Below are 72,089 nucleotides of genomic sequence, written 5' to 3' on the forward strand. Positions count from 1 at the left end.
TAATGCTCTTTAGTCCATCTTCTAGCTCCCTAAAACAGCATAGCTAATTCTCACCAATCTTTTTCATTAATTCATCTCTGGGGTTAAGGTTCCTTCTTCCAGAAGGTCTCCCCTTAGACAAGGATCAGTGAGCTGGGTTTCTGTGGATCAGTCTAAAGAGAAAAGGAACAACTAATTCTTGGTGACCCCCTTCTAGCACACCATTGTTCTTAACATTAACAAACATGTCACTCAAAAGAAGACATAGCTAGCTTGCTTTCACTTGACAATCAACCTGCCTCTAGAGCTAGAACCGATAAGAGGCACAGCCTCCCATTCTGTTATAGAGATTCTAGAGTCTCCCCCAGCTTATTCCCCTTTATCACCTCTCATTGAAATGATTTCTTCTACAGAAGTGAAATGGCATATTGCATGGAATGATTATATCTTTTTAATTCTCTTGTTCAATAGTATTTGAGAGGAAGCGAACATGAGCTCTGATGACAGGTGGAAGGTGGTAACTGAGTTAGCATCAGTGCATGCATTCTAAACCACTTGCAGAAATGGGGCGTCACCTAGCTGCATGAGTCTGAAAATGGCCAAATAAACACATTTGTTCTAAGAAGATGACAGCAGTTCTCCACGTTAACAGTGAAAATATTAAGCCCACAGAGGACATTCTAACTGTTCGGACAGAAAGACTTGAGTGCTAGGCCAGCTCATTAAATCCAGCCCAAGTAAAGAAGAAAAGGTTGATGAGGTCATAGCTCGGGAGTGAGGTCACCAGCCAATCTGACCTCATAGCAACAGAAGAAGCTTGACTGATGAAGAGGTGTCCCCGGGGTAGAAGTCAGCATCCCTCCACCTAATGAGTCTTTCGGCTCAGGGGGAAAATAACACTGGCTAGAACTCTCTCCTGTGCCCAGGGAAGCATGTGGCTAACAGCACCGTAAAGTCTATCGTGAATGATACAATGATTAACCGACTTTTCAGATCCTAGAAAGGTTACATTAGCAGCCCCATCCGTGCTTCAGAGCTGAAGCGGTAGTGTGTGACACTCAAATCCCACCATGAGCTCAGAGAATGATTAAAGTCAGGAGTGATCCATGGCTGCTTATAAATGAAGTCTGACTCTTAATATTATCAATAACGCAAAATATAATTGTGGGTGGCAAGAAAGATAGTTAGATTCGGTTTTCGAAGGAACCAAGAAAAGCAGCTGGGCTAATGAAAATATTAACTATTAGTTGTCAATTTTGGAAATGAATGCTATTTTTAAGAATGGAGGAGGTTGTCTTATCATAAATATTTCAAAGAGCCAATAAATAATACAGCATACCCCTCTAGTTACCAATGTGAAGAAATTTATTCACTAGTTTTATTTCTGCTGAAATCCATTTTTGAAGGTTTGGGATTGATTATATCAAGATAAGTTGTCTTCTTTTTATCAAAATATTATTTACTACTTAAACACTTCTAAAGCAGTAGCATGTTATGACTCCTTCATTTGTTGACTAGAAAAGCTGAATATTTACTGACATTTCTTGAAAACTTGCTATAAGCCCACAGCAAAGAATTTGACATCATCAAACTGTGTTTTCTTTCACTTGACAGGAAGTCAACTTCAAGCAGACTGACTTGAATCAGGACCTCACTGGGGAAGCATAAGTGTTCAATAAACTGCATTATTTTTTCATCTGGAAAATACTGAAGAGCAGTGGCTTTTGTCATCCTGGACTTTACTTTCTGAAAACCTGGCCATCCCGTGCGGACTTCTGGTAGAATGAGCAATGCAAAGCGCTGGCTTGGACTTGGCATGTCCTTGTACTTCTGGGGAGTGATGGGCCTTACCACCCCTGCTCTCTCGGGCACACCGACGCCGCCAGGCAAACTAGAAGTGCTCCTGTCAGACAAGCCACAGTCACACCCGCGGACAAAGAGGAGCTGGGTTTGGAACCAGTTTTTCGTTCTGGAAGAATACACTGGAACTGACCCTTTGTATGTCGGCAAGGTAAGAACTGCCAACGAGAAATTATCTGAGTACCGGATATTGAAACTGAATAGGAATATGAACTATGAAAGTTTGCATAGTCTGAGGCCTGAGAACAATTTTAAACTAGAGATATGTTAATTGAGAGCTAGTTGAGATCTAGCTTTTGCTTTGTCAGATACTGGTCAGAAAGGAAAGACCTCTCCTTGTCCTTGCCTCTGTTCTGAGTGTGAAAGACTAGGAATTGGGTTTTTGGAGGAAAAGCCTTGGGTCCTGCAAGAACTGTTCAAGTCCTCACACAGGCAGCAGCAGCCTCAGGAATAACAGGATAAGGAAGAAGTAAACTGAGAAATGCAAAGGGAGGAGCTTAGGGTTTTTTTTTTTTTTTTCCCAAAACATTTCCACAGGTATTGCCTGAGGCCAAAACTTAATGAAAAAAAAAAAAAGAATAAAATATTCTTCATTTCAGAAGATCCTAGCTTGTGCGCTAGGATAGCTGGAGACGATCAATGAATATATTTATAAACTTTACACTCGAAATGCCTTGATTCATCTAGCATCATTTCATTTTTAATCGGGGCTTTCTCCTGTGTTTACTTTATTTGCATGTTAATCAGAGGCCATTTTGCAAAAGCAACTAAGTGAGAGAACCCGGGAAACAAGGAACTAATTAGAAAATGAATAATTCATTCAAATAACTTAAACACTTGCTTAGCACACAGGCTAAGAGTGCAGGTTGCGGAGTCAAACACATGTGGGTGCAAACCCAGCTCTGCCAGTTGCTTCCAGAGTGGCTCTGGGCAGGTCATTGAGTCCGTTAACCTCTGTTTCCCCAAACGTTGAAGGATAATAAGAGAATTACAACTTCCAAGGGTTGTCTACATAAGCTCTTTCCTCAACTTCCACCCACTTTTCAACCAGGCGGGGCTTCCCTGGTAGCTCAGTCGGTAAAGAATCTTCCTGGGTTCGATCCCTGGGTCGGGAAGATCCCCTGGAGAAGGGCATGGCAGGCCACTCCAGTCTTGCCTGGAGAATCCACGGACAGAGGAGCCTGGCGGGCTACAGTCCACCGGGTCGCAAAGAGCCGGACACACCCTAGGGGCTAAGCCGCCACTGAGCCCAGGCAGCTGCGCTCCGCCCTCCCTCCGCACGGACGCCGAGTTTTCGGGGCTCCTCGGCACCTCGCCACCCCCAGAGCTGGCGGTTCAGTCTAGGAGCCGCCCCACGGGGGCCCTGGACGGCGCTGCCCAGCCCTCCTTCCTGACTCAGGTTCGCCTCAGCTCTGCGGCGTTCACAGCCCGGTTCTTCCTCCTGCCCTCTCAGCCCCTCGCCGGTCCTCCCCGTCCAGCTGGCCCAGCCTGCGGGGTCCTGTCAGCTCTGCCCGGGGGCCTCTTCCCTTCACACTCACCCCCGCGGGGTGGCTTAAACTCATCCCTGTGGCCTTAAACCCCTACGCCAAGGAATTCAAAGCCTCCGTCTCTGGCTCAGACCACACGTCCGAGCTTCGGACTGAAAACCCTCGCGCTCCGCATTTAGGACTCCCCGGCCTCTATCCGCCGAAGCGTCCCCGATCTCCCTCCGGAACCGAGTCTGCCCTCGGTCGTCCCAGGGGCGCCTTGCCACCACCCGGCTCCTAAGCCTGGGCCCTGCTGGTCAGGCGGCGCGTTCCCTCGGCCTCTGCGCCTGCAGATGCCCGTAGTCCGGAGCCAGATAAGCCCTCCGCCCTCCCACCCCCGCGCCCACCGTCCTCTCAGCTGCGCAAACAGCGGGCCTCCCGACAGCCGCCCTCCTTCTGCCCGCACTTCCTTCCGGGCCATTCTCCACACACGATCTTTTGAATGTGAGTCAGACAGTAAGACTCTGCCTGCGATGCAGGAGACCCCGGTTCGATCCCCGGGTCGGGAGGAGCGCCTGGAAGAGGGCATGGCAACCCACTCCAGGGTTCTGGCCTGGAGAACCCCACGGACAGAGGAGCCCGAGGGGCAGAGCCCACGGGACCGCAGAGACGGACACAACCGACACAGCCGCGTCACGCTGCGGAGGCGGCAGGGCCTCCCCGCTGCGCTCTGAGCCACGCGGGCCCGCCTCCTCTCGCGAGGCCGCTCCTCCCACCGCGCCCCCGACCCCACCCCGCCACGGGCACGCGCCCCGCCGGCCCGCCCCCACGTGGCTCACTGCCTGCTGGCCCCCACCACGGGCTCGCTCCCCGCCAGTCCCGCCACGGTCACCCTCCCCGCCGGCCCCCGCCACGGACACGCTGCCCGTCCCACCGTCTCAGCCGGGGCTCTGACCGCTGCCCTCTCTCCGCGGGGACCTGGGGACGCGGCCTCCGGCAGCTACCAGGCTGGCCGGCCCTGCCTTCCTCCCCGCATCGTGAGACGCGCTCGTCCTGGCTCCCCCCCTCCTCGTCGGCCTCCTCGTCGGCCTCGAGGGCTCGTTCACGCCTGACTTTGCCTCGGCCGTCCTCCGAGGCGCACCCCGTCGGGCTCTCAGTACCGCCAGGTTTTCAGCGTTCGGGTCACCCTACCACATCCAAGTCACGCGTTTGTCTCCATGTGTGTCGTCTGGAGTCCTGTGTGTGTGCAGTCAGGCGTCTCCGCTTCTTTGCGGACCCAGAGCCTGTAGCCAGCCAGACTCCTCTGACCACGGGAGTTTTCAGACAGGAATACCAGAGTGGGCTGCCATGAGCTCCTCCAGGGGATCTTCCTGACGCAGGGATCGAGCCTGCGTCTCTTGTGTCCTCTGCACTGAGTCACCTGGGAGGACTCAGACCAGACTACAAGCTCTGTGAGGACAAGGACATGGCTTCCATTTCCTCCACAAAACCTAACTCGGCACCGTCACACAGACACGGGTACCTCGTGGAGTAGTCAGGGTCAAGCAAGCCAGCACGGGAAAGTGCTCTGGAAGAGTGCCGGGTCCAGGGTAAGATCTTAATAATGCTACCCTGTAGTAGGAGGAGGATGAGGACTAGTAATAGCAGCAGCAATAGGATAGCAAGTTCATTAAGGGAATTAAGCAGCTCGGTGACGCATACCTAATGTGCCTGCAAATCTGAGCCTCACAGCCTGTGGATTTTCTTTGACTTCTCCCTCTCCTCTTCTTCCTTCATGCACCGACGTCCTGTCAGTATCTCCTTGCCACTTTCTCTGACTCACTCATCCTCTCCAGCTCTGTCCTCACTGTGTTCCTCCGGGTCTTCATGATTAGATTAACTGAGTGGGCGCCCTAAGGGAGGATGTCCCCGTCCTTCCCCCGGGACTCGGGCCGTTTATCTCCTTGAAGCGCCCTTCCCATCACGTCGCTCGTCTGATTAAGGAAGCACTCTCGCTCCGCAGTGCTTATCGGAGCGCTCCGCACACAGGGCAAGGACTACGGGGAGATGAGCCCCGCTGGGATAGCTGCAGCCTCACCCTGCTGTCCGCCAGGCGGGTCTCCTTTCCGTCCCCGACGCCACACACCCTGAGGGTGCGCGTGCTGCTCTCGCCCGGGACACTCCGTTCCCCCCTCTCCGATCGGTCATGCTCACGTTTCTCAGGGTCCCAGCTTAAAAGCATCTTCCATCATGACTACATCTTCCATTCATTCAGAGTTCCAAAGATTTCTAGCAATTTGTATTTGTAAAACATTTCTCCCAACTAGACACACATAGCTCCTGCTAAACCAAGTTTGGGAAAACACTTTTGTATTCATTCAGTAATGGCTTCGTGTGTTTGTACAACTTCGAGCCCTCCCTCCTTCTCCCAAGGGTACACACCGAGACCTCATGCCTGGCCTGGCCTACATTTCCCTGACACTAGCACCTGGCAGAGAACTGCAGACGCGGAGATGCAGACAGTCGAGGGGAGCCGACGCTGTCCCAGGGCACCGCGGTGCTGAGCGTCAGCCCCCCGCGGCAGGCAGGGCATTCAGGCATCACAGCAGTGCCGTGAAGTGAGTATAAGGCACCTCTCCTGGATAATTTAAATAAGGGAAGGCTCAGAGAGGTTATGTTCCTTGCCCAAAGTTACACGGAAGGTTAATAGGAAATCTGACACTGAAGCCATGAGCTTTCTTTTTCTTTGGCCTGTATGTGGCCATGACATTAGACCCCGCCCTGAGAGACACACAGAAGAGTCCGTGGTGTCAGTGAGACCAGAGATGTAACCACGCCTGTTCCCTGAAGGCGGGAGCGCTCAGCTGGGCAGCACGCTCCAGGGCTCAGGATCAGTGAGACCAGAGATGTAACCACGCCTGTTGCCTGAAGGTGGGACGCTTAGCCAGGCAGCGCGCTCCAGGGCTCAGGATCAGTGCGACTCCGTCGGCCGGAGCCCTCCAGCCTCCCCTCGCCATGGGATTCTCCAGGCAAGAATACCGGAGTGGGTAGCCATGCCCTCCCTCCTCAGCGGATCTTCCCGACCTGGGGATCACACGCACGTCTCTTCCGTCCAGCTGCATTGGCAGGCAGGCTCTTTACCACTAGCACCCCTGGGAAGCCCGTGATTGGGGCTCACCCAGTCCTAATCCACCCACCGTGGGACACAGGCCATCCCCACACCTCCAGCATCATCCTGACCAACCAGCTCTCAATGCAAGTCTGCGCCCTGGATTGGGTCTGTTACCTGCACAGGAAGAGTTGTGTACTCACTCACCCAGGCACTACTCCCCCTCACTTTCTTCTGAAAGAGAACCCATCCCTCTCTCCCAGGGATCATTTCAGCTCGTCACCATGAGCTCCGGAAGATGTCTGTTTAGAGAGACTGCCTGAGTATTTGCTTTCTTCAGAAAGGAGTATGGCAACAATTATCAGCTGTAATTGGTATGGCCTTACAAAATCCACACTGGGCTTCCCAGGGACAAGGCAGTGTCAAGTCAAACCGGGATTATGTTGACATATGCAAAGAGGTGGATGCAGGGAGCTTGTGCTTATGCACGAATCCGGGGTCCTGAGTCGTGCTGAGGTTAACAAGTGCGCGGAAGCTGTCTAACCACAAATTGTGAGCACTCACTGCCTTCCTGGAACCATACAAGGCTCCGTGAAAGACGGTGAAAAGGAGCGCCATCGCCCCCTGTGTTAAGCTTCATGTACTTCCCGTCACTCACTACACCTCTGGCTCAAGATCTTATAGACGAAAGCAAGGTGAGGCTAAGCAGGGTATCCAGCTGTCTTATTCTGTCTAGGACAGCAAAGCTGTTTTTCCAGGATGGGGGTAACTGTGTGCTACCAACTCCATTGCCGAAGCTCCGCACCTTCCTCTGAAGAGCTGGTGCTGTCAGTGTGAGCTGAATTAAACATGGATACATATAAAGCACATCTTTATTGCAGTACCAACTTGCTGAGTGACTGAGAGAAAAGCTGTTAATATCTCTTCTTTGCAATTTTTGCAACCAAATATGCGTTCTATGACTGGAGAACCTCATGTTCAGTTCACATCACTGTGCTGGCTATTAGGTGAGTGTCTCAGCTCCGTATTCACGTTCCCATACTCCACGGGCCTGGGACTCTGCACAACACAGCTTTTCTGTTTCCAAGCAGCTCCCGGGTTTCTGAGAGTGGAATGTTCTAGGGGGAGAACCAAAGGCAGGAGAAGAGGGACTTGCTCCTTTTATCTGTGGGAGCTGATTCTGGTTTCTGAAAGCAAATCCATACCCCAGCCTCACACATCCACTGGAGGGCGCCCCCTTCTCAGAGGTCTGAGTCTCAGCTCTACGGGGCGGGGGGTGGGGGGGGAACTGGGCAGTGGGGGGCATTTCTAAATGCCTGGAGTCCAGCCCAAGGGGATAACACCCCCTTCTCAGAGGGCTCCAGCCCAGCCTCCTCCAAACATCTAGATTCCAAGCACCCCCAACTCCTGTCCTCTGCTCGCCCAGCCAGAGGGGCACAAGCTGTTTCCTCGAGTTACTGGTTACCATCGCCAGTGACACCTCCGGAAAGGAACATTTTTCCTTTTCAATCCTTCATATTAAATTCTCTCCGCTAAAATGACTGGTATGGGTTTTGTTCCCTTGACTAGATCCTGAACTGATACAATTTCAGTTGACCCTTGAGCCACGTGGGGGTTAGAGGGTTAGGGGACCAAACCTCCACATGGTGGGAAAATCCAGGCGTAACTCTAGAGTTGGCCCTCTGTCCACATCCACGGTTCCTCTGTACTCACGGTTCTCGGAATCCGTGCTTCTGCCCCACAGACGCATGCATAGGTCTGTTTGCAGTATTTATAATTGAAAACCAAAAACCCACATATATATGCATCCTCAAAGTTCACATCCACGGAGATCAAGGGTCAAATGTATATCCCCTAGAAATGAGTTATAGGTAAGTAGATCCAGGCACTTTTCATAGCTGGTACTCTTCCCTTTGGGCTTCCCGGGTGGCTCAGAGGTAAAGAATCCGCCTGTCATTGGAGACATGGCTTCAATCCCCATGTCGGGAAAATCCCCTGGAGAAGGAAATGACAGCCCACTCCAGTATTCTTGCCTGGAGAATCCTATGGACAGAGGAGCCTGGCGGGCTACAGTCCGTGAGATCGAGAAGAGTCGGACAGGACAGAGCGACTGAGCAACAACTCTCCCTGTTACTGGGAGGTGCCCCTGCTTCCCTGTGATGCTCTCCCCGCCTTTCCTGTGCACAAATACACAGAGAAGCTACCTGAGAGATGCTTGCCAACTCCTCTAAGACAAAGACAACGTGCTTTCACTAAAAGCTTAAACTCTTAACGCTGCACCCTATACCTCCCGTTCATACAACCTTACCGAGCATTTGCTGCACATAAAGACTTACACTCAGATGAAAACCACATGGTTCCTGACTTCAAGGAACTCACAATCTAGAAAGTTCCTCAAATTCTTCTCTCAATATAGACAAAACCAAAGATCAGAGATCCAGTTTCAGCCCAGACTCCATTGACATCAGCCAGCCGAGTGACTCCTGAGGAGCCAGGACCATCTCTTGAGCTGCAGAGATCTCTAGCCTCCTGTTACTTACCAAGCACTCTCCGTAGGCAGAGCACTTAAACTTGGCCAATGATAATCACATGATGCTTCGCCTTCTTAGGGTTCATAGGACAAAACTTTTTAGATGACAACTAGAACACCTCCAAACAACCCTGGGTATTTTCTCTAATGTCAGCTTCAATTCTTTCTTTCTCCCCTGGATAATCTGCCATGCCCTACTTCACTCTAAGTGAAAGTCCTATGCTATATGCCTTAAAATTACACATATTTAGATTTACATATGCATATACATATGTATGTAAACATGCATAAATATATAAGGATTTTTTTGTCCTCCTCCTCCCAATTCCACCCCTCTGCCTGGGAACACAGTTCCAGATGGAATGGATTTTCATTTTTTTGTGGCCAGATCCAAATAAAATGACTTTCTATTCTATACAATAAGATCTAGGCACCTTGCTTGTTTTAAACTAAATAAATAGAAGATTTAGAATGTGAAAAATAATAATAATACTGTATAAGGAGTAAGGAAATGTGAGGACTTTATATTCTAAATAGAATTCTTTAAGTAGAAAAAATCCACGGCTATTTTTTCGGCCAGTTTTGTTCTCTTATCGCCCTTCTCTGGGTAAGACACAGCTGAATTCCTCTAGGCAGCAAAATCATTGCTTGTGTGATTTGGCCGTGAGTCAGTTTGAGATCAGCTCAAAGTCTTGATACACTTTCAGGTGTTTCCTTGGTGTCCGTACCATTTAACCCTCAGACTAAGGCTGAACCAGCAGTGCTTCAGGCAGCTCTCCCAGCTTCACCATTGGGCTGTGCACAAGGAAAAGGCCGGCAGGCTGCTTTTGTCATTTCTGCTGCACTCCCGGAGGTTCAAAGGGAGTACGGAAGAGCTGGGCATGTTAATACCCTTCTCTCTGCACGCACATCATCATCATAATTGGCCCCATTTATAGCTTTCCTATTATGGGAAAGCTAGGTGCTTTACATACACTAATTTCTAATGATCCCAACAAACCTGCAAAGTAAGAATTAACACTGTTCTCTACATTTATAATAAGAGGAACTTGAGAGTTATAAACATTAAATAGTTTGTCAAGGGCATTCAATTTATAACTGAGACAGATAGTGTTCAGGCCAGATATATTTGCCTCTCTGGCCTAAACTGGTCTATTTTATTAACCGAATCTCACTGACTTTATCACTGAACTGTGCAAGCCCAGCAGCAAGAGTTAGTGGTGACTGACTACGTGTAATTAATTTTTCGTTGCCCTCTTAGAGAAGGACTGTTACAGATAGCACAAACTCTAGGGTTTTTGCCTCTTATATACACTGTTTAATTAGAGCTGCAAGAGTTTATTTCTAGGCTTAAAATGAGCACAGTGCCCCTAGGCTCATTTTGAGAGTCGTCACAGAGTAATTTGGGAGGAAATATAGTTGGATGGGCAGATAAAAGCATGTGCCTACCACAACCTTCTACGTACAGATTTGAGTGAGTCAATTACAAGGCCAGAAACGGGTCCCATCAAAACGATAGATACCCTGACACAGAGGATAATAACCAGCTGTAAGACTCCATTTTGTCACCTGAGACAGAAGCAGGCAAAGTCCTGCTGAGGGCAGCTGTGGAATTTAGAGAATTTCAAGGACCCCAAGAAGTCATCTAGTGTTTCTGGCTCAGTGGCCACAGGCGGTTTTTATTAGCTGCTTCAGCAGCTTCTCAGACAACGTGGGGTGTCCTAAAGTTTTTGAAATTCCAAAATAATTTATAGCAACACTTTTAAATTTTTAAATGTTTACACTTACCCTTTAAAAAAGATTAAATGGAAAAGCTGGATTCCTCCTTATTAGACTTGCTCCTATTGTACATGGGGCAATACAGTAGGGGATACAATACAATACAATATGGGTCCCACACGTTCGAGAACTCCCATCTTCTGTACTTCTCAGGGAGAGGAACTAAAAACAGTACTAAGTTAAGGATACTGAATGTGACGCGGAGAAATTTTGCTTATTTATCAACTTATATTTGCTCTTTGATACAGTCATGTTCAAAGCCAATTAGTTCTTTGTAGACATTTAAAACATTTGAGTAGGAAGAAAAAGTCTTCCTGTTTGAAAGGAAATCATACACTTGTACCATCCTGAAAATCTGTTTATTTTTGACACCTGTTGAGAGGCCGGTGCTTTTCCCCTCAGCTTCATTCAGACATGGACCGGGGAGATGGCTCCATCAAATACATCCTCTCGGGAGAAGGCGCAGGCGTCGTGTTTACCATTGACGACACCACTGGAGACATCCACGCCATTCAGAGGCTTGACCGGGAGGAAAGGTCCCAGTACACTCTCAGGGCTCAGGCCCTGGACAGGCGCACGGGCAGGCCAATGGAGCCGGAGTCCGAGTTCATCATCAAAATCCAAGATATCAATGACAACGAGCCCAAGTTCCTGGACGGGCCTTATGTTGCCACCGTGCCGGAGATGTCACCAGTGGGTAAGGCGGGGATGCACAAATCCGGAGATGTCACCAGTGGGTAAGGCAGGGATGCACCATGCCGGAAATGTCACCAGTGGGTAAGGCAGGGATGCACCGATCCTCACAGACAGTGGTCCCCCTCTAGAAGGCCCTCCCGCCTCAATGTGGAGGAGAGAGAGTGCAGAACAGTCCATACAACTGCACCAAGCTACTCAGACGTGAGATCAGCCACAGTATAGACAGCAGTGATATGAAGCCTAGTACTGTTACTCAGCTCTGGGTCTTCCTTCATCTATTTTTATTTACGTATTTATCTGACTGCACCAGCTCTTAGTTGTGGCACATGGGATCTGGGACCTTCAATCTTTAGTGCACCACATGAAATCTTTAGCTACAGCATGTGGGATCTAGTTCCCCAACCAGGGGCTGAACCTGGGTCCCCTGCATTGGAAGCATGGAGTCTTAGCCACTGAACTACCAGGGAAATCCCCAGTTCTGGTTCTTAAAAAGCAAAACAAAATATAGATGGTAGATAGATAGGCAGATATTTGATTCATAAGGGAGAAGCATTTTGGTATTACCAAAAGAGGAATGAAGAGCCCAAAGCCTGTTTGTCCTCACAAGTTATTAAGAATTTAAGACACCAATAACTCCCATCCCTGCTAAAGAGGTACTTGTGTACTAAGCAGTTATAGAAGCCTGACCTAGAAACAGGCCCTCTCAAGGAAGGAGACATAACATTTGCAAATGCTTTAACACTGCCCGTTCAGGCTTGCCTCCAGTCTTGAGCCTCCAGTCTTGGACGCCTGAGCAGGTGTCCACCGCCTCTCTCTCTCAGGGACCTCTGTGATCCAGGTGACAGCCACCGACGCGGACGACCCGACCTACGGCAGCAGTGCCCGAGTGGTGTACAGCATCTTGCAGGGCCAGCCGTATTTCTCCGTGGACTCCAAAACAGGTATGTGATGGGGCAGTTGGGTCAGAGGTATTTGTTTCATTCTCTCATAATTTGTAACTGCGACTTAGGACAGACCCAACTCTCCTTTTTAAAAACTCTCCAGACGGCGCACTCGCTCAGAAGATGGTTATACGCTCGGGGTGAAGACAGCAAGCTAGCACCGCGTGGTGGGTAAGGGCAGCGTGGTGCAGACAGTGCGTTGGGCCTGCTCTCGAGGCCCGCAGAACTGCCTCCACAGAAGGGCCTCCTCACCAGTCTTTAAAAACCAAAAATAATAACAATAATCCTATGGTTGCATTCATTCCCCAGGAGTGAGGTCTTTCATAACTTCAGGAAGATCTAAAAGGACTGGCATATTAACCCAGGCTCACTATAGAACCAGAGTAATTGATTTTGAAACTAGAAAGTGCCTTAGGCAAGTCATCCAGTCCACCGCCACTCACTCAGTGGGTACGGGAATCGTGAATGGAGACCTCACGCAGTGCCCCTGGCTGTAGATGTGTCCCCTGACATGCGGTCCAGCCTTCTTCCCGCCAGTCCACGCCGTCCTAAGAGAGCAAAGGCAGAATGCGTGGAGCACAGAGCGCTGATGTGGGCCCCGAGAAGGGAGGCTCGGTGGGACGCTCCAGCAGGAGGACCACCCAGAGGACTGGGCGGGCGAGGGCCACGCCCAGAAAAGGACAGGTCAACAGCCAACAAGTCAGTTTGCTTTGGATGTTCTGTTTTGTTTTCAGTTTTACTCAAGAACTTTGACAACAGAATGTATAGTTTATCTATGAAGAATTCCCTTTAACCATTTTGAATTGGGCAGAGGAACTCAGATATGATTGTTATTAATATATTAATAATATATTATTCCATACTGTCATCGTGCACTTGTGCCAAACTTTCTCCCTTTTAAAATACATTCATAGATCTCACCATATTTGAGTGTCCCAGTAATCTTGTAAACTTGTGAAATATATGGAAGCATTATTCATTTTACATGTGGGAAAATTAACATATGGACCTAAGAGTAATTAACAAAAAACCTGAGTACAGAAACTTACAGCCACAGAGACAAAGTCAATGCCAAACACTCAAAGTCATCTGTTTACATGAAATAGAAAAAACACATTCTATTAGCAACCTGATATAATTTTTTCCAGAAGACCTCAGGGGAACCAAGCATTCAGAAAATTATGTCATAAAAGTAGAAAGTAAGAGAGTATAAATTAGCAGGAGGAAAGAAAAAAACGTTCCAGTTAGGGATTTCTATAAAATAGCAATTTTAACCATTCTACAAATGGAGGGAGGGACCCTGAGGGGGCTGCCCACAGGGAGGAGAAATACAGACAGGAGGAGGGTAATATGTCCTTTACATCATTAAGAGGAAACTTACATTATTCTGACAGCTCCCAGGGGGCAGCTATAGTGTTAAGGTCAAAAATACATGAAAAGATAGTCACTGCCATGCCCATGGGGCATTTATAAAAAGAAAACGCTGCATATTTCACTTTAGACCGTTGCTACTGTAACGCGACATTTACATGACAGGAGTAAAGCGAAGACAGGTCTGTGGTTCCCAATCTCTCCCCTTGGCGCGCAGAGGTCTACTACTGGGCCGGGGGTCACGCTGTAAACGCGCAGTAAACGCGCCTTCAATCCCTGTCTAGAGAGCACATAAGTCAGCTTCTCTAAGTGGAAGCGTTAAAAGGAGGATCACACACGCCCACACATCCTTGGCAGGATCGAAACAACACATTTCACAGGGTTCTGCCTTAGAGCCCTCTCTCTAAACGGAAGCACATTATCACACCCTGACGTTACACACCGTCTGGGCAAGTTCATCTCATATGGATGTTGACAATAAACATCTCAGAGCATCGTGTATGTCTTAACTCACAGAATGCACTGAAGCACAGAGGTAGGCAGAACCTAGTAAAACAGACTGAACACACAACAAAAAGAGGAGCAAATCTGAATTCCACCCCTGCTTCCAGGCACTGGGGAGGCAGGAGAAAGCAGCCTGGGAATGAGCTGCCGGGAGAAGAGTCCTTCACACGAGGAGGGCTCTGGCGACTGGAGAGAGAGCTAAAGGAGGAGGATCTAAAGTCGCAGACTTGCGGACTTGGAGGCTCTGTTTCCCACCTGCAGCCCTGTCTTGTTTGGTGCGACAGAGCAGCCCTGGAGCCGCTGCAGACCATCAGGTCCCAGGTCTGTTAGAGGGCCACCGCTGCCACCTCCTGGCCTTTCTCGGGAGTGCGCCGCGGGAACCAGCCCGCCAAGCCCGACCCCACGGAGAGGGGTCTGAGTGGGCTCTGGGAGTTGGTGATGGACAGGGAGGCCTGGCGTGCTGTGGTCCGTGGGGTCGCGAAGAGTCGGACACGACTGAACGACTGAACTGAGCTGAACTGAGCCCTGCCAGCTGAAACAGTCTTTACTCATTCACCCTTTGTTTAAGCACAGCTTTTTATTTTTTAAAAAAGCTGGGGATTCCCTGATGGCTCCGTGGTAAAGAATCTGCCTGCAATGCAGGAGGCGTGGGTTCGATCCCCAGGTCGGGAAGATCCCTTGGAGAGGTAAATGGCAACCCGCTCCAGTATCCTTGCCTGGGAAATCCCATGGACACAGGAAACTGGCGGGGTACAGACCATGGGGTCACAGAAAGTTGGACACGACTGAGCTGAAACGACATTCTGACCTCAAGTGTAAAAAACAGGTGCCTTGCATCTCTGACAAGGCACAGGGAGAAGCCTAGAACCCAGTCTTTAAAGTGGAACTGGCGGTTCTGCTTCTACAAAGATGGTTTCTATCCTGCAGGGGTAATCAGGACCGCACTCATGAACATGGACCGAGAAGCCAAAGAGAACTACGAGGTGATCGTCCAAGCCAAGGACATGGGGGGGCAGCTCGGAGGACTGGCGGGGACCACGACTGTCAACATCACCCTCTCAGATGTCAACGACAACCCACCCCGCTTCCCCCAGAGTGAGTACCCAACCGGCGAGAGTGTTGTGACGGAGGCGAGAGAGAGGCCGGTCTGAGTCCCTCTCTGAGTTCAATTATTCCCGGGTTCCTCTCTGACATTTATCATGCAGTTCTCACATCACCATTTCTGTCCTAAACCCAACTTCTCAGAGCACTAAGCCAGTGTTTCTCTACTTGTCACTATCGCTCCCTTTAGACCCTTTTTTCCTTGAGTGCCATGCCCTGATCACTCCCCTCATACAGTTAAATATTAAGCAAGAGGATGTTTTGGGTAGGGATGAACTTTATAGAGCCACAAACCACTGTCATATCTAAGATTTTTTTTCACCTCTCTCCAACAAGAATCGATTTTTTGAGAATGCATGCAGGGAGAGTAAGCCAAAGCTGGAGGTGAACACAGTGACCCCTCGATTCACAGCAGGTACTGAGCGCTTGCTTAGTAAGGGCCCTGGGCATGAGGGGCACAAGATTCTTGAAGCGAAGTGCCTGCCCTTGTGAAGCTGAAGTTCCACTTGGGAGTACACATACTGGTATTCATCAAAATGTAAGTGGGAAGCAGCATTTGCTGTGCCACCTGGTCAGTGCAGAATGACGCCTTCACAATAAACCAAGATGAGTCAAGACTTAATAAAAGGATGAGAGTTCAACCAGGTACTGAAGAATATAACGGAGTCAAACAGGAAAAAAAGAAAACATTCCTGAAGGGAGAAGCTGTTCATTCAATTTAAAAAATTTTGTTTTGAGCAGCATTCTAGTATGGGATATAAAGCCCTAGAAATAAAGCTGCAAATGTAATTTTATGTTCAAAGATCCCAAAAATGAAGACCTGCTCTTTTATTGATTCAAATGTTCCATGTCTAATGGAAGTCACTGCAAAGTTTTTGAGCAAGTGAGAGACATAAAGAAAGGCTACTTTGATAGCCACACAGACCACTGCCTGGCAGGAATGCACACTAGAAGCGGGAGAGTTTGGTAGGAGGCTTTTAGGATGGTCCAGATTTGAACTGATAAGAACGTAAGGAAATAGCGGAAGAAGTGGAATGGGACAAATAAGAAAACTTGGATTTCTACCTCTGATTTCTTGGCTAAGGGGAGGTGGAGTCAAAGATAACAATGATGTTCTAGGTCTGGACAACAGGGAAAAAGATTGTCCTAATGGGGGAAACAGAGGATGCCTAGCGGAACTAGTGGCAGGCAAAGAGGAAGACAAAGTCCGCCTTGAATATGAAGGGACAGCAGGACAATCAGGCTGAATTGAGAAAGGTGGAATATAGAGCTGTGACTGTGGGATGGAGACCGGGAATGAAGATGTGAATTTGAGAAGCGGATTCTAAAAGGGAGCAACTGGAGAAGTGCGAGCGGCAGACCCAATTCTGGGTGAAAGGCTCAGCCAGGAAATTCGGGTCAGCAGCAGCTGAGCTAAAGCTCGGCCAGGCCAGACCCTCTGCTGAAGAGCCACACTGCGGGCAAGCCATTTACCTTATCCGCGTAAACACGGGGATAAAATCCAAACGTTTGCATGCAGCTGGTATCCATAAAGTCCCCGTGGGATTTTGTGAAACCAAAGACAAGATACCAGGTGAGTATTTTACAAGGGATATGAACGAGGAGATTACTAAGCTGATGGGTTCTGCAGTTCAGAAGACGAGAGCATCATGAAACAGTTTATGAAAGGCCACATGGATTGGCTTCTTAACTGACCCGTCTGCTGACCCATCTTCACTCTTTCATGAATGGCTCTCACTGTGCGCACTAGACTACAGATGCTTGAACATCCCTGAACCAAACCCTGGCCTTGTAATCTGACACTGGGCAGTATCTCTGAGAAGGCAGAACGAGAAGAGCGAAGCTGTTACACAGTTCATATAGATTTGGACCTACTGTAGGAAAGGAATCCTGCTTTCCTTCTTTTTCACAAATATTATCACAACCGATTAGGGGTTGTTGACACAGTGACACACCTTCTATTTTATACTGAACAAGCTCAGTTACCTTTAATTTAACCAAATATAATGGAGTATCAAGACCTCAGGTTATTTGTTTCTAATATAATGCATTATGTATAGAAATTGGATGGACAAGATGTTTGTTTTGACACAGAACACCTAAATTTCCTGGAGAAAATTGTTTTTCCAAAACATGTTCTGCAGTAGCAAAGTCTGCTCGATCAACAACTTTGGAAGAGAACGCAAAGAGATCATGAAATCCAATCGCCTGCAGTTTAGCGCAGATATTAGCCATTTCCTGGCTCACGTCGGCAAAGAACAGGCATCGTTTCTCTTCCTGCGCAAGGGAGGCTGCTGAGCGCTGGCTGGGTGCCGTCAGCCCCCAGCTCAATGTGGGAAGGCAGCCCTCACCGCTCTCCCCACCCCCGACTTCCCAGGGTCACACCCCACAGCCTGCGATGCGTATGAGAACCAGAGGCACTGCAGACATATCGAAAATGTGGTTGTTTGATTGAGTCTTTAGTCATCCACACTATGACCGACAAAAGAGTGAGGAGCGCCAAAAAGCTGAGCCCGAGGGGAGGCAAGTTAATGAAAATACTACTCCGTGGAGATGAACATGAACTGAACAAGTGGATTCGGGGTATCAAGTGGAAAAGGCTCTGAGCTTCCCACACAGGTGAGACTCCTGAGGGTATTCTCTTTCAGAAAAAAGAACAAAAAGCATCAAGATATGTCCCTGAAGAAGCCGCCGGGGCGCAGGCCCCAGTGCAGACACCCTGATGGACGGACCGAGCGGAAGCCGGCAGAGCCGGGCTCTGCGGCCGGACCTTTTCTGCGGGCGCTGGTCAGCTCCGAACGTGGGCAGCTGGTCAGACAGGTGCTCAGCGTGCTGGCCCGGCCACAGGAAAATGTGTGCGTCTGAAACACAAACAGAATAAACGTGCACTTTGTGACCACAACAGCATTAACACTGGGGAACCAGTGCGTCAGGAAGGACTGAAAGACGGGAGCAAGGCGCCGCCTACCACCCCGGAGGCATGCACTGAGGTAAGCAGTATCTTTGCTTCTGTCCTGTCCTACTCCTAGGATTATGATGGACGTATTCTGGCCCCTCCTCGTCTGACATCCAGTGCAGGCTATGACCCAGTAACCTCTGCTTAGTCCTTTGGATCTCAGTCTTCTCATTGGTAAAACTCAAGTTTTAACTTTGGATGATGAAAAAGATGTTTTGCACAACGTGGCAGATGTGATGTGATACAGAGGAGGTGTTTTTTTGTGTAGTGACAGGTTACAAAAACTGCATGTTCTGACTTCTTCACAGAACACTACCAGATGAGTGTGTTGGAATCAGCTCCGGTTAGCTCCACTGTGGGGAGGGTGTTTGCCAAGGACTTGGACGAAGGAATCAACGCGGAGATGAAGTACACGATCGTGGATGGGGACGGGGCAGACGCGTTCGACATCAACACGGATCCCAACTTCCAAGTGGGCATCATAACCGTGAAGAAGGTAACTGAGCTCCTTCTTCTAAGTCATTTCAGGGGAGCCCTTGAGCGTGCGTGAAATATTAGTAAGAACTGTCATATTGTTAATAGAATTGCTTTAAATCCTCTGATAAACACGTTCCTATCATTAAGGAAAAAAAAACGTCCTGGACTTTCCTGGCAGTCCAGCGGTTAAGACTCCAACTTACAAGGGCGTGCACCGGCTCAGCTGCTCAGTCCGTCCGACTCTTGGCGACCCCACGGACTGTAGCCCGCCGGGCTCCTCTGTCCATGGGATTAGCCCAGCCAAGAACACTTGCCCGGGTTGCCATTTCCTTCTCCAGGGGATCGTCCCAATTCAGGGATCTATCTACCCACATCTCCTGTGTCTCCTGCATTGGCAGGCGGGTTCTTTACCACTGGCGCCAGTCACCTGGGAAGCCCCAGGGCAAGGCGTGCGGATTCAGTCCCTGTTCAGGGACCTAAGAACCTGTGTGCTGCACATCAAGGCCAAAAACACAGACAAAACAACAACAAAGAAAACCCCTTACTCCTTTTGTTCACATGTAAACACTGGCCATGTCATCGTTTTACAGGAAGGGTACCAAGCCATGATAAAAATATAAACATGTCACTTCTCCTAGCTCGTTACTTCAGTTCAGTTCAGTCGCTCAGTTGTGTCTGGCTCTTTGTGACCCCATGGACTGCAGCACGCCAGGCCTCCCTGTCCATCATCAACTCCAGGAGTTTACTCAAACTCATGTGATCGAGTCAGTGATGCCATCCAACTATCTCATCCTCTGTCATCCCCTTCTCCTCCTGCTCTCAATCTTTCCCAGCATCAGGGTCTTTTCAAATGAGTCAGTTTTTTCATCAGGTGGCCAAAATAATGGAGTTTCAGCTTCAGTGTCAGTCCTTCCAATGGATATTCAGGACTGATTTTCTTTAGGATGGACTGGTTGCACCTCCTTGCAGTACAAGGGACTCTCAAGTCTTCTCCAACACCACAGTTCAAAAGCATCAATTCTTCAGCGCTCAGCTTTCTTTTGGTCCATAGCTTTGACTAGACAGACCTTTGTTGGCAAAGTAATGTCTGTGCTTTTTAATATGCTATCTAGGTTGGTCATAGCTTTTCTTCCCAGGAGCAAGCATCTTTCATGGCTGCAGTCACCATCTGCAGTAATTTTGGAGCCCAAGACAAAATGTGGTCCACTGAAAAAGGGAATGGCAAACCACTTCAGTATTTTTGCCTTGAGAACCCCATGAACAGCATGAAAAAGCTCACTACTTAGCCACTTAAAAAACTGTCATGGCTTAATTCCCTCATAATATTAATGACTTAACCAATATCTGCATTTGAATAACCTCATTTTTACCACAGTATACTATAAATAACAATAAAGCAAGCTATCCTATTATTATTAATCAATAAATAAAACAGGCAGGGATTTTTAAACTGCTACTTAAAGACTCACGGATGCTAATTAGACTTGGAAAGGCTTTATCAAACATAGCTGCTGAGTGATGCCACAATTTGAAACTCTCTGCTTCATAGTAAGTTAATACATTTCCTAAATGTAAGCTATCAATTCTGTGGCATAAAGCACATATGTATATACTCAGCTGAAAGACAGAACTTAATAAAATTGAAGTTTTAACATCCTAAATATATCTGATAAATTAATTCAAAAAAGTATTGGTTTAATCTTCCTTTTCTTCTATTTCAAATACACTTTAAAATTCAAGGTATTTTAAATTATTTCTTCAATAAACATTTGTTGAGTGCCTACCTATGTGCCAGGCACTGTATTTAATATAGAAAGTAAATAAAATGACCAAAAGACCCTGCCTTCTTGAAATTTACATTCTATGAGGGGAAGAAGACTATCACAATAGCAAGTGAGTCAATGAGGCAGTGAATCAGAAAGCAGCAAGTGCAGTGCAGGAGGGGGTGAGGGCAGAAGAGCCAGCACGACTTCAGATTTAACTTCAGGCTTGGGGCTGGCCTCACACAGAAGTGACATTTATGCAAAGATTTAAAGTGGGCAAAGTCGGGGTGTCGCTGGTTGTCCAGTGGCTGAGATTCTGTGTTCCCAATGTAGAGATCCCTGGTCAGGGAACTAGATCCCACGTACTGCAACCAAAGGTCCCGTAGGCCACAACCAGGACCAGGGACAGCCAAATGACTAAATATATATTAAAAAAAGAAGAAGAAGAAGAAGAAGTAGGCAGAGTTACAGCATGGAGCTGGGCAGATTGACGATGCACAGCCCTAGGAGGAGCCCATGAGTGACTCTCAGTGAGAACCATACACGGCAGCCCTGCGCACAAGGGAACGGGTACGTAAAGAGTTCCGGACGAAGAGACAGTCAGAGCACGACCCTGAGGTGGACTCCGCCCGGCGGGTCTCGAGAACAGAAGGCGCTTTCTAAGGTCCGAGAGGGACTCCAGGAGGAGATGAGGCCAGAAAAGGAGCAAGGCGGCTGGACGGTGTTAGGGCCGTGTGTGCAGATGGCAGGACGCTGGGTGTTCATCTGACTGAAGTGCAAAACTGGAGGATTTTACCAGATGAGTGACATCACTGGACTTCTACTATGAAATGATTACTGTGTAATCTGTGTTGGGAAAAGACCATAAGGGGGCAAGAATGGAAACAGGGACACCAGCTGGGATGCTACTGTGATAATCCAGGTAAGAGAGGATGATGCCTTGGTCTAGGGTGTTGGGAATGGAGGCAGTGAGAAGCGGTCAGAATCTGAATATATTTTGAAAGTAGGACTAACAGTCCTCCTCTTTTTCTTTCACATCCTCAGTCAAACTGTTAGGAAGAAATGAGGAGTCAGTTGAGCAACAAAAAGAATAGAGCTGGCACTAAGTGAGATGGGGAAATACTGGGACTCAGTGCTGGGCATGTTGCATTTGCAGTGTCCATCAGACACCTAAGTGGAGATATACAGTCGCTGTTGGTTATAGGAGTCTGGAACGTGGAGAAGAGTTCTGAGTGAGAAATATAAATTTGAGAGTCCTAAATGGTACTTAAAGCAAGTAAAAAAAATAATAATATGCCAAGGGATTGAGCATCTCTAGAGAAGACAGCAGTGAAGTAAGCCCTGTGGCGCCCCTTGGTGAGGTCAGGGAGGGCAAAGACAAGCAAGGAGACTGAGGCGGAGAGACCAGACAAGCAGAGGGAAATCAGGAGACTGTGCTGTCCTGGGCGGCAGGGAGACACTTTCCAAGAGAACAGTGACTGCCTGCGATAAAGGCTGCTAAAGGACATAGAAGAATACTGAAAATCAGTCACAGACTTCAGGAACCTGGAGATCATTGATGACCCTGACAAAACCAATGAAGTCATAACAGACTGTGGCATGAATTAATGTATTTAATAACAACCTTATTCTATACTGTTCCATAGAGCTGAGTTAACGCTGCTTTAGAAGGGAAGAAGAGAAGAGTTCACATGTTTGTCCTGTATTTACTGAAAGTGCAGTCAAGTACAGCAAAAGAACAGATATATCCAGCGTTCCTCCAACCAGAAATCTTTGTAACAGGCACACAATGACCTCAAAACTGTGCAAAATGCTGACATTAATTTTGGTATCATCATATAAATTTGGATATAATTTAAATATTGGTTTATTTTATTCATATTCTTTGAGGATTAATAAAAAATTATAAAAGGTCATTAGAAATAATAATACAAAGTCATCATATGATAAGATTAAGAACGCTACCCTATTATGTCAGTCAGTTCAGTTGCTCAGGCATGTCCAACTCTTTGCAACCCCATGGACTGCAGCACGCCAGGCCTCCCTGTCCTTTACCGTCTCCCAGAGCTTGCTCAAACTCAGGTCCATTGAGTCGGTGATGCCATCCAACCATCTCATCCTCTGTTTTCCCTTTCTCCTCCTGCCCTCAGTCTTTCCCAGCATCAGGGTCTTTTCAAATGAGTCAGTTCTTCGCATCAGGTGGCCAAAGTGTTGGAGCTTCAGCTTCAGCATCAGTACTTGCAATGAATATTCAGGACTGATTTCCTTTAGGATGGACTGGTTGGATCTCCTTGCAGTCCGAGGGACTCTCAAGAGCCTTCTCCAACACCACAGTTCAAAAGCATCAATTCTCCGGCGCTCAGCTTTCTTTATGGTCCAACTTCACATCCATATATGATTTTTGGAAAAACCATAGGTTTGACTAGACAGACCATTGTTGGCAAAGTAATGTCTCTGCTTTTTAATATGCTGTCTAGGCTTGTCATAGCTTTTCTTCCAAGGAACAAGTGTCTAATTTCATGGCTGCAGTCACCATCTGATTGCAGTGATTTTGGAGCCCAAAAAATAAAGTGTCTCACTATTTCCATTGTTTCCCCATCTATTTGCCATGAAGTTATGGGACTGGATGTCATGATCTTAGTTTTCGAATGTTGAGTTTTAAGCCAGCTTTTTCACTCTCCTCTTTCACTTTCATCAAGAAGCTCTTTAGCTCTTCTTTGCTGTCTGCCATAAGGGTGGTGTCATCTCTATATCTGAGGTTATTGATATTTCTCCTGGCAATCTTGATTCCAGCTTGTGCTTCATCCAGCCCAGCGTTTCGCATGATGTACTCTGCATATAAATTAAATAACAGGGTGACAATATACATTCTTGACGTACTTCTTTCCCAATTTGGAACCAGTCTTTTGTTCCAGTCTTCAGTTCTAATTGTTTCTTCTTGACCTGCATACAGATTTCTCAGGAGGCAGGTCAGATGGTCTGGTATTCCCATCTCTTGAAGAATTTTACAGTTTGCTGTGATCTACACAGTCAAAGGCTTTGGTGTAATCAATAAAGCATAAGTAGATGTTTTTCTGGAATTCTCTCGCTTTTTCAATGATCCAATGGGTGTTGGCAATATGATCTCTGGTTCCCCCTATGGGGCATGCCTCAAGTTATAAATTAATAATATATTGCTTACCATGACTGATAACTATCAACAAGGTAAAAGTTCAGAGTTTTGGATAATTATTGTCTAAGGCAAAAATTATCTTTAAAAAATTAAGCAATCAAAAACAGAACCCTTGAGGTTTCAGTATATTTTAAATTTTATATCTTAAAATAATATTTAAGTCAACTCTTTGTGATCCCATGGACTGTAGCCCACCAGGCTCCTCTGTCCATGGATTTCCCAGGCAAGAACACTGGAGTGTGTTGCCACTTCCTCCTCCAGGGGGTCTTCCTGACCCGTGGATAGAAGCCCCAGCTCCTGCACTGTGGGCACATTCTTCACCATCTTCTGCATTACAGCAGAGCCACCAGGGAAGCCCCCTTAATAATAATAATTAATTTATATCAAATTAATTTATATCAAATTATTAGAATATATCTTAGACCTTACTGTAAGCCATTAGTTTAAAAAATATTAACTATTACAATTTTGTATAAAACAAGGCTGGTCACAGTGGTACGGCTCTATCTAAAAGGAATCTCAAAATGTCGCTTCTCCAGCTCCCTTACCTGGAGACAAGATTAAATCTCATAAGACAGAATACTGTCTTTCATTGTCATTGCTAAAATTATATCTATGTTTAACCAAAATATTTATCAGTTTTGCCAAGGTCACTTGGATTTCTCTTCTGAACTTACGAGGTGTCAGAAAATTGAATTAGGAAAGAGGTCAATAAGTTGAGTAGATGGATAAGTCAAATATAATAAATACTTTAGAGGCTATTGACTAATCAACCTATACTTTTGGAACAATAGTCACTCAGATGCTCATTCCACACCCATCTTCCTACTTTATCATTAATAATGTCATGTGAAATTGAAACAAAAGTTCTGTTTTTGATTTATTTCTCTCAGGCCTATTATTTATCTAAAATAGCACATACTTTTTCAAAAAGCGAAATTAAGTTGAATTTACAGAATCGGATCTTCATAAAGCCACACTGATTACTACTCAGTACCTTGGGTCTTTTTGGTGTTCAAGTAATCAGTCAATTGATTTTCAGTCTCTTAATTTAAATGCTTCAAAGATAACTTGAGATATATAATTTTCAGAATATTCTTTATTCTATGTATGAGCATGATCTTATGGCTTCAGTGTGTCTTCCATCTTCCAGCATTCAATAAACAACTGTTTCTAGTCCACTCCCCTCTTAAGCCACAAAGCAGAAAACTTTTGTATTTTATCAAATCTAAGGTGCCATGAATTCTCATCACTGTTTTAGATATCACTTTAAAAAGAAAAAAAATTCTGCTAGTTTTAATGGTGCAACGCTTTCTTATTCCTCGGTTTGTAGTCACCGGGAAAGCTCTTGCAAACACAGGCATATTTGCTTCACTAACATCAGCTTTATTCCCTGCTGTTGCTTCCATGTCATTTTGCCTACACAACAACTTTTGTCTCAATGTTGAATCATAATACAATCTTTTTAAAAATATTTTAGAAGGCAGCAAAATTCAACACATATTACCAACACATGCAGAACTCAAATGAAGTACAGCATTGATGACTTTGACCAGGTTTAGCCAGCATAGACGCTGACAACTACATCCTGCCTCCTACAGAAGTTACAGGGTGCCATCAATTGCAGAAGCAATTCTATATCCAAAATGTCAAAATATGAAAAAATTTATATCGTTCAATCACTAAAATATAGCAATAAAACATCTGTATGTATCGCCACTCAACTAGTACATGTTAATACGTTGACAAACTTTTGCACTACACAAGGTAACAACATTTTGGGGTTTCAGGCCCTCCTGAGGCCCTGGGGAATAAAAATCTGACTATATCATTGTCTTTGCCCTTTAATATCATGAAGGCAACTAACACAGAAAGAAATATTTATAATACGAAATAAGAAGAACCGTAATGGAAGTAAGACAAAGTGTTGTGGGAGAAGAAGAGGGAATGATTAATTCTGCTTAGAGGAACTGCATTACTATTTTCTGACATAATTTTCATTACTCAGTTTTCAAGGATACAATGACTTCTTTTTATGTGCTCTGACTCCAAGAAATTTCCTGAATTTAACTAGAGGTATCAGACATTTCTACTCTCTGACTTACTATTTAAATATGTAAAAACAAGTATAAAAACTTTTCAAGACAGAAATGTCAAACTCATGTATCAATTATGGGCAATTTAAAGTTTAAGGTATTAAGGCAATGTTTTCTTTAAATCTTAAGCAATAAAATTACTTAAGGGATACAATAATATTAAATCATATAAAAATAACTAAGTAACTTATTTGGGCTTCCCTTGTGGCTCAGCTGGTAAAGAATCTGCCTGCAATGAGGGAGACCTGGGTTCGATCCCTAGGTTGGGAAGATCCCCTGGAGAAGGGAAAAGCTACCCACCCCAGTATTCTGGCCTGGAGAATTCCACGGACTGTATAGTCCATGGGGTCACAAAGAGCTGGAAAGGACTGAGCAACTTTCACGTCACTTCACTTCAAGTAAGTTATTTAAAAAGAAACTTTAAAAATAATTAAAAACTCACTGTAGTCTTTCAACAGACAGTACTAGAAAAATTGGATGTCTGATGTATGTATCTAAAAAAAAACAAAAAGAGAACCATGATTCATACCTATAAAAAGAAATTTAGATGATCTACCTAAATATAAAAAACTAAACTATAAAATTTCTAGAAGAAAATATAGGAGAAAACCTCGTGACCCTGATTTCTTAGATATGACACCAAAACCCCAATCTACAAAATAAAGTGATACATGAGATTTTACAAAATTAAGAGTTTCTTCTCATCACTGATAAAAGAATGAAGAAATAAATCACAGATTGAGAAAAAATATTTGCAAATCCCTGTCTGATAAAGGACTGTAACATAAAATACATAAAGAACTCTTCAAGAAGATATAAAGATGCTCAACATCATTTGGTATTAGGGAAATGCAAATTGAAACCACCATGATACCGCTTCACATCCACTAGGATGCTAACATCAGAAAAACTGACAGAACCAAGTGACGGCAAGGATGTGGAGCAGGGAGAACTCTCATGCGTTCCTGGTGGGAATGCAAAATGGGACGGCCGCTGTGAAAGCTGGTTTGGGAGTTTCGTATAAAGTTAGAAATATACTTGCCACGTACTCCTGCCATCCCACTCCAAGGCATTCACCCAAAGGAAACGAAAACCTACGCTTCCACACAAACCTGTCTACAAATGTTCACAGTGGCTTCATTCATAGCTGTCAGAAACTGGGAACACCATCCTCCACTGAAGGATGGATAAGCTGCAGTACATCCATATAATGGGTCTTCCCAACCCAGGGATCAAACCCAGGTCTCTTATATCTCCTACATTGGTAGGTGGGTTCTTTACCGCTAGCACCATCTGGGAAACCCATATAATGGAAGACTACTTGGCAATAAAAGGGACAAAACTCCATGTTCACAAAGACATGGATGAATCTCAAATGCATAAGCTAAGTGAAAGAAACCAGACTCAAAAGACTACATACCGAAAGACTGCATCTATGTGAAATCCTGTAATGGGGACACAAGGTGGACCAGTCGGTGCCAGGGGTGGGATCTGACCACAAAGCAGCACTGGTCAGGAGGTGACGGGGTGACGGGACTGCTCTGTATCTTAATTATCACAGGAAACGCATACATGACTATATGCATTTCTCAAAACTTGCAAAACGTTACACTAAAACAGGTGCATTTTAAGGTATATAAGTCACATCTTTTTATGAAATTCATGCCAAATTAGAAAAATGACTTAAAATTACAGAAACAACATATTCTGCCTAGCTCAAACCTAACATAAACAATCAGTGTCCACTTTGGGTTACTTCTACATAGGGATAGAATTCTGAAAGAATTCAATGTATTAATAAATTACCAGGAAATACAGATGTTTAGACTTAAAAGAGTAACATAAATAGAATAAATTGGTAAATCTATTCCACCAGATTTATGGAAACCTGAGTGGCAGATTTTCCTGTTTATGAAAACCCTGTCTTTTGACTAGGAATTTTGGAGGCAAGGAGGCTGGTAGGAACGGCTACTTGGTTCAGATGGAAACGGTGGACTCTAAGAAACAAAGAGTACAACCTATGGTGCTAAGTAAATACAGAACAGTGATAAATCAACAACAGCAACAAAATAAACAAAAATCTTTTTGTTAGAATTTGAAAATAATAAATTTAGTTAAAGCAATTCCTCCTGCTATTTGTTTCTCAAAAGCAAACTAGTTGCTTAAATAGACACTTGCCTCTTTCTAACATGAAATGTGCTGACATGCAGCATATTTTATGAAAAAAAAAAAAAATGGCAAAGTTACCATGTAAGCTGACATGTGACTTTTCAGCTTTAGGAACTGCTTTTCTATCCTCTGCAATTATTGTATAGAATTGAATTTCCCTGATTCTTGAAATTATTAATGATATTTTAAGGTGTTGCTTAAAACTTTTATACATTTTTGTCAGTTTAAAAGAAAAAAACATAAATGAATTATTCTTAAAAGAGATAGCATTCAAGTCTACTTTGTGCCTTGAAGTGCTGTATTTATTTTGACATAAAATATTCTGAAGGTAGAGAGTGAGATCCAAAAAAGGAAACACCAAAGAAGCTATATGTCATGACATGGGATTTTATTAGACAAAGTTAAACTTTTGTGGATGAGCCCTGAATGAGGAATCTAAAAGTCCTTAGCAGCGTTTCCACCCTGACACGGACAACCACATCAGCTTCAACCAGTCTCTAGCTCTCTGAGACTGTTTCTTTAACTATAAAATGAGGCGCTCGATCAGGTTTTTAAAAGAGATTGTCTATGATAAACTAAACACACAAATATTGATCTGACACAATGCACTAAGAACCTTCATGAGGTGTTTATTGATAGTTTCTTAGAAAAGATCACTATTGCCTCTGTCCTTAAGAATATTTTTTAAGGGAGAAAGCAGAGAAGCTTAGACCTCAGTTGCTTGGATATACTGAAAAAGAACTCGAACTCGCTCTTAATTATCATGACACCTTTTCAAATGAACAAGTCTTTCTAACAATGACCGTGGAGATTACAGAGTAGACAGGTCAAAGTCAGCCTTGCTCAGGGTGCAGTGGCTTTCTTCATCAGTAGGCTGGCTTGCTTTACTATCTCTAAAGCATCTACCATCCACATTACTTTCTTTACCCAAATTGTTGAAACTGCAAGAACCATGGAACAAAAGGAGAATTTCTGCTTATTTTCCTCTTGTCTCTTTCCCACCATTTTAATGCATTTGGGAAACTACCTGCCAGCGATCAGTATCATCCATCCTTTAGAACCTTGACATATATGCTCCTAACTAAGCAGTCTTCCTGTCCTTACTTTTCAGCCCCTCAGTTTTGAGAGAAAGAAAAGCTATACCTTAAAAGTGGAGGGAGCCAACCCTCACCTCGAGATGCGGTTTCTGAACCTGGGCCCATTTCAAGACACAACCACGGTGCACATCAGTGTGGAAGATGTGGATGAGCCCCCTGTGTTTGACCCTGGCTTTTATTTTGTGGAGGTACCTGAAGATGTGGCGATTGGGACAACCATACAGATCGTTTCTGCCAAGGACCCAGATGTGACCAACAACTCAATCAGGTTTTTCCGCACATTTCACCTTTGCCTTATTTCCGAGAATCTGCCCTTGATTCTAATTTTCTAGCACTTTTTCTTTTGCTTCTTCCACCTCTGGAGACTCTTTCTTTAAATGCTTTTTTTCTTAAATGACATGAACTTTTCATATTGTTTAGAAGTGAAGTGTCATTATGACTACAACTCCCTGTCAACTGGTTCAGCAACACACATACACACACCCCTCAGTGCTCAGTCGTGGCCTTACTGATATTTAGGGGTAGATAATTTTTTGTTGAGGGGGATATCATATACATTTTACAATGTTTAGCAGCATCTCTGGCCTCTACCTCCTAGAAAAAAACCATAGCATTCCCTGAGTTGTAACAATCTATAAAGTCTGACTCTTTGCACACCCCACAGACTGTAGCCCACCAGGCTCCCCTGTCCATGGGATTCTCCAGGCAAGAATACTGGAGTGGACTGCCATTCCCTTAGGCTCCAGGGGATCTTCCCAACTTAGGGATCAAACCTACATCTCCTTTGTCTCCTGCACTGCAAGCGGATTCTTTACCCACTAAGCCATCAGGGAAGCCCCCAAAAAAGACCCCAGATGTTGTCAAATAGACACATAGATATCAAAGCATTAAAAATTGTTGAATCTTAGTGGTGAATATAACAGTGATTGTTATACACTCTTAATTTTTGTGAACCTTTGACATTTTTACTTTAAAAATGGAAAAAATAACACATATAAACACATATTTCCATATATTACAGAAAGAACAGACATAGAAAACTCCCACCGTTGTCAACAGCTTTGATGCCATGTAGACTGACTTTCTATTGCAAACCCACAAATCAGCCTCTCCAAAGTATGTTTTGAACATCAAGTTTCCAACCTAGATGCTTCCCCTTGAAGAGCAGGCAAAGAGCTCCTCTTATAGCCACGGCCACTTCCTATCGACCCTGGAACCAAAGAGCAAACAGCTGGTGAACAGGTTGACACTTCAACCTTCCAGAGCAACTGCCAAGCCTCTGAAAGTTGACACAAAAGATCAGGGCTCCCAGGCTGTTTGAGGCCATCTGTCATGTTAATTGTCGAAAGCCACACAAATGGATCTCGGGCGTTAGCACAGAGCACACAGTTTAAAAACACCTCAATTTGTCAGAGGCCTTTTCTGTCAGCTGCTTACTTCCCTCACCTGGTGCCATTTTGGAGGAAAATGTACTTCTGCCATTTAATAAAAACGATTCTCTCCTGAGATTAACATTAGTGGGGGAAATCTGCTTCCTCTAACCAAGTAGCAAACATTTTACATTTTCAGGCATTAAAATGGCTAAATAATCTTGTTTCAATTCTGATACTTGATTTTTAGTAGGCAACAAATCTTTATAAGTTAGGACAATTTTATAGAAGTGATAGTTCAACCTTAAGCTTTTTAAGCTTAAGATGGGAAGAAGTTAGTTAAATCGTATTGTCCCCCAAAAAACAACATAAATGAAAACAATTCTACTATAAATTTATATTTGTAAACAAATATTACATTTATGTCAAAAGTCAAGAATACATGTGTATCTTCTAACTGTGGGGACAACTTTAGAGAATAAAACTTTATGGAGGGAAAATACTTGAAATAAAACAAGAACAGTTTGAAAAACTCAAATCCTGTTTCTAAAAGTCAATGAGAATATTCAGTGGATAATTCCACATCTTTTTTCCAGATTCTGATGCTATAGACTCCTGAGTTGTAGGCACTGGAAATTTGGTTTTGTCAAGAGTCACTCTACTAAGTGACAAGCAAGAGACAGAAAGCAGTCAGGAACTAAGGAAATTCACACACACCCACACACACACCCCTAGCATGAACTTGCATTATCTAGGACTAAGGTCATCATCTCAACACATATCTAGGAAGGAAAGAGAAATACCAGCAGACCCAGATCCACTGCAGGCATGGAGCAGGAGGTACACAGCATGAGGAAACCTGTCTGGCTAACAGAAACTGCTGCTTCAGGTGATAAGCTGCTGAAAACCATCAGTTGGCCAGCAAGGCAGGACAGCTGGCATCGGAATAATGTATAGTGGGGCGCCTGTCTAGTCCAATAGATCCCGGTCAGGAGGAATCTAAGAAGGAACAGGCAGGAGGCCTGGAACAGGGACCATGGGGCTTACTCTAGGGCAAGACTCTAGGTCTTTATTCTTTTTGGCCACATCATGTGGCCTGCGGGAGTCTTAGCTCCCCCGACCAGGGATCGAACCTGTTCTTCCTGTGTGGGAGTCTTAAGACTGGATAGCCAAGGAAGTCCTGACTTTAGGCCTTGAGAGAGAGACTGGCAGGAACAAGGCAACAGCCACAGGTCTGCTGTAGACTACCATCCCAGGACAGAGGTGAAATAGAATCCCACTTATCAGAACTGGAGATAATGGTCTCTGCATTTTGGTTGGAAAGAAGGATCAGAATTCAGCCAGCCAGGTAAGAGTCTCTGGCTCTGTACTGTCCCACAAGAACGAAGGATGCTCCCTGGGCCCAAGCAGAACACTGGGGATCCTGGATTCTCAACAGAGAAGGCACCTAGAAGTCAGATCTCTGGCTATCACTTAATAAACCCATCTGGAAATTACTTTCCTATGTTATCTTTCCTCAAATTGCTCATTTTCTCCTTTTTTCCTATAAAAGTTATTTTCTTTTAAAATACTTCAAATGTGTTATATGCTGCTTGGCTATTAAATTTATCTTCTACATTTTAATTACCAATAAATGAGGTTCATATTCCTAAAAATAAAATACATATTAAATCACCAAAAATTAACACATCACCTAGGTTAAAAATGCTATGGATAAGAGGTCATTGAACTTTTTAAAAAGATTATCAGGACCTTTTTTTAATTAAAGGATAATTGCTTTACAGAATTCTGTTGGTTTCTGCCAAACTTCAACATTAATCAGCCATAGGCATACATATGACATTATCAGGACTTTTATAATCTCATTTCTAGAAACTTTATGGTGTGTTGAGGCATATATGCTGGTTATCAGTTACTAGTAAAGCCCAAAACCAAGTCTCCAGATCTCGTTATATATACATGAAAAATATAATGTCTGGATCACCTAAATTTTTAATAAATGCTTGAGGAATTTCTAGCAAGCAGGAACCCTTCAGCAATTGAAACAGGCTTCTGCTGGTATGCAAACGGCCGGCCCCTCTGTGCTTCCCCGGAGTGTGTGTGTGGATTTTGGGATCCTGTCCATGAAACTCTGCTTTCAAATGGCTCCTAAATTCAGAGAATGTCCTCAGCCAAGTAACCAGGGAGCTCAGCGACCACCAGCACTGTTCGCTGCGGGCAGTCGTGCGTGGATACGTCACATATCCACGTGTGTGTTGGGCCCACAGCAGCTGAGAGTATTCTAGTTAGGGAAAGGAAAGCCCCCCACGAAATTCACCGGCGTCTCCCAATTTCCTCATTGTCCATCTGTATCTCCACCCTTAAATTTGTTCTCCTGGCTCCTGAAAATCGGCCCAGTGTCCCACTCAGGGTGATGAACGCTCTCAGCGCCTCAGTGCAGGCCCCACTCGGAACCCGCTCGGGGCGGCCCGCCGCGTCTCCGCAGCGTCTTGCAGGCGGTCAGGCGTCCTGTCCGTCGGCGGCTCCATCACCCCGCCTCCCCTGCCGCCTGTGGCCCTCGCGGCGGCCCCGCGGGTGTGCGTGCGGACAGCGGCTTCCTCACAGGCTGCCTCCCTCCTCGGTGGTCCGGCCGCTGGGCGAGCTGCCAGCCCGGCTCCGGCTCTGTGGGTGAATGGCTGCCTCTTCCCGTGTTGGGGGAGCTGGAGGAAGAGACTGTCAGGGGCCAACCGGTGCTTTTCCTAAGATAAATTCAAATCTTCAAAAAACCAGAGACTTTAAATCACTAATTACACCCAGAAAAAAGAAAAAATGCTCCAATTAATTTTAAATGAACTCGCTAGGCATGTGTTTATTCTTCATTAAATAGTCAATTGTTGGTCATCATGGCCCCATCTATCTTCAAAAAGAGAGAAGGCTTTGTTTCCTTAAGCCATCCCACACATTTCATACGCCTAGGTTCGATTCTCAGCTGTGCAATCTTGGACAAACGTCTTAACCTTTTCATGCTTAGGCTTCTCACTTGTAAAACCGGGATAATAACAATACCTACCTCACAAGGTTTTTGTGGAGATTACATGAGACAATATATGTAAGATATTTAGAGCAGGGCCAGGCTATAGTAATAGGGTCAGAAGCAAAAGCATTACATATTTAAATTTCCCAACACTTGGAGGGTTTCAACTGAAATGATTCCAACTTCTCCAGCCTTTAGTGATCACCTTACCTTTTAATTCCCAGTTCTCTGAACAGTCATCCTGAATCTCAACAGGAAAAAAATGCATACTTGAAACAAAATACTTTACCAAATAATATATATACAGCTACATGCATGCTAAATCAGTTATGTCCAGCTCTTTGCAACCCCATGCACTCTAACCTGCCAGGCTCTTCTGTCCATGGGATTCTCCAGGCAAGAACACTGGAGTGGGTTGCCATGCCCTCCTCCAGGGCATCTTCCCGACCCCGGGATCAACTCATGTCTCTTACATCTCCTGCAGTGGCAGATTCATTACCGTGAGTGCCACCTAGGAAGCCCCATATATACAGGTATAAACTATATGTATGTATCTCTATATACCGAAACAAACATTTTACCATCAATATTTACCCTTACTGTAAATAAGTCTGGCATACCTATATCCATTTCATTTTCTTTCTACAGTAGTCATAACCCACCATATTTATTTCAGTTTGAAAAACAAGGCACTAGACTAAAGAAATTACTTACTGCCATCAAAAGGGCAGTATTTCCCAGTTTCAACAACTTTAAGATACAGACTGCAATTGCTGGCAACTTCTTTGGGGGGCTGTGCCACTTGGCTTGTGATTGAACTCAGGCCCTCAGCAGTGAGAGCCTGCAGTCCTTAACCACTGGACTGCCAGGGAATTCCGCTGGCAACTTTTTTAAAATTAATTTTTATTGGGTTATAATTGATCTACAATGTTGTATTACTTTCTGCGGTACAGCAAACTGAATCAGTTATACACAGATCCACTCTCTTAGACTCTCTTCTCACGCAGGGCACTGCAGAATACTGAGCAGAGCGCCCTGTGCTACACACAGGTTCCATGAGTTACCTATTTTATATGCAGCGGTGTGCACGTCTATCTCGGTCTCCCGACTCATCCCTCTCCGCCTTCCCCCTTGGTAACCACTGTTTTCTCCATTTGTGACTCTACCTCTGTTTTGTAAAGAGGTTCGTTTGTACCCGCTGGCAACTTTCAATGGAATTTTGAACCCAGTACAATAGCTTATATATGTATATATGTGTGTTGTGTAGTGTTAGTCGCTCAGCCGTGTCCGACTCTTTGTGGCCCCGTGGACTATAGCCCACTAACCTCCTCTGTCCATGGAATTCTCCAAGCAAGAATATTGGAGTGGGGTGCCGTTCCCTTCTCCAGTGTTTATATATAATTTACAATCTGTAATATATATAATAGTTTATACATAATCATGTACATTTCAGATCTTATTATTACCTGAAAATTATTAACTATATATCTTCGAGATGCTGCAGAATTTAAAAAGAAGCTATAAAATGCCTGGTATTCGGCAGATGGCATCAATCATAACTACTGCCCATTACCAAGGACAACATGAGGTTCTCAAGAATGGTTCTCAATCATGGCTACACATCAAAATCCCTTAGAAGGCTTTTAAACTCACAGATTCCTAAGCTTCCCTCCACACCTAGTGACCCTAAGACGGGGGCCAGGTACGACAACTCAGGTAAAACACAAAGGGCCAGGTATCCAACTCAGATTCAACAGGAGTTACCGCTCTTACCCCGTGCCAAGGTGAGTAAGGACTCGAAGGATAGAAACAGCAGCGAAACATGACCTAAGCACTCTCTCCTCGGCCTCCCTGGTGTCTCAGTGGGAGAGAATCTGCTTGCAGGGATAGAATCGGGTTCAGTCCCTGGGTCGGGAAGATCCCCTGGAGGAGGAAACGGCAACCCTCTCCGGTATTCTTGCCTGGGAAATCCCATTGACAGAGGAGCTTGGTGGGCTACAGTCCATGGGGTCGCAAAAAATCGAACACGACTAACACTTTCAACACTTCTCTTTCCTTAGAGAGGTCTAGAACCATTAGGTGTAGGTACCTGTAAATATCCTTCTATTTTCTGTATAAGGATGCATGTTGGTCCACACAGAATATGAAAGGTGTAAGCAATGAATGAAGGGCATTGCCTGAAAGCTGTTTTAGTTATATAACATCTGCTTTTTACATTCCATTAACTACACTACTCACATGACATTTTCAAGCAAGCTGTGCCCCATAAATTCTAAGCTAGTTACAATAAACAACCTAGACAGACCCAGGTCCATCTTGCTAAAAACGTTCCCTAGATAAGGACACCGCATCTAGCAAATAACATAACTATGTCTGCCAACAAGTCAGTCATCAGTATGTTACAAAGGACCTGATTCAAATTTTTCCTTTTCAATAGGTGATACTACTTAGAGGAACCAGAACCACACAACTCTATCTTTCCCAGTTCCAACTTAGCGTTTCTGGACTTATTTGAATAAATGTTGTTTTGAACAAAGACATGCAGGGGTTGATATTCAGAGTATCCCTAAAGTCTTAGAAGAGTTTTAAGCTTTCAAAATAGCTGAGACTGATCTTTAGAAAGCATAAAACTGTCCTAAGGCTTTGGCACCCCGTTTTATTTCATTTTCTGAACGAGGAAATTAAAGCAGTAACAATTTTTTGTTGTCTTGTGTTTGGGGTTTTTTTAGGGGGGCAGGCGGTGATTTTGGACATGATAAAACAGGAATGCAGTCTTCCCAGGGCCTATAATTCAGAGCTAGTCCTGTTTCACAGAGTATGCACTCAGTTCTCTCATGTAATATGCTGTAAGTATGAATAAACATGTTTATCCAAGTAAGACAACGCATTTAATCTCCATTTCTACAGATATTCCATTGACAGAAGCAGTGATCCTGGAAGATTTTTCTATGTGGATATTACAACAGGTGCCCTAATGACTGCAAGACCTCTTGACCGGGAGGAGTTTTCTTGGCATAATATCACTGTCCTTGCTATGGAAATGAGTAAGTGAAACAATGCACTGGTCTCCATATAGTGACAAAACATAAGCATTGTAGAAAGTGGAAGTTTCCAGAGCCTGTTGGGACAAAAATTATATTCTTTATGGGAACAGATGGAAACCCTGGTTTACGCAAGTGAATTAATGTATTTAGTTCAAATACTTACTGAGGATCTCTATATACCTAGTCCTGTGCTAGAGATAAAAACAAACATATCGTACAAGAGCAGCACAAAAAACAGCATCCTTGAACTAAAGAGCTACACTCCTGTATGAAGAAAAGGGACGGTTCTTGAGAGAGCTAAGAGGCTTTCAGTCTTTAATAAGATTAGGAATGCAAATTGTATATTATTATCAGATGAAAGAAGCATTTATAACATATCACCCTTACTATGCACATACATATACATGCAAGAATTTGAAACATCTTACAACAGACTATTAACATAAACCTGAAAATAAAATTGAAAATTAATAAACTAAATTAACATATTTATTATAATCTCAACACAAATTATATACTACTACACTCCATTTTTTTCCCACAACACCCAGTGATGAGGAATATTAAGGGAAATGGTAAATCCTAACGTATTGGCAGAAGTATGTACAGTCATTCATGAGGGCAATTTGGTAAGAAATCTTTTTGTATTCAGATTCCCCAATACATTCATAGTCTTCTTCTCAATAATTATACTTCTAATAATTATCTTAAGGAAACAGTCATAATATTAACAAAGATTTATGTACCAAAATGCCCACTGCATTGTTATTTTAAAAGAGGGGAAATACCTAAAAGTCTAATAATAGGAGTCTGACTAAATAAATTATGGTACAGTCATACAGTAAAATCCTGTTTACATTAATATCAATTAATGTACCAATTAATTAATTTCAAAGTACATTTCAATGACTTTCAGGAAAATCTTGCCCTAAAATGTTAAAGTCTAAATCAAACATTTTTATTTTGCTTAATTTCAGTGTGTGTGTGTGTGTGTGTGTGTGTGTGTGTGTGTGTGTGAGAGAGATAGAGAGTTTGGACACATGTAACATTGTACGTAATATATAATGGATACCTCTGGTGGTTGGACTAGGGGTCACATTTATTCTTATTTTTTCTGAAATTTTCATCATTGCCTCTATAAACAAGCACCAGCACAAGTTACAGTGGAAGAATTTAAACATGTCAGCACTCTTGCTAACCAAGCAATATAAATATTTAGGGGAAAAACAAGATATAAATATTCTTGAGGGAAAAAATGAACCAAAAGAACAGGACATTTTGAGATTTAATAAAATTATTCACTAAGCATACTTCTATGTCTTATAATTTCTGTGTTGTTTTCCTGGGATGGGGCCAAACAGACAAGAGACAGGAGGGTCAGCAGGGGTAGTAAAATTCCCTGTCTGTGGCAGTGTCAAGCAGGAGAGAGACCAAAAGGGTGTTTTTCCCCATGAGTGACTGTGAGTAGCTTCTGTCTCAGCCAAAAATGTGGATCTGGTGTGTGTCTGATCCCATAATATCTCCTGACTCCAAAAGCAGAAATAAATGTGCAGTGTTAACTGTAATCCCATGAATAACTTAAAATCTTCTGAAACAGTAATTCAAAGAACTGATTACAGGTTTTCCCCACCATCTGAAAGTACAGGGTTCCTATGAACCCTTTTGTAGGCCAAAATGGTGTAACATGAAGAAGCAGTTCCACTAGGACACATCTTGCTGGCAGAGGCACAAAATAAAAAGCACAGATGCTCACAGACATAGCTCAAGGATACGGCAGCTTGATGCTGAGATGCTGGGTACCGTTTCCCAGACAAGGAGCTTGCTGGTGCCACTCCCACGGCCCAGGCTGCAACCTGCCTTCAACTCTAGACCCTGAAGTCTATGCCAAGTGCGAAACTCAAAACCTCTTTTGAAGATTCATTTGCGATGCCTGCTCCCGGGGAGTCTCACCCCGCCCCTCATCCTCCTGACGTCACACACTGTCTCCAGCACACACCTGCCCACACTCATGTTCCAGCCACACTCTCAGCAGGAAGCCCTGCAACCTGGCGTTGATAGTTCCCTGGTCTTTATCCCTTCCTTCAAAAACCAGAGTGAGGAGACAAATACCTGCTCCAACAAAGAACTGCTTCCTTACGTTTCTGAATCCTTCTCACCTTTGGTTTTTGTTTATCTGTGTTGTGTGTGCTTCCTTTAGACAATCCATCCCAGGTTGGAAGTGTTCCTGTCACAATCAAAGTCTTAGATGTGAACGACAATGCCCCAGAGTTCCCCCGATTCTATGAAGCTTTTGTCTGCGAGAATGCCAAGGCAGGACAGGTAAGCAGTCTATACGCTGTGGTTAACCTCCCAACAGGTGGAAATGACAGTTACAGATAACCAGATTGGCCATCAAAGAAATGTAGACTCCAGAAGCTAACAGTTTGTAAAAGAGTCCCCGACTTCTGTTTATCATGTTACAACCACTTATTTGCTAAGACAACTATTCAGAACCTCTGTTACATTTTATGATCTAAAAAAGGTTGTTAATCAAGGTCGTTCACCAGCTTGTAACTGAACCGCACAGAGCCAATTGTAGTGACACGTGCTTTGGACCCTGGAAACAAGGGGCCACGAATATCAAGGGAAAAAGAAATATCAAAGAGAAAGAAAAAGTCTTTTTCTCCGCTTAGCACTAATCCTTGAAAACATCTGCAGTAAGGAAGGCTCATTTTTTAATCTTCCTGCCTCCCTTTCTTCTGACAGCAGGTATCCCCCTGAGGGACTGTGTGCCCTATTCCCACCTACGTTCTCCCCCCTCAGCTGGAACACCCGTGTTCTCAGTACCTTCCCGTCACATGAAGTTTTGAGAGGAAAGGCATCTTAAGGAACCAATGTCTACTTACTTGAAACAGCTTTAGCTCCATCATCTTCATATACATTTCCCTATTTTTTTTAAGTCTGCTTAAAACCTAAGTGAATATTTGTTTGACTAAATCCAAGTAGTACAACTGAACTGTGTCTGGAATGGCCATGTGATTAACACACGTGTTAGGCCGGTGCCCTCACCACACCCAACCTGCCACACCTCAGATCACATGCCGTCTCTCCTCTTCTGTCCTACTTTTGTAAGACGCTGTCCTCTCTACCTTTGACCCAACAAACTCCCTAACAGTCCTGCCTTACTTCCCCCGAGCTTATTTTGTGACCCTGAGGATCCTGGTCCAGGCACTGGGTGCAGACGGCAAGCAGTCGTGGTTTGGTGGTTCAGGCTTCTCGACTGTAAAGCAGTTTCTGCTTCCATTGCGGTCTCCCTCTCCTGCAGCATCTCGCTGCACAGGGAGACGCTGTCTATACAACCAGGACTTACACTAGCTGCCCGAACGCAGCAAAGATTGCCTCAATGCATCTTTACTGTTCTTTCCATGCAAAGAAAAAGTGACTCCCTTGTGCCGGGTGGGGGAGTGGGGAAATGTGTTCTGCAGTCCTTCTCATGTAAGTTAGCTCATCCATTCAAGCCTGAAACCCAATGCAATGGTCTATAGCACGCCTACACTTTTTTCAACAAGACTAAGATAAATCTACCTTCATATCTATTGCATTTCTAGTCTAGAGAAGCTTGAAATATTATGCAGCTAATAAAAGTTACAATTAACACTTTAAGGCACAAGAAATGATCCATGTTATTATATAAGTAAAGAAAGGAGGCATAGAAACTACACGTACATGCTTTAAGTTACATAAAGTTGTATCTGCATGTGAACAAAAATTGGAAGGCAGGATAGAAAAACAGCAATAGCTACTGTCCTAAGGTAGTTGAGATTTGGGCCTTCATTTTAATGATTTTTATATTATAATATGGTAAGTTAGGGTTAAACATATGTATTATAGAAATACAACACAAAAAATTTTGTTTTATACAGGATTATTACTATAATATGACATACTTTATATTACAATATGACAAGAAGCTGATTTTTATTCTGTAACATAGAGTAACAAGAACGCAGTACATTGAACCCCCTCACGCCCCCACAGTGAAGCATTTCCACCCTGTTGGAAACGAACGGCAGGATAATAGCATGTTGTCGCCGCTCCTGTCTCTGCAGCACACAAACAGCTCTCCACGTTTGCATTTCTGTGTCCATCTTCTCCTGGTCTATTACACAGCCCTTTGAAGCACATAAACCTTTATGTGCGACTTCAGCTTCAGGCTGAGAGCCCAGGTCTATCGTAGTCTGTCATGTTCATCATCTTTAACCCAAGAAACATAAATCCAACCCTTTCATTTTGGCTCTGGGACGTGTTTTGAAGATTTTCAAAAGCACACAGCTCAGTAGGTACGTCTGAAGACTCAGGCCTCCTTGTGTGAGATTTGTCGGACACTATCCTCAGCTCTGCATCTGCCGAGCTGGGACATTTGCTTTCCTCAGCGAAGAAAGCCCAGAGGGAAACCTGAGGACATTTGAGGTGCAGGCCGAGGGCAGCAGGCGGCCTGCCGAGCAGACTCTGGGATGCGAAGTGACGCTGGGGATGGACTTGAACCTGCCCGGAGAGGGGAGGCCCGGGAGAGGGGAGGCCTGGGAGAGCAGGCCCAGGAATGCAGGCCCAGGAGAGCAGGCCCAGGAGAGGGGAGGCCCAGGAAAGGGGAGGCCTGGGAGAACAGGCCCAGGAGAAGGGAGGCCCAACAGAGCAGGCCCGGGAGAGCAGGCTTAGGAGAGGGGAGGCCTGGGAGAGCAGGCCCGGGAGAGCAGGCACAGGAGAGGGGAGGCCCGGGAGAGGGGAGGCCTGGGAGAGCAGGCCCAGGAGAGGGGAGGCCTGGGAGAGCAGGCCCAGGAGAGGGGAGGCCCAGGAAAGGGGAGGCCTGGGAGAGCAGGCCCAGGAGAAGGGAGGCCCAACAGAGCAGGCCCGGGAGAGCAGGCCTAGGAGAGGGGAGGCCTGGGAGAGCAGGCCCGGGAGAGCAGGCACAGGAGAGGGGAGGCCCGGTAGAGGGGAGGCCTGGGAGAGCAGGCCCAGGAGAGGGGAGGCCTGGGAGAGCAGGCCCAGGAGAGGGGAGGCCCAGGAAAGGGGAGGCCTGGGAGAGCAGGCCCAGGAGAAGGGAGGCCCAACAGAGCAGGTCCGGGAGAGCAGGCCCAGGAGAGGGGAGGCCCAGCAGAGCAGGCCCAGGAGAGGGGAGGCCCAGGAAAGGGGAGGCCTGGGAGAGCAGGCCCAGGAGAGGGGAGGCCCGGGAGAGGGGAGGCCCGGGAGAGGGGAGGCCCGGGAGAGCAGGCGCAGGTGCTCTTCACTCGCGTTCCTGAGAGCCCTGTGACGGAGCAGCCACATGGCCCAGGTCTCCACCATACATATATACGACTTCACAGGCCAGATGTGCTGAAAGGACTATTTGCCAAGTTATACATACTCATCTATTTATAACATTCTTGAAGAAACGTGTCTTCACACGTCTGACAAGACAGAGGGTACAGGATCTGTCTTGGAGGGGTGGGCAGTGGGGTGATCCTTGAGTGGGAACAGCAAGGACCCCGGGCTGGGCTGGCTGGGCCACAGTCCTCTCTAGGGCTCTCCTGATCCCTCGCCAGCACGGCAGTTCCATCCTCCCAACCTTAGACCAAAGAGCCCCGTGCCAGCCAGCTGGGTTCACCAGGAGGTGAGCTGAGCTGAAGTGCTGGTCTAAGATGTTTAGTAATGAGTAAGGAATGCCCTTGGGACCAGCTCCTGTGCCAGAGAAGAGCTTCTGCAGGGCTGGACAGGAGACGCCCAGCAGTGGCGCAGACCACGGACAGCCCTTGGGGACGCCACCGACGCTGAGAACTAGGGCTTTCCTGAGTCAAGATGGGGTGGCCAGGCCTGTATACATCATATCAGTCGCTGGACACAGATTGTTCTGGAAGGATGTGGAGACTGTGGGGAGGTGGGTCTCACCAACGAAGCCATCCCCAGAGAGACTGACAGGTGAAGGCATCAAGTCCTCCCCTGAAGGGGTCTGAGCAAGACTGTACTTACAGCGAGCCCCTTGCTGGAAGCGTCCCCTTCGCTTACTCACTCCTCGGACACTGTTAGAGGATCTGTGCCTCCCTTCATTTACAGACGAAGAAAGAGAGACCAAGCCAGCCCCCCTCGGCCCCGCTGCTGACCTTTAATGCCCCACCTTCTACCTGCTGACAGCCAGCGTCTGACAGCACGGGTGTCGCGTCTAGAGCCAGGCCCGGGAGGGGCGGGCAGGCTGTGCTGCGGGCTGGTGGGAGAGCGCACACGGGCAGACCACCCCTTCAGCACCTTGTCCAACCCCCCGTCTGCCAGCCAGTGTCTCAGCTGCGCACCTCACACTGCTTTCTTACCGACTTTTCCATCCTGCTCATCAAAACCTTCACAGCAACTCAGTACTTTGAAGAGCAGATGGAAAAGGCAAAATTTTGGCCAGAAAGCTCAAGAAGCTGCCCCCCAACCTCCTGCTCTCCTCGGCCCCAAGCTCTGCTTCCGGTTCCTGTCTGCTCTGTAACCCCACCCTGGGGGGTCTGGTGCTCTACACGCTATCTAGCTCCCCTTCCTGCCAACAGAGTGACTGCTCTGCGACCCATTCTCTCACATCTGTTTTCCATTAACTTGAAATCATTGATGAAATGTCTGTTTACTGCCCACTAGGTATTGCTCATTTTTAATTAGAGGCCTCTCAAAGCTTCCCTGGTGGATCAGGTGGTAAAGAATCCAACTGCCAGTGCAGGAGACGCGGGTTCTATCCCTGGGTCGGGAAGATCCCCTGGAGAAGGGATTGGCCACCCACTCCAGCACTCCTGCCTGGAGAATCCCCATGGATAGAGGAGTCTGGCAGGTTATACAGTCCGTGGGGTCGCAGAGAATCAGACAGGACTGAGCAACTAGCACTTTCACTTTCACTCTCAGAGACAGCAATCTGACCGTGAATTATGAACCCAAAGGTGAGGCTAAGACGGTGAGGAGAGGACAAAACAGCGGGGAACAAGCAGGGCCCTGCGGCGTCCCCAGTCCTTCCATTTAGCCTTCTGTCCTGACTGCCGAAAACGGGCTAGATAAGGAGTGAGGATACCGTGTTATTTCGACATCTAACGTCCAAAGCATTTTTTCGCTGACATCTGCCCTGGGCCTGTTAACACATGTGTGCATGCTCAGTAGCTCGGTCGTGTCTGACTCTGTGACCCCATGAACTGCAGCCCACTAGGCCCCTCTGTCCATGGGATTTCCCAGGCAGGAATACTGGTGTGGGTTGCTGTTTCCTTCTCCAGGGGATTTTCCCAACCCAGGGATCAAACCTGCCTCTCCTGAGTCGTCCCTGTTGGCAGGAGGACTGTTTACCACTGAGCCACCTGGGAAGCCCCGACAATAAGCCAAACTTCAGTCTGGGCTGGGGGGTGGTACAGAGACTGCGAGGGAAGCTTCAGGATGGCCTCACCAGGTAACGCAGCCTGGGGTCTCGTCTTCCTCGGGAGCCTTTGACTCTGACTCGCCTGGTTTCACGTCCCTCCCCCAGCTGATCCAGACCGTGAGCGCCGTGGACCAGGACGACCCGCGCAATGGCCAGCACTTCTACTACAGCCTGGCTCCTGAGGCTGCGAACAACCCCAACTTCACCGTAAGGGACAACCAAGGTAAGCGGCTGGCTGCTGACACTTCCCCGCAGCACGGGCTGGGCACCGTGGGTGGCTATACCACACACAGGGTCGGTCACCAGCTCCTTCATGTCAATAGCAAGGAAAGCATCAATACTCATCTGTACGATCCTCTTAAAGTTTTGTTTCAGAACATCAAAGACAAAGGACATCCTCTGCTAATTCTGAAACTTGACTCAGTTCACACACGTTTGCGCACTGGCTCTCGGCCAGACACGACGGAGGCACACAGGCTACGGGCCTCCTCCATCCCCATCGAGCAGCTTCGTTTATATGCTCCTTAACTATGAGAAGAATTTGAGCACGGAGACAGAAGAAGCCTACACAGAAAAACCCGAGGGGACACTTCTCAGCAAGAATCAAAGGGGGAAACAGAGAGACACTCCCAGAACAAAAGGGAGACAGAGGCTAAGTAACAGAGAACAAAGGGCAGATTCAGAAACACAGTGAGTAGTTCTGGCACCGAAACCTCTGTTACTTTGGAATGATTCAGAAAGAACAGTCAGGTGGGGCTCCCTATTGCAGAAACTGCTTCCCACTATATCTCTGCTGGAACAGAATTCTACACCCCTCTACTCCAAACAGCATTCGGATCAGCTACAGAGTTGACAGACCAAGCGCACTCTTCCCTGGGCACAGATGGGAAAAGGAGCGGCTTCTGTACTCTGGCCAGAGGATATTCAGGGAAAGGTCAGAGCAAGTGAAAAAATAACTTAAATCTGTCGAGTGAGCCCCTTCCGCGGCCAGGTTGCTACCAACTAGTCTGATCTTGGGGAGGAAGGGCATCACTTCTCTGGGCCGCGTGGCCTCATTTTTACTCCAATCTAAAGCGCTGTCAATTCTAACAATCTAAACAAAGGGTAACAAAAGGCCATGATTCAGGCACACCTAGTCTTAGATGACACGCAAATTTATGAAGTGTTCCATATTTTTATGAGATGGCTGGATGGCATCACCGACTCGATAGGCATGAGTCTGAGTAAACTCCGGGAGTTTGTGATGGACAGGGAGGCCTGGCGTGCTGTGATTCATGGGGTCACAAACTGAACTGAACTGAACTGAGTCTTGGTCTCAAATATCAAAGTATTAATTCCATCCCACACGATGTTCTGCTATTAAAACCTGAGGATATTAAACCTGTTTTATTCTAAATGGAAAGCACTCTTCCAAGTCATCCTTTTAAACTTCTACATAAAAAAATTAGCAAAACATTGTGATAATTCTGAAAGGAATAGTAGTATAAATTACAACAGAAGAACTGTAATTAAATATCCTGGTATTTTTGCTGGGTCAAATTTTGAATTTCATTTGTCTACTTCTTTTGTGTTAGTTGCTCAGTTGTGTCCGACTCTTTGTGACCCCAGGAGCCCACCAGGCTACTCTGTCATGGGATTTCCCAGGCAAGAATACTGGAGTAGGTTGCCATCTCCTTCTCCAGAGGAATCTTCCTGACCCAGGGATAGAACCCGTCTCCCACACTGCAGGCAGACTCTTTACCATCTGAGTCACTAGGGAAAGTTACTTCCTTTGGAAACCCTTAAAAGGTCGTTTAGCCCCTTCAGGATAGGATTTATAGTAGAAACCCTGGGGGGCGGGGGGGGCGGGGAACAAAACATTATGCTGTTTCTTCATTTTCCTAAGTGTTACTGTTCCTTCACTGATATTTGTAAGATCAATACAGAAACAATATACAGCAATTGCAAAATGCTGCAATTATCTTAACTATGACTTTGGACACCAATTCATGGGGTCAATACCATAAAAAGATGGGCCACTGGAACATAGTGACTATAAAAACAAATGATTCATCTCTTGGAAGGTTTTCCAAAACAGAAATCAGCACATCTTCAGCAGAGAGAATGAACTCAATCTCCGCATGACAATTTATCCCTCAAGTATCCTTTACTGAGGCTCATTAAAAAATTGACCAGTATCTGATATGGTGGATCTACTGTCAAGCCCTCCAACTCACGTGCCTGAAACACTATTTTCACTTATGAACACAACACTGCGCTATCTCAAGTAAAGCCTTTCTTACTTTTTTAAATTCCCAAAGCATTGTGAAAAGGATTGAGTGTATACTTCAAACTTTTACCTACATTTTCTCATACTTTGCTTTATTTGATATTCACAATAATCCTATAAGGTCTTAAGGAAGTTACTAACACCTCTGATTCGCATCTCATTTGATAGATGAGGGAAGAAAGTAAACAGCCCATAATCAGAGTGAGTAAGCATTAAGACTGGGACTGGAACTTGGACCTCTTGTTTTAGCCACACACACACCCACACCCACAGACACAGTTTTGTGTTACTATGAAAACAAATACTGTTTCCAAATGGGTTATTCAAGTTCCAGTTATAATATTCAACAAAAAATCTGCTACTACATGCCAGCCCCTTTCTAGGACCAGTCTCAGCAATGTGATACTGATCTTTTCTTTAATCTTAAATAATTCTGAAAAAATAAATTCTGAAAAAAAATCTTAAATAATCTCAAATAAATCTTAAATAATTCTTTAATCTTAAATAATTATTTAATCTTAAATAATTTCTGATCAAGAAATATATGATGCATGGGAGGCATAATGTAATACTGATAAGAAATTCAGTTCTTCTCCAGCTTTCTAAAAATCTGATGAGCTGTCCTTGATGAAAATGAAAAAGATTTGAGAAAAATCTGATTTCTGAAAAAAAATTAAAACCATGAAGCAAAATTAATAGTTCTTGGCTATTAAATTTACAAAACAGAGAAGATTAGGTAGATTGTGTGGCAGGTGGAAATATAATCTTTAGGTTGGCAACCACCTGCTATCTTTTTCCACTGAGAAGGAAATGAGAGAAAAAAGGCCTTTAAAAAGCCGATAGATTTCAATTAGCTGAATAATTTTCAACATTGTTACAAAACTCAGTGGTTACGTAACACAATGGGAGGAGTATGCATTTGGAGTCAGAGACCAGCGTCCAAATCCCAGCTCTGCGAGTAAACAGTGACTTGGGCCCCACCGCATGATCTCTCCAGGCCTTAACTCTCTCAGTGTGACAGGTGAGATTACCACTATTTCACCAAGTGGCGCTAAAGAGGAAATGAGCTGCTGCATGTGAAGTCTAAAATACCATGCACATACGCACTCAAGAATCAACTGGTCTCATGAAAAAACAGGGGGAGGAAGAGGCGGAAAATGAATTAAGGAAGAATGTGCTAGAATAGGCTGGCTAGGCTGTGCAAACAAAGGACACCAAAATCTCAGCGGCTTAACTCAACTCAAGTGAATTTCTTGCTCACACAAAGCCAACTGCGGGCCTGGCGGTGCAGGACAGCCGTCACGTGCAGGCGGCCCAGGCTGCGGGGCTCTCCTTCTAACGTGCTCTCACACACTGCACCACGGCCAGAGAGCACCAGAGTCACACCAGCGGGCACACGCTGCTGCCCGGAAGTGACACGGCTCACCTTTGCTCATTCCCATCACCAAAGGCGAATCATATACAAGTATCCAAAGTCAAAAGCGGAGAAAAGGATAATCCTTTAATATGTAAGAAATATCGATACTGATATTAATAACATTTCCTTTGATTAGCCTCTCAGAATTTTTTGTGAAGTTCCAGACTCCTCCCTGTGAAATGCATCCAGAGAACCTTCCATATTGCTGACGTTGGCTTTGAGAGTCACTGTTTGTATGTCCTTCCACATCTCAAACTTTTCCTCGGCTGAAAAAGACACCAGCTTTGCAAAAACCCAATCAAGAAAACTTGAGAAGATAGATTAAAAAATAAAAGATCCTAAAATATTACATTAAGCAAATGTAAATATATATACACACAGCAGCTTTATAAAAGCATACCAAACAAGCTGGCTAATCCTCTTTAAAACTGGGGGGAGGGGAAACCAGTATTGAATTTTCACCAAATTCATATGAATTGCTTAAACTCAGACCACCAAGAAGTGGGAAATAACAGGGTGTGTCCATATGATTAGAGGATTTCAAATAAGCTTCTGCTAAATGAGCAAGATCATCAGAAAGCACAGAAACTGGTGACTGCATTTCAAAGGCATAAAAGAAAACAGCCAAAGACACGAATTCCAGCCGCAGTGGCAAAAAGCAGCAGTCTGCCAGAGCCACGTGGGCTCCTCCGCATTCTTTTCCTGGAGGCTCAAAAGCAGCAGCGGGGGCCTTGGAAAGCTGCTGAGAGAGAACAAGCAGGGACCACAAGTCGCCAGTGATTGTTCACTTCTGTCGAGCTTTCCCAGGGACATTTCAGTTAGATCTGAGGCCTGACAGTTCGCCCTGGGCACTTTATGTCACGAAGGGGAAGACAGACTCTCAAAAAGGGTTTCTCTCCTAGGCCTCAGGGTTTTGCCTAGAAGCAAGCAAAAATCTTGCTCTCTGAACCCAACTGCTGACCCTGACAAATCTGAGCAGCTGCAGCGGACCTCCTCCAGGGAATGCTGTCCCTTCCCTGCTTCCCCACCGGGTTCCTGCCCCTTACTTTCCCCAATCCACGAAACTAACTCTCTCGGTGGTTCTTCCTGTCCATTCCCCTCTCCTTTTCCCCCTTCCCTCTGCGACCCTGGAATCCCTGTCTGCTCCAGATAACACCGCCCGGATTCTGACCAGGAGGGCCGGCTTCCGGCAGCAGGACCAGAGTGTCTTCTACCTGCCCATCCTAATCTCGGACGGCGGGCAGCCGGACCTCAGCAGCACGGGCACGCTGACCATCCAGGTGTGCGGCTGTGACGACGAGGGCCGCGTGCTGTCCTGCAGCCCCGAGGCCTACATGCTCCCCGTGAGCCTCAGCCGCGGCGCGCTCATCGCCATCCTGGCCTGCGTCTTCGTCCTCCTGGGTGAGTGAGCGCCTCCTCCCCACGCTGGGGCCCTGCACGTGCTGCCCTAGACAGCATCCCACCCGCATCCTAACGCAGCCGCCAGGACTGGTTTTCCGCACCGGGCTGAGTGCAAGGGTGGCGGAGCAACGCTGGGGAAAAGGAAACAGAGGGAAGGCTGTCCCTTCCTTCAAGGCCAGATCAAAGCACACATTATTTATCAAGCATTTATTAGAGCCAGGCTGCCATCCTAGACGCTGGGATTAGTGAGACAGAAATGTCCCGGTCTTCACAGAGCTTACTTCGAAACAAAGCAAGTCATTCTGACATCACAGAACCTATGTGGTCATTTTGGACAGGATGTGATGATCACCTCTCCTAATGCCCCCCTCTCAGATATGGAATGACAGGCAGTGACAGGCCCAAGCCACCTCTCAGGGGCAGAGTCAGGACTGAAAGGCAGGCAGGCCCCTCTGCATATCCCTGCATCTGAGCAGTAGGACCCTTCTCCCGAATTTCACCCCCAGCTCCCGGAGGTGGTAAGTGTAACAGAGAAGGAGGGAGGGACATGGAGTCCTGGGAGAAGAGGAGACGGAGCTGGGCGTCATTTTAAGTGAGGCAGTCAGAGAAGACCTCACTGGTAAGAGAACCTTTGAGCAGAGATCTGAAAGCAGTGACTGAACCACACAGAGAGCTGGGAGGATAAGCTGTTCGCGGGCATCAGCACACACCCCAGGTTCGGCGGCCTCTGACCAGGGCCGCTGTGCCTCTGCTGCTGCGACAGAACGACGTGGCGACAGGTCCGTGGGCGGCACTACTGCGGCAGGGGCTCTTCCTCGTCTGAAGTCACAACGCCTGCAAAGCAGCCACGCAGCTCCCCTGTACCCAAGGCCACTCGTGCTATCATTCTCAACATCCACACGCCAAAGCAAACATAAAACACCTAAACCGACTCCTGAAACCAAGAAAGTATCTGCACATAGCCCCCACCTCTTCTGATGGAGCTAATTCACAGCATACATATTTTGCTTAGAGAAAAGCAGACTCAGTACACCAGTATTATTATTCAGTTTGGAAGAAATCCTAGCATTCTATAAGGGAAAAGAGTAAAGCATTGGGGATTTAAATTAGAATTTAAGCCCTGATCTTAAGTTTACCTCCACACCAAGAGACTGAGTCAGACCAAAGAAAGGTCTCACTGTAAAATGTCAGTGCTTGACTGAATTTCTAGTAGGTCTGCTGAATATGCTTCTCTAAAAACATTTTTAAGGTACAATACGTGGTTCACTTCTGTTGTCTCAGCTCAGTGCTATGCGAAGGGAGATAACAGTATAAAAAAGTTACCTTTCTAAGTCCTTGAATCCCTGAATCAGAGAGAACCTTTAGGTTTCTGGTCCCTTTCTACATTGACAAATAAAACCCTCCTGCAATTCCCTGAGTGTCCAGAAGGTGGCAATGGGAGTCCTTTAACAGGATAACCTGCAAGAGGCCTCTGAAGAAACTTCCTCCTAGGAGAAATTTCCAGTCTGGCTGTCCTTACCTCTATCTTTGGAAACTGTCTACACTATAAATTCACTCTATCCCACAAATAGTGAAGGAACCACCATTAGAGAGACTGATTCAGAGATGCACAAGGAGGCGCTGAGGTCAGGAGAGGCATGCAAGGGGCAATTTACTTTGTGGCCCATTTTGTCCTGTCTTTTGAATTGTATGTAATAAACAGACAGTTTTCAGCACCTAAACTGAGCAAAGCTATCCTAAAATCCTTATACTCTTAGGCACTTTTTTCTAAAAGTGCACATTTCACATTAAATATAATTCATAAAACTGAGTAAGGCTGAATTGCAGCTGATCTGTCAAAAAATACATTTTGTGGACAAGTATATAAACATATTAATTTTGACTATGTATTTTTTTCATGTCTCAAATATGTATCTAGCTCCTAGAAAATCTCATAGGCCCTATCTCATAGGCATTGAGCCTACAGATCCTAAATAATAAACATCCCTAGAACCAATTCTCTTCTGTCAGGGAAGGCTCTCAGCTGAATAGGGTCATTTTCCCAAAAATTTGATTTTTAGGGGATTATATAATACTTATTACTTAAATCAGTGACAGTGTTAGTCACTCAGTCCTGTCTGACTTTCTGTGACCCCATGGTGTGTAGCCTGCCAAGCTTCTCTGTCCATGGGATTCTCCAGGCAAAAATTCTGGAGTGGGCTGCCATTCCTGGCTCCAGGAGATCTTCCTGACCCAGGGACTGAAGCCAGGTCTCTGCAATACCAGAATTCTTCCCAGCAGAAACTTAGACTTTTCTAATTTTGCTTCCCAGCATTTTCTGAAATCCCACACCTATCACTCCAGTGTCACTGGTGTGAAGGTTTTCCCAGTGCACCGGGAAGAACGCACTGGTCCTGCTTCTGTGTTCTCTGTGAAACTCTTGTATCTCTACAATAGTCTTTATCACTGCTTGATTCATATTAATCATTAACGCCTGTCATCTCCTTAGACTGCAAGCCTATAAAAAAAGAAATCATGTCATATTCAACTTTGTTTCCCCTTTGCTTCAGATAATTCCCCCAAGTACTGCCGTTTAGCAACTGCTCACTGAATCCCACAAACACAAGTTCACTTACAGTCCCATTTCTCCAACCTGCACCCATCCATCCCAATCACACCCCAACCACCACAGCCCACTTCAAGCCACCACCTCCTTAAAGTCCTACTAGCCTATTTCTCCAAAATCCCAGGGTCCTGTAGGCTGGGTTACATTTCTGCACACAGAGATAACATACGAGAGTTTATAATTGCTTCCTGTGTGTGCATTTTGTCACCCAAGCTACACAGGGAAATGTCATGTATTAACATTATTAACTGCAACTCACATTCCATATTCAGGTTTTAAAAACCATTACCGTGATTTCTTTAAGTTAGTCCATAATCTTAATGGGCATATGACTCTTCCCTCCCTTGGATAAACCGGGGTCTTATTGTGCAGTGTTGTCAAGCTGTCACTGTTCACCAGCTGTAACAAAGCATGGCAGAAAAAAAAAAAAATCAATAGCGGTTCTACAGCCAAAAACCTCAAGACACTTCCTGGAAAACATTTTCAGTCACAGAGATAAACAGTTCAATGGGCTTATCTCTATCTCCCCTTTAAACCCCACTGAACACATACCCTGGAAAAAAAAAATTGTTGCAATAAAATTTCATCCAAACCTGCAAGGGCACATCTAACAGTGTGGCGCTTCTTTGATAACACGATGAATCATATAAAATGTTACTGCTCACTCCCTCTCTTCCATGAACATCCTTAGATCCGCAAAGTCACAACCATCTCTCTAAAGAAGGTTTTTCTGAAGAATCTGAGTTAACTAGACAATGGCAGTTATTTATGCACTCTTATACTTTGGAGAAAACATGAAAAGACAAAGACTTTGGCTCATATTTAGCGTATGTGTCTATGTGCATTTGCATTACTATATGATTGCAACTGACCCTTGGACAATGGTGGGGTGGGGTGAGGGGTGCAGACCAGCCCTGCAGTGGTATATAACTTAACAGTTGGCCCACAGTATCCACCTTTCAGCATCTGCGGCAACCAAGCCCAAGTACTATACTATGTACTTACCGGGGAAAAAAAAATGCACATCGAAGTGGACTCCAGTAGTTCAAATCCATGTTGCTCAAGGGTCAACAGTATATTTAGAGTAGAATCCTATAGAGATGCCAATGTAAAAAGAAAAAGCAGGATTTCACCTACAGAATAAGGTTTTCACATCGCGATAAGAGAAATGTGTATGTGTGCTTACCTAGTCAGAAGACATCACCTAATCTTTAAGCATATGCTCCATGGCGGGACACTGGGCTTTGTGCCTGGTTAATGAGACATTACACTTGGGTGGTTGGGTGTAGACACCCACACGCATTTCACTGCGATACAGTAAGACAGAGACCAGGGGGTGCTGGTGGCAGAGAACCCACCTGCCAATACAGACGACTCAGGTTCAATCCCCGGGTGGGGAAGATCCCCTGGAGAAGGGAATGGCACCCCACTCCAGTATCCTTGCCTGGAGAATCCCATGGACAAAAGGGCCTGGCGGGCTACAGTCCATGGAGTCGCAACAGTTGTATATGACTGAGTGACTATCACTTTCACGTCTACTTGAACCACCTGGAATTACATTTTCACGTAAGGTTCAGCTGCCCGCAAGCGCTCCACTGGACGCGGCAGGCAGAGTGAGACCGGGTGCCAGGGAGGCGAGGCCCCAACCCCGCCTCGCCCCCTCAGAGGAGCACCCCCACCCCCCTCCCCACCCCCACGAGCCTCCGCACCCCACCCGAGGGCTCCGCCCGGCTCTGCCGCCAATCTGGCCTCTGTGTGCCCGCAGTGCTGGTGCTGCTCATCCTCTCCCTGCGGAGGCACCGGAAGCAGCCCTACATCCTCGACGACGAGGAGAACATCCACGAGAACATCGTGCGCTACGACGACGAGGGCGGCGGCGAGGAGGACACCGAGGCCTTCGACATCGCAGCCATGTGGAACCCCCGCGAGGCGCAGGCAGCCGGCGCGCCCAAGACGCGGCAGGACATGCTGCCCGAGATCGAGAGCCTCTCGCGCCGCGTGCCTCAGGCGTGCGCCGTCAGCAGCACCGTGCACAGCTATGTGCTGGCCAAGCTCTACGAGGCCGACATGGACCTGTGGGCCCCGCCCTTCGACTCCCTGCAGACCTACATGTTCGAGGGCGACGGCTCGGTCGCCGGCTCGCTCAGCTCCCTGCAGTCGGCCACGTCGGACTCGGAGCAGAGCTTCGACTTCCTCACGGACTGGGGGCCCCGCTTCCGGAAACTGGCGGAGCTCTACGGGGCGTCGGAGGGGCCCGCACCCCTATGGTGACGGAAGCCGGGAGGCGGGCGCGCGGCCAAAATTGGCCGTTCTGGGCGGCGGCTTCGCGGAAGAGGCGCCCCGTCCAGGGGAGCGGGGGCGTGCGGGCCAGCGCGGCCGGGGGCGCGCGGAGCTCTCTTTGGATCAGCTTTACTCGGTGAGATTAAGCTACATCCTCAAAAGGAAACACAGGAAGAGGAGGGCAGAAGCGCCAACGACCTTTATTTTATTTTAAAATTTTTGTGATCCTGTATCCCAAGGTGTGGAGTCTGAGGTTACGTATGGCGGGTTTGGCTTGTCTCTGCCACTCACGGAGGCGTTTGTCTTCGTTGCCACTTCAGAGAGGCTGGGCTTCTCGGTGCTGAGGTGGCCGTTGAAAACTGTTCTAATCTCCTATCTGTTTGGGGGCTTTTTTTAAAAGTTATGTTCCATTCTCTCCATTTAAGGATTTGGCGGGCGCATCACCCTGCCCAAACCAACCCACACAAAAGAACACTGAAAGGGATTCCGCGGTGAGATTAACCTCACTTGTTCTGGGCTGGATGGAATCTCTTTCCGTCCTTTTAAGACCAGGCTAAGGCCTAATTGGCATTGCATGGGGGGATGGGGGGTGGGAGAAGGAAGAGGCATTGACTTTAAGCTCAAGTTGAATGGCTGAACCAAGAGTTGTTGGCGTCACAGCCGATCCACCTCCACCGAGTCAGAGCGCTCTTGTTCCCTCAGCTCTTTAACTGTGCCCCTGTAAAACTGTTAGGAAGGAGACCAGAAAATCTGCCTCTTTTGCACTGTAGATGTCTCTTCCATGTGCCAAATGTGATGATTAGATGCTACGAAATGAAAGCCAAATAAAAAGAAGTATCTGATAAAAGCATGGGTTAGCGGGCTTTCCTAATCTGTGTGAGGTCAATCCAAGGGATGTTTACATACTGTAGATAACCTACTTGAACACAAATCAGTATTATAGAGAGTAAATGGATGTAAGAAAATTACATGTATAAGTTTTGTATATTTCTTAATAATTTTGGTAATAAATATGATGTACTGTATCTCAGTACCTTTAGCACTTCTTTTAATAAAAGTTAAATAGAAGGGAAAGTCTGTTGCACATTGTTTAATTGCTGAGCAGGTAAGAGATGGTTTTGTGATCCTGATCTAGTCTGAGGTTCTTGGGGCTAGAGCTGATTCATAAGGCAAAGGCCAAAGCACCGAAGTATGAGGCCGTGCCTTCTATTTTGGTCATTGATCAAATGAATGTATAGTTGAAACTGTGACCCTGTTAAGATTTTCATGAATGGTCTTCATTTCCCCATCTCTTAAAAGACCAAAGGATGGTTTGATAACAGCAACAACACAGTACTGAGTTTAGCCCATATTTTTTCATCTCCTGAGAGGGTATTGCACGTAGCCACCAGAGATGCTATTTTCATCTCTGTTTTGTTGGCAAATCAAATATCTACCAAAAATACATAACAAATATGTACATCTTGTCGATACTGGATGGGCTCAAAGAAGACTGGAGCCATATTTATATATGTTTCCTAACAGGGGGTACACAGTAAGCGCTCAGTGGGTACATGATGAAAGGGATCTCTTTCTTTGACATCCTATTATTCAAGGATATTTTACACAATTATCCTCACCATTGGGAACAAATTGTGAATGAAAATAGTTTTCTGAGTGTCTTCGTTCTACGTTCTCAATTTTTGTGTGTGTCAGGGTCATCTGGAACATAATCACTTGTTAAACTGTAGCTTGTTGGGTCTTTGCCCATTCCATATGAGAAAAATGCAGGGAAATCTGTATTTTTTAAGCTATCTATTTATGGCCACATGGCATGCAGGGTCTTAGTTCCCCTACCAGGGATTGAACCGGGGCTCCCTGCAGTAGAAGCACCGAGTCTTAACCACTGGACCGCCAGGGACGTCCCACATTTTGCATTTGTCAATAGCTCCTCGAGTCACACTGGTGCTGGGGGTCCAGGCAGGGACCCGAGTTTGAGAGCATCTGGTGTATGGTCTCTCTCTCTCAAATATATGAAGATTAGATTGTCAGTCCACTTGTACTGGGGCCCACTCCATCAGTAGAGTCATGTTGTCCAGGAAAAAGGACAATTTGGCAGCAAACTGTAAAAAGGTTCATGAGAGTCTGGGAGCCAGCAGGCTGTGCTTCGTTCTTTACCATGTGGTGCACTAAGACAGTGTTCGCATCACCAACTCAGTAGACGTGAGTCTGAGCAAACTCTGAGGGCTAGTGGAGGACAGAGGGCCCTGACATGCTGCAGTCCACGGGGTCACAAAGAGTTAGACCTGACTTAGCAACTGCACAACACCACCACTAAGGCAAATTCTCATGTCAGCCTTCAGCGTACTGACCCTTTCCTCCATGAAAAGCAGGTCTTATACGTCCCCTTTGAGAGTAAAGTGTGGTGTAAAAATAAACTAAACTTAGCAAAGAAAAAGTAAGAGCTTGAGTCCAAACAAGGCTTTGCAACATACCAGTTATGTGAATATAGGCAAATTAACCCCTATTACATTCTTTTCTATCACGAGCCCTGAGGATAATCGTTTGACCATCTCACTCTGTGTTGCGTGTTTTAAAAACAGAACAGCTGTCTCACCACAGGGGGTTAGCATGCCCCACATCCTGCAAATGTGGTCTGCTGTGATACTGGGCATGAAGTGATTAAGCAGAAGCTCCTGGAGCTTCTGGTTCCTGGGAGAATGTTTAATGGTGTGATATAGGAAGTGTTGGAGAAGCACAGGATAGGAGATCTGTCTCAGCTCACACGCTAAGCTGAAAGAGACTCTTCCCTCCAAATGCGTTTTGGAGTTCCCTTTCCACTGCCACAGTTTACCACAAATGCTGGTTCCTCTCAAAATAAAACACCATCACAACCAGGCAGAATGCAGTGTCATCAGGTTAAGCAAGAGAGCTGTAAAGTGATCCAGCCAGTTCTCTGTTAACAGGTAAAGCAGCTAGCCTTTAATTTACATGCTAGAGGGAAAAGGAGCATCTATGGAAATCAGTTGATAAGACTGTCTGGAACTGTATTCTGAACAAGCACACAGCAAAGATCAAGTTTAGCAATGAATTTTCTGAATCAGAAAAGCAGAATAGGGACTTTGCTGGTGGGCCATTGGTTAAGAATCTGCCTTGTAATGCCTGTAGGATCTCTGGTTGGGGAACTAAGATCCCACATGTCACAGAGCAACTAAGCCTGCTTGCCACAGCTAGAGAGTCTGTGCACCAGAACGAAAGACCCCACATCCCACATGCTGCGACTGAGACCTCGTGCAGCCAAATGAATAAATACAAAAAAAGAAAAATATTTCTAAAAAGCAGAATAACCAAGACCCTCTATATAGCACATGGAACTCTGCTCAATATTATATGGAAACCTGGTTGGGAGGGGAGCTTGGGGAAGAATGGATACATGTATACCTAATGCTGAGTCCCTTTGCTGTTCATGTGAAACTCACAACATTGTTTATTGGCTGTACCCCAATACAAAATAAAAAGTTAGAACAGAAAAAGCAGAATATCCCAACATGGCAGATAGCAAATACAAAGAAGGGAGTAGTTTACACAAGGAAGAATCTATAAATCCTGGAAACAAAATTCAGACAAGTCAAAATCAGAATCGGCACACTGACTAAATTATTACGAGTTTACTGGTGATCCAGAACTAAATCTTGATGTCAGAATCCCGAGCATTTCCTTTCTAGTGCCTGAACTAAATGAGCCTGGGATGCACTTTACAAGTAGTTCTTTTTGCAGATGGACTCATTCTCAAATCCATTTGGCATCTTCATAACAATTAAAGAACTTTCAAGATACTTTCATGTGTAAATACCTCAATTTGAGAGACTTCTGCTTGATCCTAAGGGTCAAGGTTCTGGTATAGGGAGTGGACAAAATTAAATCAAGGAATCTTCTTTGTAAAATGATCTATTAATGAGACATATCTGTCTCTTGTACCTGTTGTGCAAAAACTCTAAGTACTAAATTATAGCACAACATCAACCAAAACCAGAATTTTTCTTAAATCTTTCCTCCGGGGATAGGTGGCTTGTAAATCCTACCCCGTGTGTTTGGTCCATATTCTCTATTTGTAAGGACTGCCAGATAACTGATGATGAGGCTATTTCTTACACTCCAGGCTTTTAACTGCTGTGGTCACCTTCCTGGCACCTATGATGAGAAGGGCTACTTAACATCCCCCAAAACTTTAGGGCACTTCACTGAAAGGACCCACTTTCAAAAGCTAGTGAAACTACCTCTGAGTCTTTTCTTACTTCTCAGGAAGATTGGATACTAGCTTTCATTATTTTCACTTCTCTTTCTTCATGCCAACTGTTTTGCTACCATTGCTGCATGAAAAGACACTAAGTGGTATAAAACAATTACGGTGCTCGCAGATGCTGTGGATCAGTTGGGAATTCTGGAAGGATATGTTAGTGACACCTCTTCATATCAGGACCTTAGCTGAGGCGACTCCATGGCTAGGGCTCAACTCATCCAAATGCTCACTCCCCTCCATGTCTGGTGGCTGCTTCATTGATAGCAATGAAGACCTCAGATGGAGCTTCAGCAGGACTTCCTTCGAGCTGCTTGGGCATCCTCACATCATGGTAGATTCCAAGAGTGAACATCACAAGAAAGAATCTGAATCACCTTATATAATTTCAGAAGTCACATAATACCGCTTCTAGAGTGGTCACGAGCTTCTCCATAATGAAGAAGAGGGAACAGAGACTTCACCTCTCAATGGAAAAAGTATCAAGAAAAATTGTAAGAAAAAGTAATGTGTCCATTACTGGGAAATGCAGTCAGTCATATTGTCTTTCCCTTTTTCCACTTTGCCTCTTTCCTCTATTCCAAGAATCACTTTGGATTTCATTCACCATTTCTTTTCCCTCTTCCATCCCTCTCCTCAAAAAACATTCTCGTTATATAGGTATAACATCTCTGAAATCCAGTTTTATCCTGACCATACAGTACTGGCAGAAATAAATATTTCATGAAAATGCTCAGCAAAATATTCGATATATAACAGGCATTCAGTATATTTTTATGGAGGTATAATTAATATACAGTCAACTACAGGTAAAGTATACAATTTAAGAAGTTTTGACATTATGTACATACCCATGAAGCCATCACCCTGATCAAGATAGTAAGTGTATCTGTCACCCTCAAAAGATTTCTCATACCCAACTGTAATACCTCTCTCCCATCCCTGCCACCCACCCCTCCCCAACTGCAAGCCAACACAGATATGCTTTCTATCACCATAGATTTGTTTATATTTTCTTGAGTTTTATATAACTGTAATCATACAATGTGTGCTCCTTTTTTTTTTTCCATAGAGGATGGGGGCAGGCTTCTTTCACTCAGCATAATTATTTTGAGATTCATTTATGTCACTACGTGCAACAATAGTTCATTGCTTTTTGTTGATAAGTAGTAAACCATTGTGTAGATACAACATAATTTGTTCATTATGTGTTAGTCTCTTCATGCTGCCAAAATAAAATGCCATAAATTGGGTGGCTTAAGTAACATTTAAATATTTTCTGTTAGTTCTGGAAGCTTGAGGTCGAAAATCAAGGTGCCAGCATGGTCAGATTCCAATGAGGACTCTCCTCCTGGCTCTCAAATATCCAGCTTCTAGTTGTGCACTCACATGGTGGCAGGAGCAAGTGTCTCTGGTGTCTCTTCTTATAAGCAAACTAATCGTATCAGATTAGGGCCCCAACCAAATATCCTCATTTAACCTTATTTACTTCCTTCCTCCACATACAGTCACATTAGAGTTTAGGGCTTCAATGTATGAATTTGGGGCATAGAAAGTGAAAGTGTTAGCTGCTCAGTCGTGTCCCAACTCTGTGACCCCATGAACTGTAGCCCACCAGGCTCCTCTATCCATGGAATTCTCCAGCAATATACTAGAGTGGGTTGCCATTCCTTTTTCCAGGAGATCTTCCCAACCCAGGGATCGAACACAGTCTCCCACACTGCAGGCAGATTCTTTACTGTCTGAGCCACCAGGGAAGCCCCCATGGAGGGCGACACAATTCAGTCCATAACAATTCATATGTTGATGGACATTTTGATTATTTGCAGCTTTTGGTTGTTACAAGTTAAAAGCTGCCAAGAACATTTGCATGTGAATCTTTGTATAGATATATATTTTGTTTTCTCTCAAGTGAATGATTAGGAGCAGGATGGCTGGAATCATACGATAAAATTATGTTTTCAGTTCTAGTTTTTTCTAAACTGCTGAACTATTTTCCAAAGTCTTTTTACCATTTCCCATTCCCACCAGCGGTATGTGAGGGTTCCACTTCCTCTTCATCTTCATCAACACTTGGAATGGTCAGTTGTTCATTTTAGTCATGATAACAGGAGGGTTGTAGATAGCATCTCACTGTGGTTTTAGTTCACAGTACTCTCGTGACTAATAATGCTGAGCATCTTTTCATGTGCTTATTTGCTGTCCACTTGTCTTCTTTTGGTGGAGTACCCAGAGGTATTTGCCCAGTTTTTACTGAGTTATTTGTCCCTACATTGTTGACTTTTGAGATGTCTTTTTGTTTCCTGGATATGGTCCTTTATCAGGTACACACTTTGCAGAGATTTTCCTCCCAGCCTGTGGCCTGTGTTTTTATTCCCTTAACAATGCCTTCTGAGGGGCAGGTGTTTCCCACCCTGCTATGAAATCCAATTCATCAATTCATTCTCTTATAGATTGTGCTTTTGGTATCATTTCTAAAAATAATCTTTGTCTTGCCAAGGTCACAGATATTTTCTCTATTTTTTTTTTCTGGAAATTTTGTGGTTTTAAGTTTTACACTAGGTCTATAATTCATTTGGTTTTTATCTTTGTAGACCCTTAGGTATGAATTGACACTCTCTTTTTTTTCTTTTTTGGCATGTGGATATTCAGTTGTTCTAGCACCATTTATTGAAAAAGGCTACATCATGTTGATGATGTTTTACTACATCATCTTTTTATTTGTTTATTTGGCTGTGTTGAGACTTAGCTGCAGCATTCAGGATCTTTGTTGCATCATGGGAGATCTTTGTTGCATCATGGGAGATCTTCATTGTGACTTGAGGGCTCAGGAGTTGCACCTCAGGGGCTTAGTTGCCCCACGGCATGTGGAATCATAGTTCTCTGACCACGCATCAAATCTGTGTCCTCTGCATCGCAAGGCAGATTCTCACCCCCTAGACCACCAGGGAAGTCCCACTGCATTGTCTTTGTCGTGAGTTGAAATGTGTCTGCCACAGAAATGTTCGGGTCCTAATCCCCGGGCACCTGTGACCGTGACCTATTTTGGAAATAGAGTCTATTTTCACAGATGTAATCAAGTGGAGATGAGGTCACACTGGATTAGGGTGACTCCTCGTCCATGGATTGGTGTCTTTATAAGAAGAGAGAAATCTGGCCACAGAAACAGAGGCACAGAGAGGAAAACGCCCTCTGACGGTAGAGACAGACGATATAAGAGATGCATCTACAGGCCACGGAGGGTTAAGCACTGCCAGCGACCACCGAAAGTTAGGAGAGAGGCACGGGACGGGTCTCCCTCCAGAGGGAACCAAGCCTGCCCACACTCTCATGTCAGACTTGTAGCCTCCAGAGCCACGGAGGAACACATTTCTGTTGTTTTAAACCACCCAATTTGTGGTCCTTTGTTCTGACTGCCCTAGGAAGCCAATGCAGACCTTATATAAACACATTTTTAAATTGCCTTATTCTTCTTATTTTACTTATTTTTCGGCCATGCTGCAGCATGTGGCGTCTTAGTTTCTCAACCAGGAATGGAACTCGTGCCCCCTGCCTTGGAGGCACAGTCTTAACCGCTAGACCACAAGGGACACTTCTATGTTTTTTTTAAGATCTATTTTAACATAAAAAATAACTCAGCATGACCCCTTTACATGTCCCTGTCACTTTGGCTGGAAACACATCCACACACAGGTAATGTATTAATTAATTAACAAATTAGTGTGCTCATTTTGTGGGATTTGTTTTCATATCCACTCAGCCTTTGCACATGGCTCGAGCATGTGGAGCGGGCTCTGGAGACGCCCTGCTGTCTGGCAGGTCACAGGCGGCAGCAGGCGCCCCTGCCGACTTGGGGGCCTTTGAGCGGCGCTCAGGGCTCCGGGCAGGGGGGAGGAAGGGTGAGTCACCAGATGGTTGAGAGGAGCCTCCTCCATTCCTGTGACCCCATGCATGTGGGCGGTGCAGAGAGGTCACAGACAAAGAGGAGAGGCTGCGCTGCTGACAGCGGCACTTAGAGCCCATCGGACCTCGGGCAGCATGGGCCAAAAGCCAGCGTCCAAAGAGGTGCCCCACACAAGGCTGCAATATGGAGCACACGGGCGTGCCAGCGAATCCCCCCTTGGCGTGGCCGCAGGTGAAGAGCTGCACTGCAAAGTGAAAGAATTAACCTTCACAGAGCAGGCTGCGTGGCTCCCTTCTGTCTCCTGTACCTGACATTCCCCTGCTGCCCCAGGGAACGGATGCCGTCCTCTGGGGTTCCCCGCCAGGCCCATATGCGGTGAAATTCACTCATCCTAATCGCCAGTCTTCACTAACCTCCTGGGGGCACTAGCTGTCTGGCTGGGGGTCTACTTCCAGGACTGGCCTCATCAACCTCAAATTTTTACATTTGCCCATGACTTTCAGGACTTCAGCTATTGGACTATATGATGGTTGGTGTGAGATGAGATTCTTAAGTGCAGGGCATTACCTGAGGGTGAATATTAATTACATCCAAGAGGGGACTCAGGGCCTCAAACATTCACCCCACATGTTGACGCCACTGGCCTCGCTGGGAGCTATAACTTGTGAGGAGCTCTGCACACCACGTGTCCTTCACGTTGATTGCTCATATCCGTCTACCTGAAGCCCTGAGAACTGAAAGCTGGCCTTCACAGTAGGCAGTAAAACCAGGCGAGGAGAGCTGACAAGAGCCGCCTGAGGAACAGAGTCACCACGCTGCTAAATGCAGTCCTACGCGCTTTCCTGAAAGTCTGAGTGCTGCCACGTCACGGAGTTGTGTCTGCCTCTTGCCACCCTGTAGACTGTAGCCCGCCAGGCTCCTCCGTCCATGGGATTTCCCAGGCAAGAACACTGGAGTGGGTTGCCATTTCCTCCTCCAGGGGATCTTCCCGACCTAGAGATCGAACCCGAGTCTCCTGCTTGGCACATGGTTCGTTACCACTGATCCGCCTGGGAGCACCAAAAGTATGTCTATTTCACTCTGACATGAAGGTGTTTGTAAATGAATGCCACTGGCTAGGACTTCCTCATCAGAGATCTTGCCCAGCTCAGGTTAACCTCCCCTCAAAGGAGCAGGAGGCTGTTTCCGGAGGACACCGGCACCCTGCCAGGTTTACACTGTGTCCTTTCCCTACAAAGCGGCTACAGATTCTCTGAAAACTCCAAGCCACTTACCACATCCACACTCCCACCTGATCTAAGCAGATGCCATGGACACCTCAGGCACGATGGGCAAACAGGTTATTTTGGGGACTTGGCAGAGACGTCTGGATTGGGGTTTTTAGTCACTGCCTCCATGACGGCACCCACTGTGCCAGTGAGCAGGTGAAGTGAATAATAATACATCCAACCTGGGAGGTCAGCTCCGGCTCCTGTTTCTCATTATTCCATATGTGATTATCCAGAGCCTGTTCACAGCTCAGCTCCCCACCGTGAAGGTGGGCTGCTCGTGACTGACTGGTTCTTTTGTTGCAGAGGTAGGAGAGCAAGAGTGGAAACTGCTCCAGTGCAATCCTTTTAGTTTGAAATAAAAAGGGCACCGTGTTTTGACTTACTGAAATAGAAGGCTACAGCCTATTTTTCCTCTTTCCGTTTCAGCGCCATCCTCACTGTTTGAGTTCATCGGTAAACCCTGGGGCTCCATTAAAATATAACCTGACTAGGGATCAAGCTTTAGCATCATCCTAATTGATTTGTTTCCCTCCCGACCAAACACCTTCCTCTGAAGGAAAGGAAAATGATGGAACCCTCCTGTTTTATCTCAAACAGAAAAAGCAAAAAGACACCAGAAGCTGCAGAAATAGGAACTTACAGCACAGACAGAAGTCTCTTCTATAGGGTCCCTCTAGCCAAAGTTAGAACTAGACTCAAAAATGCCAACATGGGAGAAATATGATCATCTAAATGATGTTCATGTTAATTGTGTTACTTTGCCAACCTTGGCCAAGTTTTCTAATAAAGCCTACATAGATAAACTAGATAAATAGCAAGCTTATGTAAACAGATGATTTTTATAAACTCTGCATTAACTAGCACACTTGGGAGTCTAAATTATTGAATACTGATCATAAGACTATTCAAAGGATGACCACACATCCTTCATCCTTCTGTTCTAAGTCTTTGTTAATAAACAGCATTATCCTATAATATATAGGTCGTATATATAGATTGTATATTATAGAATATTATAGAATAATCAATTATAAATAGTCAAATTCTGACAACTTGCTCAACATTGTATTCAGTTGTTTGGCCAAAGTTCCACCCTGCAGAGGAGAATCTTCCCTCTCCCACACTGAGAAGAACGGTAATACCACCAGGTAATAACGCTGAGGCTGAAGAAACCCACATCTCAGTGTGGTCGACATTGGGCAGATGACAAATATTCCAATCGCCCTCCGTCCAGGTACACGGGCCTGAACTGCACGGGGTTGTGGTTCCTTCTGGCCATGTGGCTGCACTGAGCTAAGGAAACGCGAACGGGAGTCCTAACAGCCAAGGGGTCGCTGGTTCCCAGGCTCCTGCTGCAGCTGCCTCTCAGCCGTGCTGCCATGGCGCCTCTGTCTGCCTCGGTCTGAGTGGCCGTATCAGGTCATGTCCTCCCGCTGGCCTGTAGCTGAGGTGAAGTGAGAGCTGTCACAGGACAGACGCAGCGAATTCCAGAGCTGAGTCACTGAGGTTTGCAATTACTTGTTGTTGTTTAGTCCCTCAGTTGTGTCAGACTGTTTCTGACCCCGTGGACTGTAGCCCACCAGGCTCCTCTGTCCATGGGATTTTCCAGGCAAGAATACTGGAGTGGCCTGCCATTTCCTCCACCAGGGGACCTTCCTGACCCAGGGATTGAACCTGTGTCTCCTGCATTACAGGCAGACTCTTTACCGCTGAGTCTCCTGGGAAGCCCTGTCATTTTGCCCGTAGTAATACAAGAATGACAAAAACCGCTAGCTTCCCATAGGACGAGGCGCTAACTGACTGGTATGACTGACCTTCGTGATGACCACTGATGCTTCATCCACAGCACACGCGCCCCAGGTGTCTTTCGCCCCCTGAGTAAGACTGGATCTCGTTGACCAGTTCATCCTTTTCCATTTCTCCTCAAAATTAACAGCACACATTTTTGAGAATAAAGACTGAAATAGCACTGTGCCCAGAGATGGACACGCACAGAGGGTGCGTAGCCACATGCCCGCGGAGGCAGAGAGAGAGTCATGCAGCTGCAGGCCCGGGAATGCCAAGGGACGTCGGCACCCCTGGAGCTGGGAGAGGAACAGGAGTGGGTACAGCCTCTGGACCCCCAGAAGGAGCCTCCTGCTGCTGCCTTGATTTGGACTCCGGCCTCCAGAACTATAAAAGATGGAGACCCTGATGTTTCCTACCACCCCGTTTTCGGTACTTTGTGACGGCAACATTAGGAAATGAATACAGTGGCTTTTAGCTATACTTTCTACTGCTCCTCAACCTGCCTGGCATTTTTATAATGAGTCTTTACAGGATGACCTGTGCATTCCTGCATTTTTAAGCCTTGATGTTTGCCAAGTCTCTTTTGAGTTGAATAAAATAGGTACAGGGCCTAAACTCTCCTTTAGCCAAATAAAACCCAGCAGGATCAGAAGCAACATCTTGTTCATTTCTCTCTCTCTCTTTTCCTTTTGTTATATTCATTATTTCATTTATTTTTTAGATTCCACATGTAAGTGAAAAAATATGGTATTTGTCCTTCTCTGATTTACTTTACCTAAGCATAATATCCTCCAGGCCCATTCAGGTTGTTTCAAACGGCAAAATTTCATAATTCATTTTTATGGCTGAGTAAATTCCATTGTGTGTCTGTATACACATCTGTGTGTGTGTGTGTGTGTGTGTGTGTGTGTGTGTGTGTATCAGTTCAGTTCAATCGCTCAGTAGTGTCCGACTCTTTGCGACCCCAAGGAATGCAGTACAGCAGGCCTCCCTGTCCATCACCAACTCCTGGAATTTACTCAAACTCATGTCCATTGAGTCGGTGATGCCATCCAACCATCTCATCCTCTGCCATCCCCTTCTCCTCCTGCCTTCAATCTTTCCCAGATCAGGGTCTTTTCAAATGAGTCAGTTCTTCCCATCAGGTGGCCAAAGTATTGGAGTTTCAGCTTCAATATCAGTCCTTCCAATGAATATTTGGGACTGATTTCCTTTAGGATGGACTGGTTGGATCTCCTTGCAGTTCAAGGGACTCTCAAGAGTCTCCTCCAACACCACAGTTCAAAAGCATCAATTCTTTGGTGCTCAGCTTTCTTTATGGTCCAACTCTCACATCCATACATGACTACTGGAAAAACCATAGTTTTGACTAGAAGGACCTTTGTTGGCAAAGTAATGTCTCTGTTTTTTAATAAGCTGTCTAGGTTGGTCATAATTTGCTTTCTTGGTCTAGCTTGCTTTCTTTCAAGAAGCAAGCATCTTTTAATTTCATGGCTGCAGTCACCATCTGCAGTGATTTTGGAGCCCCAAAAAATAAAGTCTGACACTGTTTCCACTGTTTCCCCATCTATTTACCATGAAGTGATGGGACCAGATGCCATGATCTTAGTTTTCTGAATGTTGAGCTTTAAGCCAACTTTTTCACTCTCCTCTTTCACTTTCGTCAAGAGGCTTTTTAGTTCCTCTTCACCTTCTGCCATAAGGGTGGTGTCATCTGCATATCTGAGGTTATTGATATTTCTCCTGGCAATCTTGATTCCAGCTTGTGCTTCTTCCAGCCCAGCGTTTCTCATGATGTATTCTGCATGTAAGTTAAACAAGCAGGGTGGCAATATACAGCCTTGATGTACTCCTTTCTCTATTTGGAACCAGTCTGTTGTTCCATGTCCAATTCTAACTGTTGCTTCCTGACCTACATATAGGTTTCTCAAGAGGCAAGTCAGGTGGTCTGGTATTCCCATCTCTTTCAGAATTTTCCACAGTTTATTGTGATCCACACAGTCGAAGGCTTTGGCATATTCAATAAAGCAGAAATAGATGTTTTTCTGGAACTCTCTTGCTTTTTTCGATGATCCAGCGGATGTTGGCAATTTGATCTCTGGTTCCTTTGCCTTTTCTAAAACCAGCTTGAACATCTGAGAGTTCACGGTTCACGTATTGCTGAAGCCTGCCTTGGAGAATTTTAAGCATTACTAGCGTGTGATATGAGTGCAATTGTGCGGTAGTTTGAACATTCTTTGGCATTGCCTTTCTTTGGGATTGGAATGAAAACGGACCTTTTCCAGTCCTGTGGCCACTGCGGAGTTTTCCAAATTTGCTGACATATTGATTGCAGGACCATCACAGCATCGTCTTTCAGGATTTGAAATAGCTCAACTGGAATTCCATCACCTCCACTAGCTTTGTTCGTAGTGATGCTTTCTAAGGCCCACTTGACTTCACATTCCAGGATGTCTGGCTCTTGGTGAGTGATCACACCATCGTGATTATCTGAGTCATGAAGATCTTTTTTGTATAGTTTTTCCGTGTATTCTTACCACCTCTTCTTAATATCTTCTGCTTCTGTTATGTCTGTACCATTTTTGTCCTTTATTGTGCCCATCTTTGCATGAAAATTTCCCTTGGTATCTCCAATTTTCTTGAAGAGACCTCTAGTCTTTCCCATTCTATTGTTTTCCTCTATTTCTTTGTATTGATCACTGAGGAAGATTTTCTTATCTCTCCTTGCTATTCTTTGGAACTCTGCATTCAAATGGGTATATCTTTCCCTTTCTCCTTTGCCTTTCACATCTCTTCTTTTCATAGCTGTTTGTAAAGCCTCCTCAGATAACCATTTTGGCTTTTTGCATATCTTTTTCTTGGGGATGGTCTTGATCAGTGCCTCCTGTATAATGTCAGGAACCTCCATCCATAGTTCTTCAGGCTCTCTATCAGATCTAACACATATATGTCCTCGACATCTTCTTTATCCATCCATCTGTTGATAGACACTGAGATTGCTTCCAAGTCCATCCATGCATCAGCACCAAGTATGCCATGGTCCACTGATGTCACTGCCCTGGGTGATGACATCCGGGCAGCCAAAGAAACAGTCAGCGGCTACATTCAGACCTGGGATATTTGAAGTAACAAACCCTCATTAATCAATGAGGACAAAACAAGAAACCTAAGACTTAAGAGGCAAAAGTGAAGTTAATCTGCAAACGTGAGACTTCATGTGCACACGGCCATGTCAATGACCTTGCACACATACCATGTCCCTCAGCAGAATTTCTGTTTATTCATTTGTTTTTCATCTTAACGAGTTGGCTCCCAGGTGGGTATCTGCTGGCTTCCACACATACTCAACTTGCTTTCCAGGCATACAGCAAAGCCAGTTTACTCATTTTGTCTGGGAGTCCTATTTACCGAAGAATGAGCACATTTCAATCTCAGGAGGACTAAGTTTCACTGTATTAAGATGCAACCAAAACACAAATTTCTGTCTCACACTCAGAGAGAAAACCAGCTGAAGGTCTTCTCCCAAAATGCCTGAGAGTTTCACCAGTCAGCTTTGCCATTTGAAATCAAACCCCTTACAGGCAAACAAATTCATCTTTCAGCACTCATCTTCCCTAGTTGCAGTGTATGGAGGATGTTTTAATTAGCTCAGCTGCTTTATTACTTCCTTAAGTATCTGAAAGTATCTCTTAGCTTTCCTACAGATTTCAGTAAGATGGCCCCTTCCCTAGAGATGGCTGGGAAGTCTGTGTGTGTGTGTGTGTGTGTGTGTGTGTGTGTCTGTGTGTGTGTGTCTGTGTGTGTGTCTGTGTGTGTGTCTGTGTGTGTGTGTGTCTGTGTCTGTGTGTGTCTGTGTGTGTGTGTCTGTGTGTGTGTCTGTGTGTGTGTGTCTGTGTGCGTCTGTGTGTCTGTGTGTGTCTGTCTGTGTGTGTGTGTGTCTGTGTCTCCGTGTGTGTGTGTGTTTGTGTGTGTCTGTGTGTGTGTCTGTATCTGTGTGTGTGTGTCTCTGTGTGTCTGTGTGTGTGTGTCTGTGTGTGTCTGTGTCTGTGTGTCTGTGTGTGTGTCTGTGTGTGTGTGTCTGTGTGTGTGTCTGTGTGTGTCTGTGTCTGTGTCTGTATCTGTGTGTGTGTCTGTGTGTGTCTATGTGTGTGTCTGTGTGTGTGTGTCTGTGTGTGTCTGTGTGTGTGTGTCTGTGTGTGTGTGTGTCTGTGTGTGTCTGTGTCTGTGTGTGTGTGTGTCTGTGTGTGTGTCTGTGTGTCTGTGTGTGTGTCTGTGTGTCTGTGTCTGTGTGTGTCTGTGTGTGTCTGTGTCTGTGTGTGTGTGTCTGTGTGTGTGTCTGTGTGTGTCTGTGTGTGTGTGTGTCTGTGTGTGTGTCTGTGTGTGTCTGTGTCTGTGTCTGTATCTGTGTGTGTGTCTGTTTGTGTCTGTGTGTGTCTGTGTCTGTGTCTGTATCTGTGTGTGTGTCTGTGTGTGTCTGTGTGTGTGTGTCTGTGTGTGTCTGTGTGTCTGTGTGTGTGTCTGTGTGTGTCTGTGTCTGTGTGTCTGTGTGTGTGTGTCTGTGTGTGTCTGTGTCTGTGTGTGTGTGTGTCTGTGTGTGTGTGTCTGTGTGTGTCTGTGTGTCTGTGTGTGTGTCTGTGTGTTTGTGTCTGTGTGTGTCTGTGTGTCTGTGTCTGTGTGTGTCTGTGTGTGTGTGTGTCTGTGTGTGTGTCTGTGTGTGTCTGTGTCTGTGTCTGTGTCTGTATCTGTGTGTGTGTCTGTGTGTGTCTGTGTGTGTCTGTGTCTGTGTCTGTATCTGTGTGTGTGTCTGTGTGTGTCTGTGTGTGTGTGTCTGTGTGTGTCTGTGTCTGTGTGTCTATGTGTGTGTCTGTGTGTGTGTGTCTGTGTGTGTGTGTGTCTGTGTGTGTGTCTGTGTGTGTCTGTGTGTCTGTGTGTGTGTCTGTGTGTCTGTGTCTGTGTGTGTCTGTGTGTGTCTGTGTCTGTGTGTGTGTGTCTGTGTGTGTGTCTGTGTGTGTCTGTGTGTGTGTGTGTCTGCGTGTGTGTCTGTGTGTGTGTGTGTGTCTGCGTGTGTGTCTGTGTGTCTGTGTCTGTGTGTGTGTGTCTGTGTGTGTCTGTGTGTGTGTGTGCACGCGTGCACGCTCAGTGTCTCCAACTCTTTGTGATCCCATGGACTATACTGGAGTGGGTTGCCATTCCCTTCTCCAAGGAAGTCTGTATTTGATTTCAAAGTTCTATGGCTTTCTGAGACTAGCATTTCATCTATTATTTCCCTTTCAACACTAACCACTGAATGTTGAAAGCTTCAGGTAATTCTGCAAGCCCCAATCCACAATAAACCTGAAACTAGTGAGAGTCAACTGAAAACTAGCCTCTGGTTACTCCTGTCCCTGGAACAGGTCACAAAGGTGAAGAGTTGACCACTCTGGTCCACATTGGGTTCCAGAAAAGGTCTCTAAACTTTTCAGCATTTCTCCCACAGGTCCCTTCTAAAAATGCAAATAACCTGAAGGAGATAAACCCTCTTTATCAACATTTTTTTTTTTTTCCCACAGCAGTATTGATCAGGAAGTGATGGAAATTTTTGTAGAGCCAGGAAGAAAGGGCTCTGATGGTGCCTGGGTCATTTAAACTCAGAATATGGAGCAGGGAGAATCCAAAGAGAGTAGAGGCAAGACCCCTCGATCTCTGATCAGACAAAGCATTGTGGTCCGAATTTCAGAAACAATAAGACAACCGAGTCCTTTAGAAGTAAGAGCGTACCCCACTGAACAGCAGAAAGCCCTAGACGTCTGAGAAGCTTTATGAGGAGAGGACTGAGAACAAAACAGGGCCGTGGGGGTCAGTTATGCCTGGAACCGTCTCCGCCCTGGGGCGGGTGGGCCACCTGTGAAGGTCACACGGCATCTCCCCCAGTTGTGACCCTGAAGCCCGAGGACGTGAAATACAGGGGTCCGCTCGAGGGAGGGGAGGTCGGGCCCAGAGGCTCTGCTGCAGCGCGAGCAGCAGGGGCCGTGGGGGCTCTGAATGCCTGCTGAGAAAGAGCAACGCAGGGACAAAGCCCACCTCCTCACCCCGGGAGCTGGCTCTCGCCCTGATTTCATTCCCACGTTCAGGACAGAGCACTTGGCGAGGAGCTAGGGGAGAGAACGGCCAGAAGGAAGTCAGCGCAGGGCAGAAAGCGGGCAAAGCCGAAGATTATCACCTAAAATCCAGTGTTCCAAAACCTCCGCGGTAACGTTTCAGAGAGCCAAGAATACCGCCGGCCGGGCCCGTCGTGGTGGACGCAGCCACGTGTCCACGAGGAGCCTGTCCCTAAGTGCAGTAACAGGAGGCTTAATACTCACCGTGGCCTAAGGGAAGGTTTCTTTTTCTCACAAGCAGGAGCTCCCGCCTTGCCTCAGGGGCTCAGGGATGCCAAGGCCAGCATCGCTACAGTTCTCAGGTCACAAGAGGGCAGCAGGGGCTCCGACGATCAGGTCCCGCCCTCCTTCAAGGGCGGGGCGCGGAGGCCGGCTCGGACAGGTTCCCTTCCAGACCTTCCCCTTAGCAGGGAGGAAAACCCTTTCCTGGGAGGGCCCTGCGGACTTCTTCCAATCTTCCTTCCCTTAGACGACATGCCTTCCCTTAGACGAAGGACCCTGTCCAGATTCCCTACCGTTCATAGAGGCCCATCTGATGCATAGGCTCCTTCCTATGGGCAAGGAAGACGGGGCGGTGCCTTAAGGGCTTTAAGTTCTGTTGCTGATGAGGTCCGAGGGCAGACCAAGAGTGGCTGGATCAGAGCAGAGCTGAGTCCTCAAGAGCAGCAGGAGCAGGAGACTGCCAGGCCAACCCGCAGAGAGAAAAGCATCCAGCCCGCATAGGCATGCTCCCTAAATTTACAAGCAAGAGCCAGCCTTCCCAGAGGCTCCTTTGAAACTGTTAAGAAAGTATGAGGAGACTCTGTGCCTCTGCTAAGCGTTTCATCCCGGGAGCTCAGGGCACCTCCCGGCACCGTCTCATTAATCTCCACACCAACCGAGGCAGTTGGC

At 45.8% G+C, this 72,089-nt stretch overlaps 1 protein-coding gene across 1 annotated transcript; it reads left to right on the top strand.

The window, feature by feature from the left end:
• Window positions 1-1,741: 1,741 nt before the first annotated feature.
• On the top strand, window positions 1,742-54,097 carry CDH20 (cadherin 20; the record flags this gene model as incomplete). The annotated part of the gene is made up of 11 exons (XM_065934998.1): window positions 1,742-1,990; window positions 11,105-11,399; window positions 12,220-12,339; window positions 15,142-15,309; window positions 18,580-18,767; window positions 29,060-29,313; window positions 36,336-36,472; window positions 38,670-38,791; window positions 43,956-44,073; window positions 48,686-48,937; window positions 53,308-54,097. Coding segments are annotated over 11 exons (2,409 nt in total), but the record flags the coding sequence as incomplete, so codon positions are not given.
• Between the last annotated feature and the right edge of the window lie 17,992 nt (window positions 54,098-72,089).

The sequence above is a fragment of the Muntiacus reevesi genome, chromosome 4 (assembly GCF_963930625.1).
Source record: "Muntiacus reevesi chromosome 4, mMunRee1.1, whole genome shotgun sequence".
Taxonomy (NCBI): Eukaryota; Metazoa; Chordata; class Mammalia; order Artiodactyla; family Cervidae; genus Muntiacus; species Muntiacus reevesi.